This window comes from Macaca nemestrina, chromosome 19, assembly GCF_043159975.1.
Source record: "Macaca nemestrina isolate mMacNem1 chromosome 19, mMacNem.hap1, whole genome shotgun sequence".
Classification (NCBI taxonomy): Eukaryota; Metazoa; Chordata; class Mammalia; order Primates; family Cercopithecidae; genus Macaca; species Macaca nemestrina.
This window is the reverse complement of record NC_092143.1, coordinates 53,541,957-53,614,045: the sequence shown is the minus strand read 5'-3', so window position 1 is coordinate 53,614,045 and position 72,089 is coordinate 53,541,957. Positions and strand designations below refer to the sequence as shown.

Below are 72,089 nucleotides of genomic sequence, written 5' to 3'. Positions count from 1 at the left end.
TTTTGTTTAGAGCAGAAGTTGAGTGGTGCACAAGGCAGGGCACAACAGGGGACCCCTAGCGCAGGCCTGAACTCTGGTCTCCATCAGCAGAATGAGCTCCTGCAGTTAGCCACAGCCACCCACTTTGGAAAGCAGTCTAGCCACCTGTAAGTTTAGGCACATGTTCCACAAGCGCTTCCCTTTCATCTGTACACTCTTAGGATGCCTATCAAAATATCTTTTGAAATCCCCTTCATTCTTTTCCCTGGTAAATATAATTTTCCCCACCGGTTACATTTATAGTGGTGATTTAGGGCCCTGTAGATAGACACCTGGAGCAAATAGCCCAAGGGCTAACTCCTTCATCATCTTCTGCAGTTGGCAGTTTTCGCTGTGCCTGCCTTGGCTTCCTGCCTTGACTCTGAAGCACAATCCTACTGACATAAGCATGATTTATAGGGGATATCTCCTTAATAGGAGGGAGAATGCAATGTAATTGAGAGGACCCTGGACTGAGGGTCAGAGGAGGTCAATTTACTCCCAACCCTGCGGCAAATTAGCTTTGTGGCTGTTAAATCAGCTATGGCAACTACTCTTAGCCTCAGTTTCCTTATCTGTAAGGTGAGGGGGCTGGATGAGGGTTTAAGTCATCCATGAGCTCTAGTTTATATCTTCCCATTGATACAGGCTTTGTATATGCACCATGACTCCCACTGCATCGCTTGGTTACTATTTACCCGTCCAAAGCAATAGAGAAGGAAGAGGCCATGAATTCTTCTCACTCCCTAACTCAGATAGTTTATAAAAATAAATGGTATACTGTTAAAAGCCTATGTGCTGTGAGTTAAGAGAATGTGTGTTTAGCATGTGTGTATATATAGTATATATGTTTATATATAAATGTATATAGTTTTTATAACATATGTATCTGTTATGTTACATATTTATATATGTATATGTTATATAATATGTAATTCTCATATATAAATCTTCCTGATTATCTTTGTGATTTCTATTTGTGGATATAAGCCTAAAACAGCACTTCCATGTTTGCAGCTGTGGTAAGTCCTTTGGCAGAAGAGACCAAATATTTTGGGTTCACTATCTAGAGCAAGGACACTGATAGGATAGCAACAACTACGAGTCAATCTTGGTTTCTAAGGGAAAGCATTTATATACAAATGACTTTTAAACCATCCATTGTTTCTAGAGAGAATTTTGAGGCATTATGAATTTATCTTTTTATGCACTATAATGAATACTCCATAAAAGCAGAATTGTTAACCTGTTATATTGCCTATTCTGTCCTCATCCCCTAGAACAGGGCTTGGCACTTAGAAGTTCCATGAATATTGCTGAATGAAGAATATAATTCAGATTAGAGAATAGGGATGTAAGTAGTGTAGGCGTATGAATAAACCTCGACCCCACACACTCTCCATTAACTTAATAGCAACCATGTTGAAGCTTCCCTAACGTGCCAGTTTCTACCATCTTCAGTCATGGGAACTCTGTTCTCCAGGGTCTGACATTTGTCTCCTGATCATCCACTTCCTCCCTGATGGGCTGCCGTGTGTTGTCGTCCCCTTTTGCTGCATGATGTCCTTTCTCTTAATGCGGATGTAGCAGAGATTTTCTCCATCATAAGGTGTCTACTTAGCTGAGTGAGGTATTGGAGGCTCAATCTGATGATCAAAATGTGAGAGCTCCATCCTCTTCGTACTGCACAGATACTGTTGAAAGGAGAAATTAGAATACTGGCCAAGTTCTTCATTCTTTACAAAATCAATCCAGTTTTTTGTTTGGGTATTTTAATTTTTGGTATAGTTTTTCAGAACCATAATGAATTCTATTAAAGATATTTAGGGATACTTTAACTGTATGTTTTCCTTCTAAGTTGAATTTCAAGTTTCTAATTATGAACATGGCTTATAATAAGCCGCATCTACATTATATACATTTTTTTCAGCATCTGATTGTATGCCAGCCCTTATAGTGTATGCCTCCCTCTGTTTTGTCTACTTGGGTAATGTTGATGGGCTATGTCTATCTTAGAGGGATAGGAAAGAGGATAGAAAGTTCTGATTGACTTTTGGATATGAAAAGTCAGACAATCTCCACAGCCCCAGCAGCTTGGGGTGTATCCAGGTATGTGGGGCTCCTACATGATTTCTATCCCCGAGAGCCCTTCACGGGCAGGCAGCTCCAGGACCTCCCATGACTCCTACCCCAAGTCACGTGTACTGCCCACCAGGCTCTGCTGGTGGGTCTTAGGAGCAGTGGGGTTCATAAGGACTAGATTCTGGTGGAATTTCAGCTCTGTTGTTTTTCTACCTAATGTCCCAGGCCTCCTATGATATTAGAGTCCTCTTCTGAATCATAGCCAAAGGCTGGCTTCTTCAGAATGCCTCCCTGTGCCATCTAGCACTTCTTCCTTCAAGTGGTTTCCGGAGCCAGGTGCTGTAGTATGAGTCAGGGCCTTGAAGCCACATCCACAGGGACTGAACCCTGCTTAGCTGTTTCCTCCTGAGGGATTTGGTGAGTTACTCAGGGTCTCTGTGCCTTCGTTTCTTCATTTGTAAAATGGTGTGCTCATAGTACCTCCCCTCATAAGGTGTCTTACGAGGGCAAAATAAAAATATCTGGCACATGTAGGTCGTTTATAAATGTTATTGATAAATTAGTTCAAAAAGAAAGAAGGGCCACCTTGCCCAATGCTTACAGTAGAAGGAATATACGCCTGATCCTTGAGGAACATGAGCTTGTTGAAGGATAATAAATGATATACTATTTGCTGGAGAGAAAGGCCCCCAACTGCACCTGCTCACCTACTATTTACTGAGATTGGAATTAACATTCTGCTTAATAGAGAATCTCTGGAAGTTCATGGGAGAACAATTTTTTAAATGAAATATAATAAAATAAATTTAAACAATTAAAATCTCCTGAACATGATTTAAACCTCTGATGGCTCCCCAGTCACTATTTGATACCCGAGTTACTCCAGGGTCATTATTATGAATATTCTTACCACACACCTTTTTACATGACATATGCTCAATAAGTGTTTGTTGGTAGAAAGGATAGATGTGAATGGACATCAATAATCATTGTATTATTTTAGATGGATAGAGTGCTAGTAAAGAGAATGTCGGCTATTTCACTGCCTGGAATATTGTCATGAAAAGCTCTTTGATTTCAAAGAACATCTTTTCTTTAGAGATGGTGAAGTGATTTGCTTGGCATCACACAGCTAAGGCATAGCAGGGCAAGGATATGCGCCTAACATGTGAAGCTGCAAAGTAGCACTGTCAGATAAAATACAGATGCCCAGTTAAATTTAGATTTCAGGTGAAAAGTCAGTATTTCTTAGGACATGTATCAAATATTAAATATTTTTAGAATAAGTATGTCCAAAATAATGAGTGTTTTTATTTTTTATTTTAAAAAAATTTGAGGCCGGTTGCTGTGGCTCACGCCTGTAATCCCAGCACTTTGGGAGGCTGAGGCGGGCGGATCACGAGGTCAGGAGATCGAGACCATCCTGGCTAACATGGTGAAACCCCGTCTCTATTAAAAATACAAAAAATTAGCCGGGTGTGGTGGCGGGCGCCTGTAGTCTCAGCTACTTGAGAGGCTGAGGAAGGAGACTCTCTCGAACCCAGGAGGCAGAGGTTGCAGTGAGAGGAGATTGCACCACTGCACTCCAGCCTGGGAGGCAGAGCGAGACTCCATCTCAAAAAAAAAAAAAAAAAAATTTGAGATGGAGTCTCACTCTGTCACCTAGGCTGGAGTGCACTGGTGCAATCTCCTCTCACTGCAACCTCTGCCTCCTGGGTTCGAGAGAGTCTCCTTCCTCAGCCTCTCAAGTAGCTGAGACTACAGGCGCCCACCACCATGCTGGGGTAATTTTTGTATTTTTAATAGAGACGGGGTTTCACCATGTTGGCCAGGCTAGTCTTGAACTCCTGACCTCAGGTGATCTGTCCACCTCAGCCTTCCAAAATGCTGGGATTACAGGTGTGAGCCACTGCAGCCAGCCTATGAGTCTTTTTAATATAAGTATGTTCCACATATTGAATGGGATATACTTATCCTAAAATATTATTTATTTTAAATTCAAATTTAATTGAACATCCTGTATTTTTGTCAAATCCAGAGACTTTACTCCAAAGCCCATTTGCCCTCCCACATACCATTTCTGTCTAGCCTCTCTCAGTGACCCAATATGGTCTAAGATATTTTCAGGTAAAATGAGCAGCTAATTCTCTGGTATTCCATGCGTCCTTCATTCCCCACGACTGGGCAAAATACAATCATTGCTGCACTCTTGTCTCACTCTTTCTTATATAACTCTTCACTTTTCTTTAAATTCTTTGATCCTTCTCTCAATTTCTAGTCCTACAAGTTTAATTGTCATCATAATGACTCACTGTCACCTCAAACTCATCTGATTTGTAAGCCAAATTCATCTTTCCTACAACTCTTGTACCTTCCTGCTCTGAATTCCCTATTTTTAAAATGCAATAACCTATTTCCCAAACATCAGCCTTGCCAAACCACAAAGTGACTGCAACCTTTCCCCACCGCCGCTCACTACAGCCACATGCAATCAATTGCTTGGTGACGGTGTTTTGTTTTTCAGAACACTTCCCAGTCCTTCCTTTAAATTGCCTAGGATCCAAGTCTTGAGGAGGCTCACATCACCTCATTTTCAGACCAATGTGATTGTTTCCTGGTGGTTCCAACTCTCCCTCCTCCAGGCAATTCTGTCAAGCACATGCCCAGGTTCAGGTCTTATAAAATACAGCATTTTCTAACAAGATAAAGACAAATAGCCCAACAGAAAATGAAAACATTTATGAACAAGTAATTGGCAGTAGAGAAATTACAAATGACTGAAAAACACATGAAAACTGCTCAAATTCACTAATGGTTCAGGGAAATGCAGATTCATAATGAAATATCACTTTATGATCAGAACACTGAAAAAGAAATGAACAATAATAGCTAATGTTGAGAAGGATGGAGGAAAAAGAGTACTGTCACATTTCTATGTCACACAGAAATGTGAACTGGTCTTTGAAAACAGTGGAGCATAAGCTATCAAAATTAAAAATGCACACGTTTTGACACATAGGAACAATACCACTCCTAGGCATCTATGTCATAAAAAGAAATCCACTAACACTTAAACACATACACACATGATCATTTGCTGCAGAGGGCTTTTAAATAGAAAACCAAAAAAAAAAAAAAAAAAAAAATCCTTGAGGAAAGAATGAGTTCTAAGAAATAAGAAAATGATTGAATCATCACCATAGAATATTACAGAGTCATTGGAAGAATACATTAGTGTTTTAGCAGTATAGGAGTTGATTAAGAGGGATTTCTATGAGAAAAGATGCAGAAATATTTGTATACGTGATTCCATTTTATAATAGTGACCCAACTCATTTATTAGAAATGAGTTTATTTGTTGCCACACAATGTATAAATATCTGTGACACAGACACACACACACAAACACACACACAAACACTTTCATGAAAATGAAAAACACAGAAGGGTGCATCTTACAAAGCAGTTAACATGAATCTCCTTGGGGGGAAGTGATGAGAGGTCCCATGTGAATTAATACGGGCAAGCACAGTGGCAAAACACTAGTTTTATATCTTCTGTTGTGACTTTTAACAGTCACCCTCTGCCTATAAAATAATAATACATATTTAGCTCCCACTCGCTGGCCTTGGTCTATTTTCCTGGGCTTGTATAGCACTGTTTCCTATAAGAACTTTCCATCCCGATAAAAATGCTTTCTACCAATCTCTGTCTTGGATTCCTTCCTGCTTCCCCTGTACCTAATCCTTATACTCACTTAGATAATTGATCCCCCTCTTTTTAGCTATTCCTTTAAGGAATCTCTCACATTGCATTTGCCTTATGATGAGTTTCCTATTCGCTCTGGCCTTCCTTTTTATATTTTCTCTGTAATAGTAGTAGATCAGTTTTCACAGGGAAAATGCATTCAATATCTGCCTGATCATCCCACCAGCTCACCTGTGCAGAGTATTCCTTTGACCATTGAGACTAATGGACTGGCCCCAGATACATTGGAGTGTGGTGGGTGAAATAGTTTGCTGTGTTCTTCCTACTCAGATTTAAATCCAGTTTTCTGAGCCCTAATTCTGTGTTATTTTCATTAAACAATGCTTGCTGTATCTTATTCTTTTGTATGCAAACTATGTGAAAGAACGCCCTATGCTGCCTGTCTCTGAGACTAGTATTACGTTTCTCAAGACCTCACTCCCAGTCTGGTTTCCTGGACTCCTGGTCTTTCTTTTCCTCATCTGTGTAGTTGGGGGTATTACTACAGCTCCTATGACTTATGATATAGAAGGGGTTAGATATGCATTTGTGTATAACTTAATAACCAAGATGTACTTTGAGAAATGCATCAATAGGTGACTTCACAGTTGTGTGAACATCATAGAGTGTACTGACACAAACCTAGATGGTATAGCTTATTATCCACCTAGGCTATATGATATTGCTCCGAGGTTACAAATCCACACCATATGTCACTGTATTGAATACTGTATACCACAGTAAATAGTTACGTATCTAAACATTTTAAACATAGAGAAAGCATGGTAAAAATGGTATTATAATCTTATGGGGCCAATTTGCAGGGTATGACTGTAGGTCAATGTCATAAGTGACAGCATGCTGCCTGCTAGATAGGCACCATGCTCAGTATATTATACACAACAACCATGGCAGTAGTGTTTTATGATTATCTCTTTACAGATGGTGTTGAAAAGTTAAGCAAAAGTCTCTGGGTCAGGAGGAGGTTAGTGGCTGCAATGGAGTGACACTTTTACTCCCCCAAAATTCACACGTTGAAACCTCATCCCAGTGTGATGGTATTTAGAAGTGTGACTGGTGGGAAGTAATTATGAGGGTGGAGCCCTCATGCATAGTTGAGTGCCCTTCTAAGAATAGACCAGAAAACTAGCCAGCTTTCCTTATGCATCATGTAAGGATGCAAGAAGTCGGCAGTCCGCAATCCAGAAGAGACTCTCGCCAGAACTCAATCATGCTAGTTGCAGACTGTTCCTGCTCATGAACTTTCAGCCTCCAGTACTGTGAGAAATACATTTCTCTTGTTTGTAAAAGAAGCTGAAACCAATGAAGACAGCGGCAAACCAGGACTATCAGCTTCTAAAACCTGTTTCTTTTTATGACCCTCTGCAGGGCAAAGCTAGCTTCAACCTTAAAGTTGGGTCTAGAATAAGGTACCACAGCAGGCTACCATGTAAGGAAGAGCCAAATCCAAGCAGAAGGAGCACAGGACTCTTGCAAACATAGTCAAGGTTGGCAGGAGTCCATGCAAGGGCAAGGATGAGAACCAGGAGCCAGAGAATTATTATAAGAGGCCTTCCATTTGACCTATAGGTAGTGTCTCCTGCAATCAACTCAAGGCTCTTTTGAAAATCCTTGTGTGTATTTACCTTGTATGTATTTACCTCCTGTCTCTAACCTGTCTTTATGACTGAGTCTTGACACAATCAAATCTCTAGTGCCTTTCTGGATGTTTCTTATCTGGTCGCTCCCCAAGTCTAGTTGCTGCTCAGAGTTAGAGCAAACACATCCTGAGACTATCAGTTCATGTCTGTCTGGTGCTTCCAGTGTATGCAAACTGCCTGCTCATTTTTCAGGCAAATATGCATAAAATAAGACCCCCATTCAAACGGGGTGCATTTTAACTTATTTGGAGTGCATGCCTGATGTTGACTTTCCTGGGAATTTCGGAGAGAAAACCCTGCAGCTGATTGGCCCAGCTTTTGTTTCACTTTCCCAGTAGGTACAGTCTCTGTGAGCTGTAGTATTCACACATGCCCTGCATGTTGCCAGCAGGGTTCAAAGACAGAGTCAAAAAAGGCAGAAATAGCAAAAATCCTGTTCCAATGCCTTTGCAGCTTGCAGACATTTAGCATTTCATCTCCATGAATTTCCCAGAGTGCATTCAGGAGGTGTGTGAATTTAAGTTTTGACCCTTAGCTGCCCATCGTCTCATTCCTTTTTGGTGTATTCAGAAATTCACACTATTAGTCAAAGGGGACACATGAGGTAAAAGGAAAGAAGACAATCAACTCTCTAACCTGGCCAAATTGTTTTAAACTATTTCTGACTCAAAATTTCCATATCTTTGCCCTTTTGCTCTTCCCCATCTTCCCCAATCCCTTTAGCAATTCCTGCTTCCATTCTGGCCTGACGGGGTCAAAATATCACAAAATCAATGATTCTAACTTGAGTCTTATTTTTTTCTTGATATGTTAAAGAAGTTGGCATATCAGGAAAGTAGGTTGTGTGGTCCTCATTTCAACTTCCCGAGGTCCCTGCAACCCTAACTTAAGGTTCACTCGGTTGGATGTTAAGATTTTTCATTAAGGCACTATACAATAAACATCACTACAATTTTGGCTCTTGTTTCATTTGAACTATTTAGCTCTCTAGGGCAGACTCTAGCAAATCTAAAAATCCGAGCATCACCGAATACTGAACTTTAAAGAAGAAATGAAGTTATGGATTAAGAGAGTCTGAGTTTCAAAAACTGCTTCTAACTTAAAGTAAACAGTAAGGCTTCTCATCAGCATTTCCTGAGCTATCCTGGTTAGAAGTTGGCCCCATTGGAAGTCAGTCTACAGCCTGTCTCTATTCTTCCAGAATTACAGGTTGCCATGGTTACAGTGGCTTCTGGAAATGAACTTCATAATTGCTGCATATTGCATATAAACAGCTGGATTCCCTCTTTCAATTTCACTCTGAAACAATGAAGGCCCAAGAAAATGGCCTTGTATTTGAATCATTGACATGCTAAAGACCATTATCCTAGGAGTGAAGCATCTTGGCATAGGGAAACTTGAAGAAATGATAAAGTCAAATTCCTGAGGCTCTCTATATGTAGATGAATGTAAAATGCATGTGTGACTCCACATACACAGAATCAGAATATTTGAAAAGCAGAAAGAGTCCTTCCTTTCAGAGACTAATTAATCTTACTACTGTTTTACAGGGCATGAAACGGAAACCCAGAGATCGAGAGTTTTCTGTTCAAGGCCACACAGCCAAGCAGGTGCAGAACTGGATTTACAGAATATTTTGGTGCGGTAGCTACTCCTCCAGTCTGAAAGTCAGAACCTAGGCTTGAGTTCTGGCTCTGCTATAAATCAGCAGTGTTGCCTCTAAGTGTCATTTAATCTGGGGATGTCTACCATCTATAAATTAAGGAAGTTGATCAGAAAAGTTATTGGAGTGTACACTCACCACTATTGTTTTTCTGCATTAATAGTGGTCGCTCAGAAACCATGATTAGTGGTTGTCTGTACCTCAAATATCTGCTAAACTGGCCTTCTGTGGGCTTCTAAGATCCCACACTGTATTCCCCTGTAAGGAAACACATTGAATGTGATTGTTAAAATAAAATTGCTATGAGAAAGATGAGATATAAATGGCTGTTAATGCCCTAGCACAGAATAGTTGATCAAGTTAGTTGTATAGTTCAGTGTGGAGGCACCTATGGGTAGGAATGAAAAAATAAGTTCCTCTTAGAGAAGATTGTTTGAAGGGGCAAATGTTGGGGGTTTGCGGGAACCCAGGTTAACAGTGGAAGTTCACCTGCTTGACAGAAGAGAAGGAGAAGGGTATGGAGAGAGAAGCAAAAGGAGATGAGGAAACCCATTTCACAGAATGAGTTTTTTTCTCTGTCTTTCCATTCACTTATGTAGCTGCCTCTCTTTGTGAGAAAGCCTCAAAATACTCCCAATGAAATTTGTACAGAGTGTAACAATGCTGCTAAGATAATAATTAAAAAACAATCAGAGCAATTGACCACACACGGCTCTTAATAGAGAACCATTTCTCTGTCCTCCCTCGGCTGACACTGGTGACATTTCTGTTCTGCATGTAAAATCTCAGAGGCCAGCCTGGGTGCTCTTCTGAGCTGAACAGCCTTCCCCGATCCCTCTGTTGTGTTTAGGTTTGGTCTTCCACAAAGTAAGCCTGCTGTGAAATGTATCATGTAACAAGGACAGGGTTTCATCCTCTTCCTTGGAACTGCACTTTCTTTCCAGGAAGAAACTGCTTTCTAAAAGTGTGTGTTTGTTTAAAAGAGAGGTTCTTGCTCTGTCACCCAGGCTGCTGAAGTGCAGTGGTGTGATCATGAGTCACTGCAACCTTGAACTCCTGCACTCAAGCAATCCACCCAGCTCAGCCTTCTGAGTAGGTGGGATTATAGGCATGCACCACCATGCCCAGCTAATTTTTTGCACAAGGTCTCATTCTGTTCCCTGGGTTGGTCCTAAACTCATAGTCTTAAGTCATCCTTCCATCTTGGCTTCACAAAGTGCTAGAAATATAGGCATGAGCCACCACACCTAATCTAGAAGTCTTGAAGAGAGGAATATGTAATGCAGCATATCGACCCCTCTGGGGGTCTCTGCCCCCCATTACGGAGCCCAGAGTGTACTTATTTTAAGAAAAAAACAATAACATACAATAACAAAAACAAACCTACAAATGAACAAAAAACTCTTGTCTAAAGGCCACAATTTGGGCTAAGAAAGCCTGTCATGGACTCTTCTATCTCTCCTTGGTCAGCAGCAAACCTCCTGGTAATCTGTACATACTTAGGTGTAGCCTGGTCCATCTTTGCTCCCATTACAAATTTTACCCAGTTGCTTATACACAGAGAGGCTCTTCCTAGATATTTACTTGCTCTAGGTCTTGTCTCCTATTTTTTTTTTCATGATTTCTTATCTATTTCCTTCTGTCCCTGTCACTGATATTTTTACCATCCAACTCTCTCCTAAAAAACAAATCAAAAAACACAGCTCTCACCTTGTGTTAAGGTTCACTCATGCTTCCAGATTCCACCCTCTTCCACCTCCTTCTTGAATCCTGTCTTCCCCAAATACATTCTTCTCTGGAGAGAGCAACTGGGTCCTTCACATGTTGGGTTTCTTTCAAAGGACCCAGCAATCAATAGCTATTTGTTGACTTTTTAAATATTTTAATATGCCTTAGAATTTTGATACCCAAGCATTATACTAATCACTCATTCAATTTTTAATTATCATGTTAAAATTTTTCATAAACAATACATAATTTCCTTAAAAGTCATCGATTCAGGAACAAAGAAATTAAACTAAGAACTAAACATGGAAATAAGATGGAATATTTTGCTAACAGTGGGAGTTTGAACTTTTACCACTGTAATCTGAGACCTCAGGATTTTTATTTCTGTTCACATGTGTAAAAAGCTAGAGGAACATTTCTGGTTTGTTGGGAGAGAAAAGAAGGAGTTTTGGAGACATTAAAATAAGTTTCTCTGGCCTTTACTTACAAGGGTATGCTAAGGAACAGTAAGATTTACGGATAAAGAGCCTCTGGCTAAAACTCTTTCGTACAATTCATTTTAGGAAAATAAGCTTGCCTCTGTCCAGACACAAGTGAGAAGATGCTGGATGGGGATAATGATGGAAAGAAGTAGTGTTGTGGGACAGAGCTTTTCATGACAGAACTCTCTATTTCCATGTCTTACATAATCCTTATTCACTCACCCGGGGCTGTCATCCCCGCCTCTGTGCCCTCAAGAGCAAAGGCAGCTAGCACAGTGACATTTTAATAATAATACTTTGTACTTATACAGCACCTGTCAGCCAATGATCTCAAAGTACTTTCCCTGAGATTAACTCATTAATCCTCACAAGGATAAGTGACTTCCCCAAGGTCACAGAAAAGTGAATGTCAGGGGCAGGCGAGAGCTGTGAGTTTCCTGGCTCACATCAAACTCTCAAGGTTGTCTACCTGCCTTCCCACCACAAAGCCACCAAGAGTTTTTAAATCTACACTTCTGTGTTCCATGTAAATCCTTTTGCTTCATCAGTCTGGTGGTCAGACATCTCTGTTTAGAAAGTACCCAATCCACAGCTGGAAACGTGAAAGTTTCTGGGAGGGGCAGGGATGGCTGAAATATACCACCTTATAGAATGTACAACCTTGCTCCCTTTGTGCAAACCAGCCTGAACACGTGATGCTGGGTTTTCCTCTTGAGGATATCCGAGAAGTTGGACCCCATGCCTTCTTCAGTTGTCCTCCCCGACCCGATCACCGCTTCTGGTCAGGGATATCTGGCCTTTTCCAGCCATAAGCTTTCCTACTTTTATGTATGCATTTTTGCCCTCTCGTTAAATGTTGGTCAGTTGGGGAGCTTTAACATAATGTTAAATAGTGATTTGTCATCCAGCAGTCAGCGACTTCTCAGGAAGAAGAGACTCTAAGACTACATGGCCTCAAGGAATCTGCACGTGTTGGGGGAAGATGGATTCAGGCCTGAACCGACCATGGGAGTGAAGGTAGATTGTAAACGGAACTTGGGGTAGGATGCGGCTATTTGCCATTTTATCAAAAGGAAGCCTGCACATCAATTATACTACTTTTATCTGGAGTTTACAGCTCACTCCCTTTCCGTGAGCTGCTAATCTGCTTATTTCTCTCCATTTCCTCTCTGAACAGAAAACGAGGGTAATATTTTAAGGAAAAGAACTGGATGTTGCCCACATCCCTGCTCTCTTTTCTCTGGGTTCTTACATTAGAGAAGCAATAAGAAGTGAAATACCTAGGCTGCATATGTGCTGGGCTCAGCTCACCCCTATCCACACACTCCTCTATCACAAGTTTAAACAAAGAAACAGTTGACCACCATTTGCCAAGAGTGGTAGCTATGGCTACCCCAGGCCAAGGAAGGCTTGAATGAAGGATCAAAGTCAGCATTTAGACATGGCTGTGAAGGGCCTTGGTGTTGATGGACGGGTCCTATCTGATTCCATGGTGAAGGCAGAGTTCATGTTTCTGTCACTGCAGGAGTTTGAAAGGAACCTGAAATCCGATCTGGTTGTTGAAGTCTTGAGGTCTTCAAACGATGCCAGCAAGCAATGCATTATAGTATTGTATTGAAGAACTGTCTCATGACCACAAGGAAGAACCCTACTTTTCATGTCCTGTAACCCCTGTCCTCACATCTTCTCATATACGATTGGCAGGTAGGTGGAGCCCTGTAAATGTGTAATTAACTGCCCTGCTTACTTTAATGGAGAAGGTCTAGAAACAAATGCATCCCACAACAAAAACTGTCTAACTCATTATGGACACAAAACACGAACTTCAAGCAGTCCTCAGGCCGGTGGAAGAGACATTGAAGAGGCTAGTGAAACCAGGAAGCCCATATCAGATCTCAGGATGCACTATGCAGACGTTTTCTCCCCTCTTCTCCCACTAAGACTGCAGCTTCCATTGAGGTCACGAAGTTGTCACCAAAGTGTACCATTGCCTCATTACCAGAGAGAGGAGCTGTACACTGGGAAACTCTTCGGCCCCCTGGGGCATAGAGACCCAGGATCACAGCATGGCAATGCACCCCCTGCTGGCTTTTATTGTATGCTAATGTAATGGGCCATCAGTCTGAAGACTGTCTGTGCATAGAAACAGAATTTCTTTTTGTCTAGTTGGAACAGTCATTTGAAATTCTGGCAAGCAGAAATGAGTATGAGTGTTACAGGAGGGAAGAAAGGAAGGAGGAGGACATAAAGTAGAAAGGGAAGATGAATGAAAATGGGTAAAATAAAAGATTTTATGAGGGAAAATGAAAGAAATTCAGAGAGCTTTCTTCTTTAATGAAGTGTAACTTAAACAAAAACGCGGGGTAACGGACCGGCGTATACTTCTCATTGCAGAACACCAAAAAATAGCCACGAGGCCAAGGCTGCACACAGCAGGGAAGCCCAAGGTCATCCAGCTTCTGAAGAATGAGAAATCCAGTACGGGCACATCTCCTGGGTGTGTTTCCTTGGGGAAGAGTTGCCACTTACTGTGCTCTTTTCCTTCTTTACAGAAATGACATAATTCTCCTAATGTAATGCAAAAGGTTTCCATGCTGCCTTTGAAATGCCTTTCTCTCACACAGGCATCTATTTCCTGGAGTGACTTTGCAGACACTGTTATCAAGTAGGTGGAAAGAAAGGAAACAGGAAGAGAGGGAAAAGGAGGAGGAGGAAGGAAAGGAGGAAAGAAGGTTAGAATAAAGGGAAGAGAAGAAGGGGAAAAAAGTGAGGAAGAAAGTGTCGACAAAAAGAGTCAAACTCTGTAAAATAATTGAAGAGTTTTATTCTGAGTCAAATATGAGTGACCATGGCCCATGACACAGTATTCAGGAGACCCTGAGAACATGTGTCCAAGATGGTCAGGGTACAGCTTAGTTTTATACATTTTTGGGAGGCATGAGACATGCCTCCTAAATACATTTAAGAAATACATTGGTTTTGTTCAGAAAGGTGGGACAACTCAAAGGAGGTGGGGGGAGCTTCCAGACTCGAGGTAAATTTAAACACTTTCTGATTGACAATTGGTCGAGTTTGTCTAAAGACCTGGGATGGATAGAAAGGAAATGTTCAGGCTAAGATAAAAGATTGTAGAGACCAAGGTTTTTTCGAAGTCTTATAGTGACTGCCCTTAGAGATAATAGATAACAAATGTTTCCAATCCAGACCTTTAAAGAGGTGCTAGGCTCTTACTTAATCTCTTCAGGATTGGGAGGGCCTGGAAGAAAAAAAAAATCTAGCTATGTTGAGATTCTTTACAGATGTACATGCCCACCCCACCCCCCGCCCCTACAAAGGACAGCTTTGCAGGACCATTTCAAAATATGGCAAAGGAACATGCTTTTGGGGTAAAATAATTTGACTTTCTTCTTTGTCACGTAATGTTACGCCAGAGTCAGACTGGAAAGTAAGTGATGATATATAGGGTTAAACAAAACTCATCTGATGAGAATTTATGGTTTGTAGGGTGTGACTCCAAAGACCCCTTACACAGGAATTTGGGCAAGATTAAAAAAAAAAAAAAAAAAATCAGAGCTTGGTCCTCAAAATGGAGGAGGAAAGAGTTCAGCCTAACTAATCGTGAACCACGTGCTAGATGTGGTGCCCATTTTACTATTTTACTTGTGGCAATTTTACTTAGGCTTCTACGTCATGCTCATATTGTTCCCAAGCCGGGGCCTATAGAGAGAGTTACATAAACTCACCCAGGGAAGAAGCTCTACAGCCTCAGTTCATTTCTTTCTCTCTGGTCTTCCCCAAGCTTCCAGTCTGTGAGGTGCACAGCCGGGTGCACCTGCACCCCAGTCATTAGGATCCTTTTCCTCTTTTGGCTGAATATGGGACCATTAAAACAGAAAGCAAGGCTCATGACCTCCTGCTTTTGCATATTTCCTATGCAACATGATGCAGACTTGAGCACATATCAGATTTTCAACACACATCTGTGGATTAGTCATTTCCTTTGATAATACAGACTTTTTAAACCAATAAAATTATTCCATGGAATATGTAAGTTTTAGGCCTATCAAAAAGTGTCCCATGGCATCCTCTTTGCTGTGATAGAAAAGTATACAGCACCATTGGGTCTTTTTCCACGCTGACACTCCCGTCTGATGTATCGAAGCCATTTGGTATTTACAAACTAAATTGAAAAACTAGTGAGTCTGCCTTTCCGGGCCCAATCCAGCATGCTGTCCATGTGAGGCTTAAGTGGAAAAATACTGTAAAAAGACTTATTTTAATTTGGTATCAGGAACAGAGCCAAAAGATGGCCTTGCACAGCACAGCAGGCAGGAGGAGCTATCATCAGGACCCCTTTTCTCTCTCTTTTTTTTTTTTTTTTTTTTGAGAGGGAGTCTCGCTCTGTCGCCCAGGCTGGGGTGCAGTGGCCGGATCTCAACTCACTGCAAGCTCCGCCTCCCGGGTTTACGCCATTCTCCTGCCTCAGCCTCCCGAGTAGCTGGGACTACAGGCGCCCGCCACCTTGCCCGGCTAGTTGTTTTTTGTATTTTTTAGTAGAGATGGGGTTTCACCTTGTTAGCCAGGATGGTCTCGATCTCCTGACCTCGTGATCCGCCCGTCTCGGCCTCCCAAAGTGCTGGGATTACAGGCTTGAGCCACCGCGCCCGGCCCCCTTTTCTCTTGATCAAAAACTCAAGCACATTCTTTTTGACTTTACGTTGTCATTTGCTGTATTAAAGATTCAGTTCTTTGTAAGCACTCACCTGGACCATTCTCCGTGGGGCATGATTACAGGAAGGCCGTATTTAAAGGAGTCAGTGAGGCTGATTGAAAACAGCTCTGGGGCCTAAGTTCTGCCACCAGTTTGGCTATATGATAGTGGACAAATATCAGACTGTCTCCCCTTATCTGTGCCTTGGTTTCTATCTGTGAAGCAAGGAGTTGAACTAGGTGAAATCTAGTAACTTCCAGCCTTCACCTCCCTGCTTAATCTACTAGCTCCACACCAAAAATTCAGAAGAAACTTCAAACCCTGAATAATTCTGTGGGCTTTCTGCATTGGCACCCATGGTTCCTCTGACTTTCTTAAAGATACCTTGTCTTACACAAGATTTTAATCCTAACGTCCAACAAGGTCAAAAAGAGTTACTTCTGAAATGAAAAGATTAATGTTTCCATGGATGGGAGAGAAACCAGAGGGAGATTGTTGCTGGAGCATGAGAATTCTATCTTGTAGGTTTCTTTTTTTTTTCCCCCCCACAGCAAATAAGGTTTATGGATTGCAATGAGGAGTCTGTCGCATTAAAATAAGTCTTTTTACAGTATTTTCCCATTTAAGCCTCACATGGACAGGATGCTGGATTGGGCCCGGAAAGGCAGACTCACTAGTTTTTCAATTTAGTTCGTTAATAGCCTGCCTTTCATAAAAGCATCAGGCACAATCACACCAATCCCTAAATCAATAGGATGATGCAGCAATGCCTCACAGAAATGATATTTTTGAAATAAATATATACCATTCAGCCAGGCCTGTTTGACATCAAATTTATATACTCAATAAGAAAGCACAATTAATGGTCCCGAACTATATTTTCCTTCACCTATTTCACATTTCAAGAAGCACAGGATTTCTTAAGAAAAAAAATAATAAAAGAAGGAAAGAAAAAGAGCTAAAAAGCATTCCATTCTTAAATGGAATGAAGGGATTAAAAAACAATGCTGACTGTTGGTGCCTCCCCAGAACCCGTTTATCTTGCCTCCAATCTCATTTCTCTCTTTATCCTGGTCTTTGCTCAAATGCTACTCTTTACAGAGGAATTCCCCGACATTCCATGTAAAACAGCACCCCATTTCCTCTATGTCCATTTGCGCTGCTCCTCATAGCACTGCATTATATTATCTTTGTTTCTGTTTCCCCCTTCTCAACAAATGTAAGCTCCATGGGAACAGGGTCTGTGCTATTGTATTCAACACTATATCCCCAGCACCCAGCAGCCAGAAAAGTGTCTAATTTCTGAGAAGTGTCCAAGATAATTTCTTGAAAGAATGAGTGAATTGATAAATGAATATCTACTCTACTTTCTTTTCAAGATATATTGATCATGAACCTGTGTGATCGTGTTCATATAATAAAACAGTAATAGAGGACATACATGTCTTCCACTTACTAAAGTGATCAATCATTCAATCAGTAAAGACGTAATTTTAAAAATGTGTCCCCCTACTGTGTGTGTGTGTGTGTGTTTGTGTGTGTGTGTGTGTGTGTGAGAGAGAGAGAGAGAGACAGACAGAGACACAGATACAGAGAGAGAGAGAGAGAGAGAGAAAGCGTGAGCGAGGGTATATTGGAAGACTACTCTGTTACTATAAATAATGTAAGATAAAAATAAAACTATGGTAATTGGAGAATATTACCAAGCTAACCTCTACCCTTCCTGTGTCTGCACCTGCTAGGGCAATTTTTATTGTTACCTTTATAGGTTTTCTATTTTTCTACCTTCTAACTGAGTCATCCATCTATGCCAGTCTAGTGTATAGTGAAAGTGAATAAAAAAGTTTTTTGAAATGATCCTATGAGTTATTAGTGGAAAACCCTATTACAGTCTTTGATAAATGTATCTAAAGACAGAAATTACATTTTAATTACTCTTGTTTGCTGAGTTGTGTTTCACAGAATCCAACACATGCTAAGGTTGAAACTTGTGGGACCACAGGTTGTAGCTGGGCTTTGTTTGGTGACCTCCATATGGAGATTTTTCAAGGTGCAAACTTCAAACTTTCCTTAGGTAGGATCCTTTCCTTAGACTAACACCTAGAGTGCATTTTTACTATGAATGTCTGGGTCCATTGCGCCTGTATCATCAAGATATTTGAGTTGATCCAACAAAAGCCATCATTGTTGTTGAACTGCAACAACTAGGACACCTTGCAAAAAAATTCAGACTGTAATGATGACAGAATTCCAAATTTGGGGGAAAAAAAACATAGTACAGGAATAAATATTTCAGGCAAGAATCAGACTTAAGTGATTTCAACCACCTGAGGAAGTAAAAAAGTTCCCTTAGTAGTATTTAATCTGGATATTAGGTATTTTGTTCTAACTTCTGCAGACATCAATTTTTTTCAAGAAACTTGTCATTTGAGGGAAGGGAGGAGAGACCACTGTTGAGACTGATCAGATCCATGAGGAGCTTTGTTGGTGCAAGCACAGACCTTGGAGACAAAGCTCTGTCCTGAGATTAATGCTGACTTTGGAACTTTGGGTACAGGCTATTTGATTAAAAAAAAATACTTGAAGTATCTGATACTTCAAGAATTTTTGTTTTTATTAAGTTCTGGGCTGAAGGAACCCATGTGCCTTTTTCATGTACCACCAAGAAGTTACTGTGCTCGTAACTAAAAGGACTGTTTATCATGTTTAGAGCATGCTACTGAAACGGTAGCAGAATAAACAGCTCTAGAGGAAGAAAATTGATGGCATCTAGGAGAGAATTTAAAGGGTCAGTATCTATCTACTTTGTTGATAGGGCATTCTGCCAAATTGTGGGGTAGAAAGGATGTATATGTGATGGTACCTTCATTCCAAAGAAGATAAACTATATGCAAACAAGTGTGCCATAAGTCAATGTGAAACATTTGCAACCCGGGCTGGGGTTGTTTGGTCAAGCAGGCTACTGAGAAGGATGCAATTGAGCCAGATTTTTAAAAGTGCCATTGTCACAGGTCTTTATGGACAGAAACCACATATGTGGAATAATGCCGATTCTCCTAAAGATAGACACTGGGTTCACCATGAAGCATCAGTCTAATTGTTTAATAATTAGTAGAGGCACTGTACTAAACAATGTAATTATCTTATTTAATTTTCTCAATTTCCCTATAGAAGTGTTGAATAGCATTATTACTGCTTTTTTACAGATAAAGAAACTGAAGTATAAGAGGGTTAATAACTTGCTTAGGGTCCCATAGGTGAAGGAGCCAAGGCCTAAACCTTAGTCTATGTAATACCAAAACCAATGAACCCAAACTTTCATTAATAATAAAAGCTACATCTAACTGAATATTTATAATGAGCCACGTGATTGAGCACTGCGTAAGTACAGCTTAATAGTTACAACGACACTGTCAGGAGAGCACAGCTATTTCCATTTTACATGTAAAGAAACAGTAGCAAAGACAGATCAAGCAACCTGCCCAAGGTCACATAGCTAGCAAGTAGCAGGGCTGAGACTACCATCCTGGTAGTGGGTTCCACAGCCAGGCCCCTAAGCCCTCCACTCTAACACCTCTCAAATTTCATATTCTGCAAAATGTTCTCCACACATCTACTGTCCATTCTACCCCATGCTGTAGTTTTAAGGTATAGACATGATGTGGACATTTAAACCCTGATTGTTTTTCACTTATCTGACTAGCTATTTTCACTTATGGCCAGAACCATACAGAGAATGATCAGAGAGCTGAAAAAGGTCCCAAGCACTCAAAAACTTCTTTACAGAATCCAGTCAAGGTCACAAAATTCTAGTCTTTGAATTCAGATCTTTCTAAAGGAGAGAATGAAAGAAACGAGTTGATGGTGAGAAGACAGACCTCTATCAAGGATGAAAATCCGAGTTGTACTTAGCTTGAATGATCGTCCTTGAAGAAATGGGCCAGAAGACGGAGCAGTTAGGATTGGTGAGAAGAAAGGAAGCGCCTGAAGGGGCAAACATGAAGATGGCCACATAGGCTTTCTGCAGGCAGCCACCTGGGCACTGAGGAGGAAAAGGGAATCTGCTCAAAGAGAGAGAATTTCAGGTGGGGGATAGATGAAGACCAACAAAAATTCTCCTTGGCCACTACATCATTTTCCCTGGCCTGAACTTGTTCTCAGGAATCACAGCCCAGTAGGCTGCAGCTGTTCCACAGGGCAATGGGAAAACATCAGTCTCCATGCAGCCATATACCCATATCTGCAGTGGGTACAGACACACAGAGAGAAACCAGCATTGTGCAAAACATGAGGTCTATAAAAGTCAATGATGTTGGCCAGGATCAACCATTTCCACTTCAGTGTGAAGGCAAATCCCTGCCCTCCCTCTGTGAAGGGCTTATCTGTTGCAACCACCTCCTCACGCCCTGGTCTGGTCAGGAGATCTGGTTTGAAGACTTCACTTTGTAAACAATAAGTTGAGAGGTTAAGACAAGGCACTTCACTTCCTGGGTCATCATATCTTCACGCATGTGCTTTTGTTGTAGTTTCCATTTGTTCAATATGTAAACTAAGTGTGCTGCCTACACAAAGTCCTTTCCCTACTCTGGCTCAGATAACATCTTAAGTTACACTGTGAGGTCAATGTTTTCAACTTCATTCCACAGGTAAGGAAGTCGACATTTAGGCACCGGAAAAGTTTGTGGGGGTTCCAAGCCAGGATTTGAACCCAGTTCTGTTTAATTCCCAGAGTGATGTTTTTAACCACTGCTTTCATCCTGTTTTCTTTCTATTATGGCTCATCTTTAGTAGCAGAATAAAAAAGCAAAATAGATAAATAAACATCGTTCCTTTTCAAAGGTATGTTTCAGGCATCAGTATGCTGGGGACTGGAGGCTTTGATGCAGATGGGGTTAAAGCTATGTCCCTGGCGTTCTATCTAGCTAGCCAGCTAGATCACTTTTCAGGCCATGGTCCCATAAGCCTGACTTTTCAATACCTCAAGTTTTCATTATGTCTCTGATTTTATTTGCTGCTATTTCGAGTGTGACTGCTTGCTAGCCTACAGATGTGAGTGCGGAGATGGTGGGGTGGGAATGGGGAGGAATGTAATTTAATTTAAATTGCATTTTTGAGCAACACAGACGCTCGGATATCATTCTTTATGTACTAAAATATGCCACTCAGCATATTCTTCAGGGCATAGTTAAACCTAAAATCCCCCACGTCCCAAGGCTGCACTTGCAGTAAATAGCATTAGAATTTGGATGGAGGATGCAAATCTGAGATTTGTAAGTCCTGGATGCTTTACTGGAAAGCAACAGAGGCCACAGATCAACCTAGTATGGATGGCCTCTCCTCCTCAGTGGTGATGCTCGTGAGACAGGGAAATCAATAAACAGGTCAGTGTATCCTCTGACCATGCAAGTTTCCCTGCCAACCCATTGCAACAGATCCTGTCACCAGGAAATGGAGGAAACTCTATGCAATAAGATGTAAAGTGGTGCTAGCTTTAATTCTAAAAATGAGTTCAAAAAGCATGAATTAATATTGTCCATAATGTAATTATACAAGAGATTGGTTGCAAGTCCATTTTGTGGACAAGATACTGTAAGGTAGGCTCATAAAGAGCTGCTTTTCAGTTCAATCCTTTTCTTCTGTGGACACAGACTTCAGTGTGGTCATAGGTCTTCACTTAAAATCAGCATAAAAAATAGATAAGCTAGATCTCTCTACCTTTTCACCTAATCAAGTCAAATTAACCCTTTGGTTTTAGTGGAAGAGTCTTCTCAGGTGACCCATGCTTCTCTGACCATTTCCTCCATGTCATTTATTCCAAAGAGCAGTTCTTTTAAGCTGAGGTTCATTGCAGTCACATCAATGACTAAGGTTGTTTTTCTAAAAACAAAACAAAACTAAAAACCACCTAGCACACAGGCCATGGAGGCTGTAGTGCCTGCAGATGTTGAAGGTCATGCTTCCATGAAGCTGTGCAGGTTTTCTGTATGACACTGACCTGTGATTTCTGTTAGTTTACACTAGTATGGAAAAGTTAATCTACAGATTGTCCAGCATCAGCTTTCTCAGTGTTACCAGTTTAGGAAGCTGCTACTTGCCTCAGTAAGGCTAAGACTTTGGAAAGTCTCTCAACTTTGCCAGCATCTGGGACCTTCTGCTTGTCCTCACTATGCAACAATTCTTACCAACATCTGTTTAGTATTTTACACCCTTAAAATTCTCAAACACAGTATCTGATTTTTATCCACACCATTATTTCCCCCTGAAAGTTATTACTTTTCTTCCTCACTTTAGATGTGAGAAAACAGATTCAGAGATTCAGAAAGTGGCCCACACAGAGGATATAGAAGAGCTGGGACTTAAACCGAGGCTTCCGCAGTTGGCTCTGTGTCTGTCCTTCCTTACACCTGCAGATGCCCCTGACATAGGACTGACTTCCCAGAACTTTCTTCATTCCCATCACTTCTCACCGTGACACTACTTCCAGAATTCGGCCTGTAAGCCCCTGCAGTCCTAGAAGCTGGTCCTCTGTGGCTCTGTCTAAAGATCCTGGTCAACGACTTTTATTTGTTTTCCACTCCTCAGTGGAGAAGTCTTTTTAACTAATTTTCAGAACTGATCAACAATACGCTTGCTCACACCTCAGTGGAATAGATAATATCTAAAGAGTATGTGACCTTCCCACATATTTGGATTTTGAGATAAAATTAATAGGAAAGTCCAAGAAATTAATTTCTTATAATGGAATTTGAGACACTATGATAACAGAATAGGGATAGTTTCACTCTGTGCATTCCGTGCCTTTACAAGAATTTTTATTGACCAAACCTCTTCGTCAGATCTGCCTTTGCTTTAGGGTCACTTTAGCTAAAATTGGGGTCGGGAAACCAACTATAGCATGATTTGGTAGAAGGTGGAAAAATGAACAATTTTTAAGAGCGTCTTTGACCCATAAAGTTTCCTTGCACTGCCTGTTACAAAGCCTAACATTTAATAATTAGTGATTTTTCTCTTTTAGGTTACTCATTTCTTTCCTCACGTCTCTTTTAAAGTGAAAAAGGTTCTTAGAGCAAGGCTTCATTAAGTTATTTTCAATATCTAATACTTGATGGTGGATGAAATAATTATGGTTTTCTCAATCAGAAGAAAAGCCATAGCTCATACCTGACAGATAATCAGCACTTGGTGAACAGAACTATTGTCATTTTATTAAACAAGGACCAAGTAAAGCACCTGTGGTTTGGGCTACTATCACTGCAGAGGTACCTGTGTCTTCTTAATGATTTATGCTTTATTTTTGACTCTGTGATCAAGAACAAAAGTACTTAATAACTCTGAACCTCAATTTCCCTTATTTAAAAGTGGTATTAATACTCTATCTCAGTGATGATTTTGAAGGTTAAACAAAATAAAAACTAATGGATGTAACGAGATGTACCTTGATCTAAATTGTAAGGTATTCATTAAAAATAAAGGCATTCTCCGTGGGTCCAGCTGTTTTTGTATACCCAGGTGTCAGGAATATTACAAATCCAACTGCTAGGCTACAGCTGCTCCCTGGACCTTTAATTAGTAGAGCTAAGAGGCTTCTAGCTGTGGCTCAGGCCAGGAGCTCACAGCATGAGCATCTTGCCTTCCCGCCTGGCCTGGAAGGAGACACTCACCAAACTATCTCCTGGGTTCTGTCAGGAACTGCTACCTTATGGGTTCTAGCCCTTTGATAACCAAGGTTGAAAAAACACAGCTCTTTGGAAATCATTGTAGAACAGTCTCTGAGAATTCTATAGGTTGAAGTGGCTGAGACCTTGGAGTTTTACAGAATTTGTACATCATGCCCCACCTCTTGGATAGTTCATAGTTCATCTCAGCGTGGTTCTGCCATCAGGCTAGTTGTTCCAAGAAAATATGCCTCATGAGTTGTGTTGTCCGTAGATTGGATGAATGAATAGCTATGACCCCCAAAGCCATCTATGTGAGACTGCTAAATAGACCAGTGCCTGGAAGTAACCCCACCTGGAATTTCTGGATAAGCCTTCCACAAACATGTAAACCCCACCAGGGGGAGGGAGCCTTCAGAACCTGTCCCTTCCCCCATGACACTCTGTAGCAGGGTACAGACCCTTACATGCTAAAGCTTCAGCATGTTCAGTACTGTCACTATTAGAGACCTACCTGTTTCTGGCTGTTTCTACTGTCCCCAACTTAATGAACTAAATCTGTGGGACATCCATGAAATTAGATCATAAAACACCAAGAATCCCATCTCTCTCTGCGGTGGTAAAGAGTGATAAGCAGGCTCCCAGGCATTCTCAGTCACTATAAATAGCCAGCGATACAATCATTTAGCACTTCTTTGACTGGTGACCTGGACTTGGCGTCTCCACGTTATCCCGTGACCTGACTTCCCAAAATCTCTTGAGCCAGAATATTTTAAACTATTTACTTGCTACCACGTTCACATCTCTTCAGCAACTACGGAAAATACATGTTTAAGAGGCCTGGGGTGAAGTTTCTGATTCACGTGTCTTCCAACAATGGGGTCCACATCATGTTGAATGTTATGTCAGTGGTCCTATAGTGGGAAACCCCTTATGCATCAAATTATTCTATAATTTGGGGGTCGATTCCTAGTTACTCTCAGCATTATCAAATTACGATTTCACTCTTACTTTCCTAATAACGTGTCTTCTGAACAGTACAACACAACAACAATAAATAAAAACTGGAGTGCATTTATTTGCACCTCAGAGACCTATGTAGTGTTCCCCAAACCATATTCTTATGTGTAATCTTAGCCCTGTGTGTCAAAACTGAGGCCTCAATTACTATCCTGGGAGATATGTCTGGAAAAAGACCAACTGCAGAGACTTTTCAAAATTGGTCCCAATGAAAGCCTACTGTTTCATTTGGGAATGGAAAACAAGTCCTCATTTAGACTGTTTTTGAGGCTCACAAGTATACAAGCAAGAGTCAGAGTATCTAGTGGTAATGTGTCCAAACCTACATCCCTCTTGAGAATGTGCCTCAGATGCTTTGGCAAATATGGGGAACCCTGGCCTCTCCACTCCACACATAGATCCCATAGGGCAGCGTCCAGGATGTTCTTGCCTCTAATGATGACTTCCCCATTGGCAAGATCAGAGGTGTCCGAGACAAGTGCTCGAGGCTACATCCTTTGTGCTCAAGCCCTCTTTCGTTTTTCAGAGTTCCAAACTCTCTTGCTCTCATATGACATCCCCAAACTCCATTTATGTTTTTCATACGTTGATTCTGCCTCTTTCTGTCACCTTTTGAATTGACATTCCTTCTGGACTCCTTGGTAGGCTTTAGCAGTCATTATCACCCCGGCCTGCTGTCGCATGGATTGTTCTCAGTACCACACTCTGGACAGAGGCCCAACGTCCAGCCATCCTACCAGAATCTCAACCTGGACCAGCTCCCAAGCTGTTGTGTTTGTATCAAATTTCAGGTAACTGCATAACTCCATCTCAAAATAGCAAGCTCTTCTGACCCACCATTTTCTTACATTTCTGCTTTTATCTGCCCATGGCTTTGCTTTTAAAATACACACATCTCTGGAGAAAGGTGAATTAGATACATTATCAAACATGTACACCTGTACATACATATAATTTTTACATAATTTTAAAAGTATGATAGGAACATAGTGGTTGGGTAAAATAACAATGATTCTAAACTCCAGGCAACAATTGAGGTAGTAAAAAGCTCCTCTGAAAAGGCAATGAAGCCTTAGTTCCTGAAGATGAAACTCGACACTTCCTAATGTTGAGGAGAGTTAGCTCTTAGGTAGCTCTTTTCTCCATGAACTACAACTGCCTGTCACAAAATATTTTGATAGGCACTCACCCCGTTTGGATCTTGGCTATAAATATTTGCCCAGACCCTAAAACTGATGTCCTAACTTTACAATGCACATATTGCATAAATATATGTTGATAAATAAACTTGCTAGCTGGTGTATGCATTGCATGTAAACTCTCTTTTTTTAAGCGAAGATTTGAATTTTATAGACTGTAAAATATGGATATTGCTCTATTTATCTTGATGTACCTCTATGAAAAGGTGACTGCTGTGATTGGAAAGTCATACCATATAACTAAAATAAGGTACTTTATTTAGAATTTTTAGGATATCCCCTGCCCAATATGTATAACCATAATTATCTTGAAAAATTAGTTGTTTATTGCATAAATATTTTCAAGAGCTCTGGCTGAAATCCTGAAGAGGTTTATAAACATTGTGAGAGAGGAGGAGCTGGTCGCTGCTATAAACACAGAGTTCAAGGTTTCTAGTTGGCTGATGCAGCGAAAGAAGGCAGTGATAAGAGACATGTACCGTTCTAGGCAGCATGAAGGAGCAATGACATCAAATAGCAACAACAATCTCTGTCTAGGATAGTAGGGAAAAAAAGTCTTTATTATAAAAGTACTTACACTGAGAAAACATATACTTAAAAGAACCAGATTTTAAATATTGTAGGCTTCCTGAGCCTGGTCTGGCCTTGTTGTGTAAGTCGAATTTTTTTTAAACAACTCTTTAAAAAGGTAAATGTCCTTAGATATTGGTCATGGATTGCTCACCACATCTCTAGAGCAAATGTTTCAAGGCATTTGAAAGCAGTAGAAAGCTTCTATTCAGGAGCGATCTTATGCTAAACTGCAGTTATCAAGATCACTGTAAGTGGGGTGGCTGGGCATTTGTTGGAGGTCCCAGAACCTGCCTATTCTTTTTTTCTGCAGCCCCAGGTATCCCTGAGGCAAGTGCACTGAGCATGAGAACTCATATGAACACAGCTTACTTATCTGAATATCTGTGCCTTGGAAGAATGCAAAAACTTTCAGCAAAGTAACAAAAATGTGCAATTATAAAAAAACAAAAAAACCCCTCAGACCTTATATCAACAAGGAGGCACCTAACAGGTTGACAGTTTCCATCCACACATTTGGTCTATGGTGCCAACATATTCAGTCTCCCAAGCAAAAACCTTTTTTATCTCCGGCACGCACCATGTCTTGGATAGAAATGTCTTTCCAATTTGTTTGCTCCCTTCCTGTCTCAGTTCTACCAGAAAGAGTGTGCTTTTATCTCCTTATACCAGGATAACTGTGCACATCCCTTAACTGGTTCCCCTGCAGGCTCCTTTTAGACTCTCCACACTCTGCCCCTGCCAGTGTACCCCAGATAGGCTAAGTTTTGTAATTACATTGCTTTGATTTGGTCTCCCTCTCTCAATGACTTGAATTCCATTCAATTTATTTAGTCATTGATCAGATATTTATAATGCTCAGCATTCAATATGCTGGAAACTGCAGGATCCTAGATATACATTAGAATCTCTGCTTTCTATTAGGAGAGATAAGACAGTGACAAAATACCTGTGATAGAAGGTGGAATGTGACAAGAGCCATTTGAGTATTGCAAACAAAGTTCAGTAAAGTAGCTAGAGAACCTTTCTGGCTGACAAGATTGAGAAAGACTTGAAAAAACATTGAAAGATTAGAAGAAAGTCACTACATGAGGACGGTACTGGTAGGTCGCTGTGTTTGAGAGCAAGTCATGGGCAGGGGCATGGAAGGAGAAAAGCACAGAGATTATTCTGGAAATGATGGCCATATAGTTTTACCAGGTGGGTGACAGAATAAACTTGAAGAATATGCTTCATTTTAAGTTTGTGGAAGGCCTGAAAGGTGACACCAAGGTGTTTGAACTGTATCCAGTAGACTTCGTAGAAAACCCAGTGTTTGTTTTGTGTGTGTGTGTGTGTGTGTGTGTCCATATGCCCTATTATTAGGTTAATGCATTTGGATTTGCACAGACATGATGTAATGAAAGAACTTGTTGATGACAGTTAGGGAATTCATAGATTAAAATTTCTGTTAAACCTCTGATTCATCTTTCTGAATTACTGATGTAACAAAAGAAGATGAATAAAATTATCATTTAGCATTTATATTTCTAAATGTGTACATATATATATATAGAGAGAGAGAAACTGAAATGCTGATCTAATGTGATAAATTCTATATGCAAAGTAAGGAAAAGGTTTTGGAAAATGGCAAGAAAGATTGGCTGTAGAATTTCCATGAATAAATGAGATACAGTGGATTTGTGTTTGGTAAAATTGGGAAATAAGAAAATATGTGTCTTTAACTTTTTCAACCTAATATCGCACATCAAAGCTCCCTGACGCTCTCACATTATACCATAAAATCCTTCTGGAAAGAAGGGTATTTGCTTTGAATCCTGTTTTATTTTCTAATACATAGCAGAGAGCCTAGCTTATAACAACTACTCAGCAAAAGTTGTTTGAATGAATGATCTCTTGAACTCCATCAATGCTTATGCTCTAGAGAAAAATTTGTAACTAAACACATGATAAAGAATAAATGGTTATCTATTTGCCAATAGGAATTTTCCTATAAGTAATAGATATGGGATAGTCCACTGGCAAATAAGTACAAATTTAATGGCAGCATAATAGGAGAGGGGGAGTATTTAGAAGAGTAACAGTGGTCCATGCAGGTAGGTTCCCAATTGACTTTCTCCCTCTTTTCTGCCTCTGGGACCCCTTAACTCACATCTGAAGGCTGAGCCTCTAGGGATTAACTTTGTCAAGTAAAACTCCCCTTAACTGAGCTCATTCTGTTTTACCCTGGCATATGACAAGAACAGGGACTATGGAAAGCCCCTGAATCAGACCTTGTAGATAATCCCAAATTTTCCTGGTTTCTAACATATCAACCTCCTGTGCATGTTACCAGGATCTGCATCCAGAGTACTGATTGCCTTGCCTCCCTGTCTAAAATAAAGCCACAGTCACTTACCCTTTCATATGGAAGTCCTCCTACAGTTGAACACCTTCAATCTGCCATATTAGACTGTATGTGTGTTAAATCTCCTTGTTTCCACACTTAGAGTTGCTGTGTTCATGGTTTTCAACTTGTCTTCTCCAATTACAAGACTACTACATGCAGCTGAGACAGATGGATGTCACTGAAGGAGGTGGCCACATAGCTACTAAGAGGCAGATGCCATAATGGTGCAATTTCAGGCACCTGAAGTGTTTATACCCAATATATATTTCTGCATTGATGTTAAATTACCATGATTACATTCATTTGAGCATGGTATACAGTCTCCATCTTACATTCTGAAATAGAGCCATTTTGGAAAGAAGACTGCAAGAATGCAAAAACTGCAAAACATGCAAATACCACTTGGCAATTTGAAACAACAGTATCAAACTGTATATGACAACAAAATTTTACCATAACATTATAAACTAATCTACTGAAAAATCCCTGTTTATCTTGCATATTTTGCTACTATTATAATATTAAGGGAATATACTAACCAGAATAACTTTAGTTTCCAGTGATAGATATATAATTAAAACTAGATTAAACCAAAGATTTTATAAAGGATGTACTGCGTCATACAACTGAGAAGAACAGTCGTGTATGGCTTTAGGCCAAGCTAACCAAGAGATTTAAATAGCATCATCAAGGATCCCTGCCTCTTTCTGCAGCTCTTTAATAGCGTCTTTCCATAAACAGACATGATGATTTTCAAATCATCCAGCTCTCAGCTGAGCAATAACATATTCCCCCACAAATATGTAAGTTTCCTATTGGTGCTGTAACAAATTACAGTGAATATAGTGACTTAAAGCAGCACACATTCATTATCTCATAGTTCTGGTTATCAGAAGTCTGAAAAGGGGTTGAAATCAAATGTCAGCAGGGCTGCCTTCCTTTCCGCAGACTCTAGGGAAACATTTATTTCCTTGCCTTTTCCTGCTTGAAGAGGCTGCCTGCATTTGTTGACTTGTTGCCTCTTCCTTTACCTTCAAAGCAGTTGCATCACTCCGACCATGCTTTTACTGTCATATCTCTTTCTCTAACTCTCTTGATTCTCTCATAGTCTCTTATGATTAGATAAGAGTCTTTATAAGCGAATATAATCCAAGATAATCTCCCGTTTCAAGATTTTCATCTGAATCACATCTGCAAAGTACGTTTTGCTTCATAAGGTAACATATCCACAGGTTCTAGGGATTAGGATATAAACGTATTTCAGGAGCAGGTGGGGGCACTATTCTGTTTACCATGATAGGCTTCACAAAAATGTCCTAGGGAGGACCTTGAGTGGTCTGGTTTCTGCAAGGTGCTTGCCTCAACCAGTCTCTGTTCCTAGGAAGGCTGTATACTCTGACTGGCTGGCCAGAGTCACATGAGGTCAGGGCCTGTGGTGAGAGGGCAAGGGATGATGGTTTTAGCTTCAATCATATCACATGGAATAGTTTCTGTGTAGTAAAAAGGGGAGTTTCTTACCAGAGTGGGGAAAAGAGATGCTATAAAAGAACAACCACCGATATCCATTGCATGAGAGAATCAGATCAATAGGCATATTTGTCTAGCTAGCTTTTAACCTTTGTAAATAGAGCACCATGAGTTAAGCAATGTTCACTTAAGAATCTTTTTTTGAAATATAAGTATTGAAGATTCATATTCAATTGCATATCAGTGTGAAAGTGTTAATCAAGATCTTATTCTTTATCTGGGAGTGGCTGCAGCAATAGGTTGCTTTGGGGGAGAAGGCAAGAGGACCTTGAAATGATAGGTCCCAAAGAGGCCATAAAGAGATGGTTACCAAAAGGAGTGCACCGGCTCCCTCACAGCCTGATCCTGGGCTGCCTCCGACTCTTCTCATGCCATCACATCAGTGGGCCCTCGGTGAATGGACATGTCTCATAAAGGAGATTCTTCCCTTCACCATTCAGCTACTTCCCTTTCCCTTTCCTAGCACTTTCCCATCCTAGGAACTATTCATGATTTTTTTCTCAAAACTCCTATCCCTTAGGCCTACAACATGGCCAGATCTGCACTTTCTCCAGGGCCCAAAGGATAGGCAATTGTTCACGGGCAGAGCGATCCCTCCAAGGGCAGCAGCTCTTCTACATTTGGGCATTAATTCATAATCAAACATTGATGAATCATGCTATTTTACTGAAAAGCACAGTCCTTAAGTCAACCACCTAATCTAAGAGAAGAAATTAAACTCTAAACCAACATAAACACATTACAAGTCATTAGTGTAATTAAAAAGGAATGCATAATTAAAACATTTGTGTATTTTAGCTCAAATTCATCTGCGGTCGGAAATTTTAATGAACTGTTCATCAAAGAAGTCTCGGGAGTCTGGGGTAAGTTTAGCATAACAAGAAACTGAATGTTTTCTTCCCCTCTGCTTCAGGAACCCCATTCCCTCTGGTTTCTAAAAAGCAACCTGTCATTGGTTCCACCAAACTAATAATGATTCTAAGTGGTTATGATTGCTTCCGTATTTTAAACTGATGTTATCTTTTTATCCCTTAAGAATCATGTTTTTCATAATTACTTCTCTTTTGTCCTTTCCTTAAGACAAATGATTTTGTAATTAGCGATGAAGGAAGGAGTCGTCACTCCAAGACATCTGTCAAGTTGTCAGGAAGTATGTCTCCCTGTAGCTATATTTAAACTTTCTGTTTAATAGCCTCTTGCTTTATTTCGCAAGAACATCTCTGCGGAATCATGCCCAGGATCCCCTAATGATCAGGTTCTATAAAACACAGAGCAATTAGACTGTAAGAAATATCGCTCCCCAGAAAGTCCTTCCTATTCATGATGTGCACCTCTTCCTCCTAGCATTCCCTTCACTCAGGCTTCCCACCCACATGGATGTGCCTGCTCCAGAGGCTTTCGTTTTTATTCTCTAGCCCATGAGATGGCTGAGTGTGTCAACAATTAGGCTGACATTTTCCCCAACTTCAGCATTCAGTTGTAACAATGCTCTCTTTCTGCAAACGAATGGCAAGCTACAGTGATAAACAGAATATTTCTCCCTTGGAGGGAGCAAACCCTTGCTAAGGCTGTGTATGTTCTGTGCACCCTACAGAGAAATGATGCGCTTGCTTGCGTGTTTGCTGTTCAGTGTCATCTGCCGCATGAAACAGCCTCCCTGTGACTCCGACACCCTCATTCTTTAGACACTGAATCCAAACTGACAGAAACATCTTGTGACGTGTCGAGGGAATATGGATGACCCAGCTTAGGATAGTATTCAAGATTATCGCTAATCTCCAATTCTGCTTCCATTCTGTCACTAGCCAAAATCCTGAATCACAGAAATCTCAAACTGCTCTGATCACTCACTCTCTCTTTATTCTTCCACAGCCTGTCCAACCCATGACTCTTGTTCTTCATAAGAGAAAGGTAGGTATGCAAAATTCTGTGGTTTCCAAGAGTCACATACAGGTATCAGTCAAGCCCAGGAATAGAGAAACTTGCTGAACCGCAGTCTGATTCTGCCCTTCCATTTGGCTATGGAGGAGACACAGAGATGGGACTGGCCATGTTGAATGAATGAACACATTAAATTCCCTCCATGCCTTTGGGGAAGCTGGCATTTGGTATAACTTCCGCTTCCAGGTTACCCATCCTTCAAAACACCCATATTACTGGCCTGGGTCTCAGACTTGTCATGCCTGGAAATTCACCTGAAAATTATCAGGATAAAGTGGGAAAACTATTGCTTAACATATTTTTCCCTCACAGATGTATCTGCATTTAAGAGCAGACTCTTAAAGATCAAAAAGCCTCTAGGAGACCAAAACAAAAATTATAATAAGATAAAATTCAGGCTTATGATAACTGAAAAAATCAAGACTTTTGTTTTCTGATGGGGCTGGCAGACTAGTCCTGGGTCTCCTTTCATTGCATCAAGTAGTGGCTGCTTATTCATTCTTCCTGCCTGAGTGCAGTTCATGAGCACATAACAAGATAGGGGAAGAGATGCAACAAATCTGGTGGCTAAAATGATAAGGAAAATAATTAAATCATTTTGCTTACTTTCCTAGTTAGTTTCCCAACTTATCCCTTCATGGAGCTCATGGATAATGATTATGTTTAAAATGAAATGAAATCACAAATGTCTTTAAGCTGCACTTATCTTTGTCTATTCCAAATGCCACTACTCCCTTGTGGCTATTTCCATGTTCCTTAAATTATTTTTACTGCAATTTTATCTTTTTTTAAAAAAGCCGTTCTTCACGTCAGTGTCAGACAGATCGTTTTAAGACACTAGTTGCATCACTGCCTTGTCTTTCTGCTATTAAGAGGCTGAAAAGTCTTCCTGACACCCATGGGTTACAGCACGGCTTCACGTCACCTTCCCTCAGTGCATCCATCCCCATTGCTTACCGTTGTTCAGCAATGGACAGCCTAAGCTCATTAAACTCGCCACCATCCTTTGTTCCCACCACTCCATTCTAATTCGTATTGGCTCAAGCTTATTGGCATAATTACAGGAAGTGAAAATATTGAGAAGGTCAAATGCTGAAAATCCTACTTAGCTGCCAGGCTGGCCTTGATTTCTCCACCTCTTCTTTCCAATATGAAAAATAAACCTTTATCTTGTTTAAGCCACTGCTGTGTCCATTGTTGATTACTAGCAGCTGAATGCAATTCTTAACTGACTGCAAATGGATGGAAACAACTATTTCCTCTTGTTTTACCTATATTACCTTTTGCTCATACTTAAAAATAGGAGACTTTCCCTTCCACTCCCTTTGTTTTCTGTTCTTTGGATTGTTTCTTTATTCATTCATTTGTTTGAAATATTGTGTAGGCCTTTATCTATGTAACGAAACTGCACATCCTGTACATGTACCCTGGAACTTAAAAGTTGAAAAAAATAAAAAAGAAATATTGTCTAGTATGATTTGGAGTTCAAAAAATATTTAATTCAAATGATGAAACCACCCCTCAGGTCTTCACTTGAAAGATGCTACCCAAACAGCACTTCCAATATTCATCCCTGGGCTTTCTTTCCTCCTCTCCAGCAATGCCCTGCCTGACGAGAACTCAAAAGGGAAAAAATAGTATAAACAAAGGCATTTTTCTCACAATTCCACTTCCCTTGGTCAAAAATTAATATGGTCTTGGTGGTTTTCAACCCTCAATATGAAGTTGTAACTATATAGAAGCACATCTTGAGTGCAGAGAGGTAACCCAAATTTTATAAATCTTTTCAGACTATAGAAATTTAATAGTTGTGTATTGAACAAATGAAGAAATAACGGCATCACAAACAGACAGTGAACAGTATATTTTAACAAAGAATAAGACACTTTAATAGTATGAGTAGTTGAAAAGATTTGACATGAGGAAATTTCAAAGCTTCACATACATTTACATCAAGGGAACTGAGTAAAAGTTTTTTAATCTTATAAAACTTTTTGGAAGGTGATCTACTGTTACCTTTGATCCTTGCCACCTCCACACCTTTCTGCCATATTTATTTGGATATGGGGGAGTTCGTGTATTTTAAAAATTGATGTTTTTAGGGAAAATGAGGAGATAAAGCATAGAAGGAATTTTGGGGGAAATACCACAAAATAGAGCAATATTAGTCTTCAAGAAACAAAGGAAAATGGTAATAACAGACATTGTAGTTACAGGGATAGAAACATGGAAGCTGCACCCTAGGTGGATAGCTGGAAAGTCAGAAAAATGCCAGATAAGTTTGGGGAATATAAGGAATCCATGCCTTATTTCCCTGGTAGACTCTCAGGCTGTGTCTAAATAAGAAAAGCCTGGAGAGGAATAGCTATAGTTAGCCTCGCTGTGACAAAGAAACCAAGGAAAATTTTTCATGACCCAGAACTGTCATATGGATGTTGCCAATTTGTAGTGTGTATACAACAGAATCATGAACTAAAGGGAGAGAAAGGCCAGTGTAGGGAAAGGTCATCTCAATGGTAACCTATATTCACCAATGACCAAGTTCTAGATATACTCTTACTCCTAACACCTCGGCACTGCCTAAACACTTTTGAACTGAGACCAAACCCTTTGGAGAAAAGTGTAAGGAAAACTGATTAAACTAAGATTATAATTCCGAAGACTGAGAACTTTAAATTGAAATTAAGTTTAATTATAGAAGCAGGAACTGATGTGCCTTTCACATCTGAGTTTGTGTGCCCTGAAATTTCTAACCACTTCACATCCTCTCCAAGTAATAAAGGCTTTGACATCTTGGTAATTAGATCCAAACATCTGTAAGTTGGGAAAGATTGCCATAAGATCATCCTCATCTCTATCCATCGTTATCATTGTCATCATCATCATTATTGTTTAAAAAAGACAAAGAGGTTCAACTAAGTGGCCAAATAGGGCCAATCTTACATGGAGAAAAATAAAGTCCACCAAGCACAGGAGTATGGCGGTGTCCTTTAATGGCTGTTCCGGGACAGAATGGTCCTCATAAGGCTTCTCTCCTAAATATGAATTCCTGTGAGGGAAGTGATACGTGTGTTCACCATTTCACTGTGAAGACATGTAAGAGGTTACTACTTGGAGAGGCTGGGATAATTTTAGCACAGTAAGATTTTGAGGGGGTCAAGAAAAGCTAAATAGGGAAAGAGGCTTGCTTGCTGTAAGATGATGTTGGAGTCAGTTCCAAATAATGCTTTTTACTTACAAGTCCAGAAACAATGTTAGAGCTGCTTTTGAACATAGTTTGCTAACATCCTTCTCCAGGAGTTCTATCTGTACTTTGACTTTCCCTAATTTGTCCCATGTACTCTCTCTCACACACATGCTCTTGTACACACACACACACACTCACGTATACACATGTATACTTACACCAAACTTGTGGTCTTTAGTAAAATGATTAAACGTTGAAGGAAGCCTCAGTAAAACAAGAATCCTAGAATTTAGCTGTTAGGTCCACAGGCGTTTCTTGATAAATCTGTCAGATTTCACTGAAAATGTCATTGTGGCTTTACGTGTGATGTTTGTTTTTGTTCATGGCCAGATTAGAGGCTTTATTTAATGTTACCATTAAGAGGGAGAAGGAAGAGAAAGAAGAAATAAAAGGAATCCAAAAGTAATCAATGAGATAGGTGTTAAACACAAGGAAGACCTCTCTAACCATTTCAGCTGTTCAATAGAGGAAGGTTTACCTCTCATACGGATAAAAATCTGATCTCTCTACAAACATTGGTGACACCAGGAATGCTATATAAAGAAATACTCCTTCAATATCTTCAGTTGGATTCAAGAACTATGAATTTCTTGGACTTCTTTCTAACCCCATCATTCTAATCTTCTATCATGCCATATTAAGAACATATCCTGATGAAAAGCTCTTGCACATATCACTAGCTGTGCAGCCTCCAGGAAAATTCATGCGTTTCCTGGACATGCATGTTTCCAAGCACATTTATACCGATACTTTCAAAAACAGCTGATGTTAACATTGTGGGTATTTATGGTGATCTAGATCTGTCAGGGTAAATATTGAAGGTTTCTCTAGTGACAATGCTGGTTCATCATAATTTCTAGTTTTACCTGGTATAATTAATCCTAAGGTTGTAGTTTTACTCAAAACAGTGAAATATCAGAAGATGCTAAGAAATAAATCCCTTTGCTATCAAGATTCCACTCCAGAGACCAGGAAGCAAACATCATAGCTACTATTGTCTTTCTAATGACTCTCAAAAATATGCTAATAAATACTGTACTGGGTTTCATGGTCCCCAGATAAATATTTAATTGTAATAATGGGTATTTATTTTAAAACTTTGGGCTCAATCTCATATTTTTACTTGAAAAATTATACATATCATGTTTTACCTCTAACTAGCTCAGACAATGCGTTGTCTTAAGGCCTGGAGTGCAACTATTAAAATTCTATCTTGATTTTTAGGAAGGGTCTTTCAATTCCTCTTGAAACCCAACTATAATGGGGCATCAAGAGTTAAAAAAAAAGTTACAAAGAGATACGAGAACTGATGGAAGAGGTCAAGAAAACTTGAACTGTAATGAGACAAATAGAAGGTCACCAGCAGAGCATATAAAAGAAAGCTGAAATCAAAGTGCTTACAAGAAGATAGCCAAATATTGCTAAGATGATTGAAGACAGAGACGGAGAGTTTTTAAGATTGAGAGACACCAGAACCTTGGAGGATGGAAGTGTCAATTGGGAATTTAAACTGTAGGATAGTAGGATAGATTGAAAGTCTTTTTAGGAGTAATTAAACACCTAGGTGCCATTCCTTACTTTGTGCAGCCAGGGGACTCAACCTGCCAATGGTTTCAGAAGACTGGAGGTGTGTGTACTGCAGCAGTGGCACTACAAAAGCTTGGTTTTATAAACAACTATAGCTGACGGTGGAGGTGAAAGTGCCGCATCTAAAACAGATTATTAGTGAACGTTTACATAACAAAATTACCAGGTCCTGACCTGTTCCTCCTTATCATCTTCCAGAATGCTGGCAAGTCAGGCTTTCACCTCTCAAGTCTGTGTCTGAATGACTCAGGAAATACCGTGGCTTAAATGAAAAAGCTGTTACTCCCTGATTAACCTTAGAGTAACAGCCACCCACTGACAGCTCTGCTCATGAATACAGAGAGCCAGATAAGTTTTTGATGCCTCACTCTTAATTATAAATGGATCATAAGTAATCACCTGGTGTTTGTAGAAGGCTTGCAAAATAAGAATGAGAAATCAAAGCAAATGGATCAAGAGAGACCAGAAGAAACAAAGAACTTCAAAAAGTCTAAAATGGCTTTTCCAAAAGAGAAAAATAAAGATAATACATCTGTAAAGTGAGAATTGGTTGTTTCACAAAAGAAATTTTTAGTAAAATAGAATAAGATTTTAGAAATTTGAAAATTTAGAGTAGAAATTTAAAAGTTCAACTTACTGAATGCAAGACAAAGAAATCTCCTAAAAGCAGAACAGGAAAATAAATATAAAATAAAAGAACAAAGACAGGAAAACTAGAATATCTGTTCAGGATTACAGTACCAGAGTGATAGGAGTTTGAGAAAAGGAGAGCATATAAAACTGAAACAATGCTATTATCAAAGAACTAATGTAAGAATACTTCCCAGACCTAAAGGGTATGTTTCCAGGTTTTTTTTTTAAAAAAAGAAAAAAAAAAGTTCACCTAATACCATGTACAATGAGTAAAAACAGACTATCCGCAAAGCGTAACATCATAGAATTCTAGAATTGTGGGGCTAAAGAGGTAATCCAAAATATCCATAGCATAGACCAACAAAATAAAACAAAAACAAACAAAAGTTGATGACGAGAGTGGCTTGGAATCAGAATCACGTTTTATTTCTAAAAAGGAGATACTTGAAGCAAAAAGAGAATGGAGAAAAGCCTTCAAATTTATTGAGAAGACAACCTTTGACTTAGAATGTAATACCTAGCCCAAATTCAATCAAATATGGTGGGAAAATAAAGTCATGTTCAGACACACTGAGTTTCCAAAAATGTATTCCTTCTGCATTCTTTCTGAGATAGCTACTATAGAAGATTTTCTACTGAAACAGGAAAGATGCAGACATGTGATCAAGGATGTAGGACTTTAACAGAAAGAGAAGCAATTGAAAAGTTCTAGGCTGGCTGTGGTGGCTCACGCCTATATAATCCCAGCACTTTGGGAGGCTGAGGTAGGTGGCTCACCTGAGGTCAAGAGTTCGAGACCAGCCTGGGCAACCTGTTGAAACCCCATCTCTAATAAAATATAAAAATTAGCTGGGCATAGTGGCACGTGGCTATAATCCCAGCTACTCCAGAGTCTGAGGTAGGAGAATTGCTTGAGCCTTGGGGGTGAAAGTTGCAGTGAACTGAGATAGCGCCACTGCACTCTAGCCTGGGTTAGACTCCCTAAAAATAAATATAAATATAAAAAATAAAATAAAAAAAGTTCTGAGAATGGTGAAGTGAAATCCCAGCATTATAAATGTGTCTGGAGTGTAACCATCCTAGACTGAAGCAGAATGAAACAGGGCTTTAGCAGAGATGTCTTCCAAAAAAAAAAAAAAAAAAAAAAAAGAAAATGTGCAACAATGATTACTATATGACCTTGTACTATATTTAGAAATTATCTGCGCTATCAGAAAATTTTGGGCTGAATTTGAAAACTAAACCAAAGAGAGGAAGAGTGAGAGAGAATGACAACTTCAGGGTAAAGAAAAAGTTGGGCAAGAATTATATTTTAATCGTAGTTCATTACATGGCTCAACTGTGAACAATATTTACATAGTCCATTATAATGTTAATAGCAAATGTCAATTTAACTCCCAAATTGACAGAACGATAGGAAGGGAAATGTGTGAAGGGCATTATAGAAAAAGATTGTGTGTGTGTGTGTGTGTATCATTGTATATTAGCAACAAATGCAATGAAAAGTGGCCTTATATAGAATGACAGTATTTTCAGAGAGGAAAGAGAAGTTTCATGCCCTCTGGTATAATTGCCTTCTTTAATAGAAATTGAAAACCCTGTAAGGTTAGCTGATTTGCTTATGGAAGTGGCAGAGCAGAAATAAGAGCCACAATTTTTTGTTTGCTTCTTTTATTTCCCTGTCTAGTACTCTTCCCCAATAGCTCTAACCTGGTCAAGCATTTCAGATGCACACTGGAGATTTGGAACAGGATTCAGGGAAGGTCACTCTTGGTATGCATGCCAATTATGTTCCCTCATTATCACTTTCAAGTTGCTGATAACCATTGCAACTGCCTTGTCCCCCAAAGACCCTCGTTTTCTCTACATATTCGTAGCAGATAGTTGGGCTATTAAGGTTTCTATCATTGTGCCATATGGGATTGAAACCACTCTACCCACTGTGTGTATACTGTGTTCTGTTATTACAATTTGTGTGTGTATCTGTGTGTGTGTGTTTTGTCTTTCCACCTAAAACTGGAGGTCCTTGGGAAAGAAGCGTATTTTGCTTTTCTATATCCTCCACAACAGTGGCCAAAGGCCCAGTAAGAAAGCAAAAGTCTGAGGAAATCTTTTACATAATTAAGCTTAGGTCTGAGGGGAAACAAAACAAAACACACGGCTCGAGGAGAGTCAGCATATAAGGGGACCAAATTACAATCCTAACAAATAAGATACTTGCAATAATCATGTGAAATAGGATAACTGGTTGTTTCCAACGAACTCAGTGCTAAAAATGTGCCCGGTGCTGTTCTAAGTGCTTTATGTGCCTTAACTCATTAAAAGAGCAAAAGAAAACCACAAATTGAGTACAATTATGATTTTCATTTGCCAGGTAAGAAAACTGAGGTGCAATGAGATTCAACATCACAGAGACAATGAGACAGGACGTCTGCTCCTGCTTTCTCTATGAGACCCTGTGTCTGGAACTTCACTGGGGACTCCGTCCAGAATGTTCTTCATTTGCATATCTGATCCCCCTTCAGAATCTATACCTGAATACAGGCACATTATCTCACATATCTCTTTAATTCTTGCAATTATAAGTAGAGTACCTCACATGCAGTGAGCACTCAGCACTTAACGTGTGAGCTGAGCAAGCAAGGAAGCTGTGATGGATGAGGAATCCTGCTGCACAATTGCCAGCACAACACAGACTGATGGAGTCATGAAAGGTTGGGTAGATGTGGTGCCAATATACCGTTGACCATTAAATGATCCTAAATAACTTCAAAAATGTAAGCGCTATTCAAAAACATTTTATGTAATGTAGGTAAAAAACTATTTTGTATAATTTAAAAACTTAAAAATCAAATCACAACAGTATTTATAACTTTTTTGTGTTAATTTGTGTTACTGAAGGTTTATCTTTTGGGGTTTTGAAGTGTAACTCTGGAGAGTTTTTCATAACTGGTACAACAAATAAAATGGCTTTGGCTGAGTTTCAAAAAAAGAGAATGAAAATATTGAATTAAAAAATGGTTTTACTCAAACATTTTATGTAATTTTGTTAATTTCCCACTTTGTCACATATACAAAAAGTTAAGAAAAGAGATTTTCCTAAAGAGATAGATCAGATATTGGATTTCTTTACTCAAAGCAACAAAACAATGCTGCACAGCTAAAAGCTCTGGTTTGTTAAATTCTGATTAAATGGAATTTGTTTTTGTTTTGTTTTTCTGTATAAGGTCTACAATCAATACATGCTTTTATTTTTGTCTTTACCAAGCTGAGGGACTTTCAAATTATTGTCTGACTTTTAGTCCCTCAGGTGTGAGGCATTTCAATCTGAAAGGACTTCTGAGTCCTTTGCTCTGTGTGTGTTAATTAGAGTTGGTTTCATGATCTTTGCTGTCAGTTTCCTCTGCTCCACAATCTGAGAGACAGTGATGCTAAACCAATCCCCAAAGGTCTCTGGAGACCATTTCCAGTTGCATTACTGATTTATTTTTGTCTTGACCAGATGGCTCCAGGTTCCTGTGACTGTACAGGAGTCCTTTTGATTACCCTATTTATCTCTCCCAGTGCTCAATTTAAGGGTCAAATCTCATGTAACACATTTGCCAGCAAGATAAACCATTCAAGCCCACTGCTGTTTGGACACCATACTTCTGACATATGCTCTGTGCCTCATTACACACAAAAGTTATCAGATTTAATACATGTTTTTATAAACTCCATAACAAAAGCAGGCAGGGTTTTTGTTGGTTGGTTTGCAGATTTTTCAGAACTTGCAGCCAATGGAAGGGCAGCATTCAGGAGGACTCAGCAGAGAGGAGGGGACTCTGCAGGCCCCTCAAGGCTCCCTGACTGAGGCTTTCCTTTCCTTTATGGAGGTGGCCATGAAAAAGATGAGCAGAACATTTTTAATGAAACCAATAAAAATGCAAAGGAAGATTTAATGTTTAAAGAAACAATAAATCAAAAGTGACAACTGAAATGCAATATTTCACCATGAGATTGAGGAAATCAATTCATCCAAAGGGCACACTTGGCTTCTGTTAAAAAAAAAAAAAAAAAAAAATCCCCACACATACTCACACAATAAAAGCTATCATATCAGTTGAAGCTAAATAAGCTCTAGTTAATGGATTTTGAAACCTTGAAAAACATGCATGAAGCCAGACGATACAGAATCTCATAGCATTTGGACACACCCCCCCCCCCACAATGTCTACAATCCAAGAAGCATAAGTTGCTATGATTAGGAATCTCTCTAAGTAAGGGTTAGGTCATAACAAAAAATAAATCCATTGTTAAAGATGCTCTCTGAACTCAGGACTAATTATCAGATTATTTACTTTAATTCCTAAATCATTTCCTTTTAAGAATTCTCATGCAACAAAAAATATTAATTGAATTCTAAAAGTAGGAGTAACTTGGGTTCCATCCTCAGGACACACACACACACACACACACACACACACACACAGATACACACACGAGAATAAGATGCTTTGGGCCTATCTCATAAAGTGCATGTAAAGTAACCCTAGAGAAAATTAAATTTAACAAAATTATTCTTGTCTCATAAGGACTCACAAGTCAATGAGACCTTGTCACCTGGTTTAAAAATTATAATATAATTCAGTTTATGGCAAGGGCTACAAGAAGGTCAAAAAGTACAATAGAAATGTGCCTAGGAATCTTGGAATGGATCGCAAAAGTGGTGTGATTTGATATAGATCTTGAGGGATGAAATGGAAGATAGCAACTTGATAGATATAATCTGGAGAAGAGAAGGAATAGAAGTTAGGGTAGAGAGCAATTTCTATGCTGCAATTAGATAAAGATTAGAGGCAAGATAGTTCAAAGAATACATAAGAGACAAGGAACATGTATGCAGGAGGCAATGTGACAGTAGACAATAGAAGGGTGACAACAATAGGTAATAATGGAACTAATACAAATGGCTAGAGATGAGATGCTTAGTCTTGGCACTGTGCCAGGTGGTCGTCATGCATTTTCACATGTCATTCTCTTTACAAGTCTTCAAGGTAGGTATTAACTTCAGTGTACAGCTGAGGAAACCTAGGCCCTGTTATTTCAGTTGCCCCTTGCCCCGGAGCTTGGAAGTAGCAGTGGTGAGATTCTAAACCCTCTGTGTGACTCTAATGTGGGGTTGCTACAGAAATAGGCACTGAGCTGGAGGCTTCTGATTGTCCAGTTAGCCCATCCACTGCTGACCCTGCTTCTTACCACACTCATGCCTTCTGCATTCATCACCCCTGCCATGACCCCTGTTTGCCCTTTCTCCAACTGTCCAGTCCCAGTATCACCACAAAACTTCTCATGACATGTCCAATCCACATTGACTCAGTTTTGTTAACTATAGCAATTAATCTTCCAAGCAGCACTCAGTCATCTCCTTAGATTACTCTGGAAGTGTTGGTTCATCGGTGCATCTTTATCTTCTATGGACTGAATGTTTGTGTTCTTCCAAAATTCACATTCTGAAACCTAATCCTCAGTGAAATAGTTTTAAGAGCTAAGACCTTTGGGAGGTGATTAGGTTATGAAGGCAGAGTTCTCATGAAGGGAATTGTGTCCATACAAAAGAAAACCCAGAGATCTCCCTTGTCCCTCTGCCACATGAGGACACAAGTAAAAGATGTCTATCTACAAGTCAGGAAATGGGCTCTCACCAGACAACAAATCTGTTGGTGTCTTGACCTTGGACTCTTCAGCCTCCAGAACTATAAGAAATACCTTTCAATTGTGTATTAGTCACATAGTCCATGATATTTTGTTATAATAGCCCAAATGCACTAAGGTGTCTTCTTAAATAAACCTACATTTCTTTAAGGGAAGAAATATTTTTTTCAGCCCTTCTTTTGTATTTCCTCATGGAAGAGTTAAGTTCATAAGAACTTAACCAACTTATGATGATTTATCAATTCTTTTTTTCCTAAAGACGATACTCAGCTCCACCTCATATGCTTGTGAAATGCCTTATTGAATGGCTCCCTCAACAATGAAGTCCTTCAATGCAGGTTTTCTACATACGAGCCTGCTATAGACTCTGAAACATACACAGTCTCACTTAGTTCTCACTAGGTGTTGCCTAGTACAATTCAGAGATATTGGGGAATATGACCAGAATCACCTAATGCCAATGCAGAGAGAAAAGGGCTAAGATTTGAACATGGATTCATCATTTTCTGAAGCCAAGATTTCCTCCTGTACAACCCTGTTACCTCTTAGTTTATATTTTCACTAGTCACCACACTAGTAGGTTTTTCTTGTGATTAGTGAACTTTTCTTAATATCACTAAGACTATATAGTTAAACAAGCATTTTCATGCTCTTCAAATATGGGCATAAACAAGAACTGATTCATGATCATATAAACTAAACATTTATGTGGATGACGCACAATTTTATCTGAAATACTTAAAATAGGAAACATACACAAAAATGTTTTAAACACTCGATATTCTCTCCTTCTTAAAACAAATTTTAGCCAGTTTTGTAGCACATCTTTTAAGAATATGTGCGTTTTGTATTTTAACAGCAGTTACTGAGTGTACTTCAAAATCTGTTTTTGTAGACATCAAATTTTGTACCAAGAAGCAATATGGTTGTTCATTGTCTACCTTTTTGTTTTTTCCACTAATTACATGTCAGCTGTCACTTACCCTGCTGTCACATCAGGCATATGTCTAAGAACCCACTTCTAGGTCACTGCTTTTAATTCCTGTGGGAACACAATAGTTAATGAAATCACAATGCCTGACTTAGAGCCTAGCAGCGTAAAGAGTGTAGGTTTAGTGCATGGGTTTTGTCACAGCTGTTTTAGGAACTTAAAGGCTTTCTGTGACATCTTCCTTGTCTATATTGAGGTTGTGGTGACTGAAGTCTGCAGATACCTTGGATAGATGCTATGAAAAATGTATATTGTGCAGAGTCTTGAACAAGGTCTTTGTTTTGAGGTAGCAAAACAAAGGAATGATTCCTGGATTCTTAAAATCATAATCTAATTTTGGAGAAAACACCACATCATAGATACATTACCCATGGAGAAGGTAAGCATCAAAGCACTTTATGACGAGATAAGTGTGTGGAGTCAATGTTCCTTTGAAGAGGAGAAAGAAATGGTCTGAAGAGGCACTCAAGGTTGGCAAATGGAGGGACTATACCGTGGAGTGGAAATAAGGAGGTCACACACAGGGTCTTAATAACTTGGGTGGACTTGATGTCTAACCGGCAGGAGATACAGTGATTATTTTTTTTCTTCAGAACAAGAGAGAAGGTTAGATTTAAGATTCACTATATCTCTAATGCACAGAGTTCCTTTGCCTTCATGTGTACTCAGAATGACTTTGGGATTCTTATCAGCTGCTTCTAATTTAGACCTGTGACTGTCGGCTTTTTCACAGAGCCAGTGCCTCTCTGAAGTCGCTCTTTATGAGGCTTTGTGAAAAATCTGGACAGCTTAGGACACACACATACATACAGGGGAAGAAAAAAAGAGTGATGAGAAAGTGGGTACATTTTACTTTTCTGCAGTTGGCCTTTATTTTTTAAATAACCTTGTACTCCTTTTCAATTTCCCCTCACACCGTTTTTCCTCTGCCTGCTCCCTTTTTCTTCATTATTTTAATGGCTACATCTTTGCTCTGATATGTCAATGGGAGTGGAAAATCCTGTGAAGCCAGGGCTTAATGAAACACCAGCTGGAACAGAGGGATAAAGTTTCTTTGGAGCGGCTTCAAAGGGATGCGGGCTGGGTGAGCTCAGGGACAATGATGCCCAGGCCTGAGGACACGGACAGCCTGGCCAGCTGGCCCAGCCTGGCCATAACGAGGCGTGAAGGGATGGGGACCCACGTCACCGTGCAGTCGAGGGTGTGGGATGGGGGATTTACGAACATGCACACCCAGGCTGAATTCTTCTATTTCACAACAAATGGTTTTCTCATGAAACGAGGGGCCAAAATGTGACTTCTGCCAGAAGAAGCATGAGCTAATTTTACTCAAAAGCCCTGGCTTCCAGAATTCAGGCAAGCGTCTCCCTCCCCATCCCCATTTGGAATACATTTTACATTTCTTTTTATAGGAGAATTACCACGGAAACCTTAGTTTTGATAGGACTTGAGAGAGATTTATGAACCCTCATTGGTCATTTTCGGTCAGGTGGCATTTCTCTTTTCTTTTTTGTGAATAGAGTAGGAAAAGCAACTTGGAAATAGGCTATAAATCTAGAAGGCTCAAATGCCACGTCTGGTTTTCAGCCCCATTTAGGCCTTGGCTTTGGAGGCTCTTGTATTTTGAATGACATCAAACATAATTAGATGCGTTTGTGGCCAGAAGGGATTTTTAGAAAACTACAATGTATCTTGCCTGTACCTGATTTATTCATATATATTAATGTGCTTTGTATAATACTTACTGTCTTACTCTTTTTGTTTTGCTAATGAGGGCATTTGATTCATTGCATTGACTAGCTCATTTTATTAAGTTAACTTTCAGAACTGCTACAACTGTTTTACTTATTGTTGGTTTTTTATGCTTTTGCAAACTGAGTCTTCTGAAAACTAAGATACTTCAAATCCAAAACAAGCACAGAAAAAATAATTTTCCCCTATTTTCCTTGCTTGTGAGAACTGACAAACAAGGGTTTAAGATATGTTTTATGTTCCAAGCAACAAATATTTACTGAGAAATCAAGATTAATATGTTCTCTTCTCCTCATGGTCTAGAAAAATAAAATATGGACTTTTATTCATTTCAGTTCCATAAGCAGGTATAAATCACCCACCATTTGCAGATATTGTTCTACCTGCTAAGAAATAAACCCAAAGAGGACAGTTTCCCACCTTCAGGAGACTTCCCTGTGGGAAAGACAGACAGGACTCTACATAAGAAATTCCATTGTCGTCGGTCAAAATCATCAGAACACGATACATCTTATACAATTCAATCTAATTTAGGGGCAAGTTTTTTTTAAAGAAAAAAATATTTACAGGATTATGTAACTTTCAGCCAAGGCTTCCTACAGGAGGTGGTGTTTGAGTTCCATTGGTTAAAAAAAAAAGAGGGAAGGATATGCCAGAGGAAATTCCATAAACGAATGCCTAAAAGAAAGGAGTGACGTGGTATGTGAAGGAAATTACTAAAACTCCAATATAATTCTTTAAAGTAATTACAGGAGGCAGAGTGTCTGGGGATAATGCCAGAAGCATCAAGTAGGACAAAGACATGGAAGACTTTGTCTATCGGGCTTGGGCTTTCTTCTGTAGATTTTGGGGAGGCCAAGGGAGAATTTTAAATTACTGGAGTGACTGGGTCAAGCGTCGCATGTTGGATGAATCATTCTGGCTCTGCTGTCACACACATACACTGTCCTCTGCCAGGGAACCCCTGCAGTCTGTACTTTCCTGGTCTCTTGCCATCATCACCTCTGGCTGGGTCTTGACAATGGAAGGCATTGATAAGAGATTGAGTTATGGCCGGGCGCGGTGGCTCAAGCCTGTAATCCCAGCACTTTGGGAGGCCGAGACGGGCGGATCACGAGGTCAGGAGATCGAGACCATCCTGGCTGACACGGTGAAACCCCATCTCTACTAAAAAATACAGAAAACTAGCCGGGCGAGGTGGCGGGCGCCTGTAGTCCCAGCTACTCGGGAGGCTGAGGCAGGAGAATGGCATGAACCCGCCGGGAGGCGGAGCTTGCAGTGAGCTGCGATCCGGCCACTGCACTCCAGCCTGGGCGGCAGAGCGAGACTCCGTCTCAAAAAAAAAAAAAAAAAAAAAAAGTGAGTTATTCAGATGAAGGAATACTTGGTGAATTTAGCCCTTAGTCTCTCCATGCTTGCCCACACATTATCAATGATTGTTCCTCTGTGGTCATAGCATCTATCGCACTTTCTCCAGCACCTGCTATCACCAGAATCCTTTAGGGCTGGTACTGGCTTCCTGAAGTTGCTAGTTTGGCTCCATCACCATGCATTTTTGATTTTAGCCGTCCCCTGACCTCTGAGAATGATCTTTTTATTAAACTCTCTTCAGCAAAACCCTTTGAGCCTAGAATCTCATTCACTGCCAGAACTTCGACAGAGAGTCAGAGATGAAGACAGTTTAATTATAAGAATTCCATGATATTTCAAGTAAGATCGGGGACTGGAGTGTACCAGATGTATTCTAGAAGAATGTAAAAGTGACTAATTAGACTAAATAATGTAAGACCAATCAATAAGAGGTCAGTCTTAGAGAAGAAACATCAGAACACTAGGAAAGAGGTCCCAAAGGGCAGAAGTCAGTGCTCAGAGGGTCACAGGGTAGGGGGAGAGATATGGAGATGAATACAGATCCTAAAATGGGGATAGTTTGAATCTTGCCGACTTCAACATCTTACGATGTTCTCAGTATGATAAAGCACTATACCCCCAAGAAAGTATAATATAAAATTGTAATGATTATTTTCTTTCCTTTATGTGTTTTTATTCCTAGATTAATATGTCTCTATCATACACAGAAGGAACTTGAAGGTCTGCAAATGGCCAAAAGATAGTAAATTTCCTAACTCTTTAACTAAAGTTATTATTGCATTTAAGATCGTATCACCTCTAAGAATGCTCAGCTTTGTGTCTTTGTCTATGCACTATTGGCGCTTATGGTTATTTGCACTTAAAGAAGGGCCAATAACATCAACTATGCCACACTATCATGGCACTGTCTCTAAAGCAGCTTTGGCTTTTAATGGCATTCTATGGGGTGGATGTTTCTTCTGAGTAATGATAAGGCCATTTGGAAATATATTCAGGAGGAGGCACAGGGTGGTCCAAGATAAAAAAAATCAAACCAAGATAAAATAGTCCACTATAGATCTCTCCCAGCCTCTCTAACCTAGCATGTAATAATTTACACAGTAAATAATTAGTATTTGAATAATTAGCCAAGCATTGAGTTGGCTTCACTACTCTTAGGGAAGCTACCACCACCCTGGGGAAGCAACATATGTAAATTAATAAGATGCCTAAAATATCTTTTTTTATAAAAGTTATTTCTTCCTTGTAATAAAAATTCTTCCTTTAGCTATGGGTGTGGTGTGGGAATCTCTGACCCAGTGGTGTGTGCTGAGGTCCTACCCTGCCTTTGTCCAGGCCCAGATGGCTCTGTTTAAGGCCAGAGCAGCCTGAGAGAAGTTCAGGTCAAGTTGCTGTCCTATACAGCCCTGCCCCTACAGTAACAGCCATTCATCCATGGTCAAAGATGCTTACGTTGTAGTCTCCTGCCAAGATCAAAATACCTCCTGGCTCACAAAAAGTCTTACACTATGACCAAAGTAGTTAAAAGCCAATTTCACAATTCAAAATCCCACCTGGTCTATCATAAACCCTTTCAAACCAAGATCAAAATGCCCAGCCCACCCATGCACAGCTGAGGCCCAAAGCTATACTCCTGTCCTCCCCAGAAGTCTCAGTCACTATATGGTTATTTTGCTCTGCCCGATTCCAGTCTCATTTCTCAAGATCCTCAGATAATGCACAAAGATATTGAGATCCTTGACTTACTTCATCCAAAGTACAGCTTTCCCTGTGCCATTGCTGCCTTAACTAGTAAGTACAAAATGTCTTTCATGCTTTCTTTTGGGGATATTCCCGCCACTGTTATTTGTACCACTGCTTTGGTTGTGATGCTGTGGAGTTTCATTCTTGCAACAAAACGTGTTGACCACAGCTACAATGTTGGCAAGACCTAAGTTTCCGGGTGTGAAGAAAAGGCCTGTGTGGATTTCCATTCACTGGGACACCTGTTAGAAAAGTTGGCTGGTAAAATTACTGGGGACACGATAAGCTCCATTTCTCAGAGGAGTGAAAGGTTCATCAGAGATCTCTAATATTGCTGCTTGCATCTTGCTGAGAGGTATTTATCTAAAGGCATTTTTGTAATTGCTAGAATTAAAACTGATTACATTTCAGAACCAGTTTTCAGCCTTTATTTCTGGGTTAACTTTTATAGACAGAGGTGTTTGTGACCATGTTCTCACCATGCTTGATAGACTTTCATTCCTTCCTCACAGGGGAACTGCCACCTAAAGTTCTCAGAGGACACTGCCAATCTATATTCCCACTGCTTCCTCTAATTTTAATAGTAAGCATGACTTCTTACCTGAAAAATTCATACTGAACATTATTTTTAGAACGTCTGGTTGTAAGGAAGGGACACCCAATTCAAATGCTCAAGCTAGGAGCCTTACATTTCTGCCTAGATAAAAAGGCAGGTATGAAGATATTTCCTAAGATTCTCATCTTAAAAGCATTGACTATTTTGGGATATCCTTAAGAAGGGCTTATTGAAACTGAATTCAGTACAGACAACATCTCAAAGGCATTTGAAGATGTATTTGAATGCCAAAGATATTTAACCACATAGCAGAAGAAAATATCTTTATGAAATAATAAGCATTGTGCTTTCATAAGTTGAGGGAAAAAACTATCATTTGGGTATATTATTTGTTGGATTCAAATGCATTTATATTCTCAAAGTTGCAGAAGCGTTTACAACCTGGCTCAGACTAGCCCACACTGGCAAGAAAGAGCCACCGTCCATATTCTTTATATTCTAACAATATGGGAAACACACACACACACACACACACACACACACACACAGAGAGAGACTTAAATACATTGTAATTAGATATATTTAATTGTGAAGTTTCCTCAAAATGCAATCATATGTGATAAAATGATTCCTGGTATAACAAATCAGCTACATATTACATACAAAGGCCTTTTATAACCTCAGTCAGAAACACTTAGACCATTTTATGGCATATACCATTTTAAGCAACTGACAGAAAGCTAAGTTCAACCATGAGAAATGCACACACACACACACAATTGTGCAAAACCATTTTAGGCAAGAGTCTAATGAATTCCCTAGAAGACATGTACAAACCACTTGCCTAGGAGTCTAACACCCAGTTCAAGAAATTTCAGTTTGTTAGAACTCTTCATGGTTGCAATCTAGAAGGCTTTGGATCTTCCATTCAGTATCACTTTCAGTTTGACTACAACTGATTGCCCACACTTATCTTTCACTAAGCCCCATCATGAGCCTTCTTTTGTCAGGAAGACAGCCAAGTTTGCCCTGGAACACTGGCTCATTTTCACATGTATAACTTGTTCACACTCTCCTTCATTGATGCAATCACATGCATTTATGGTGACTCAACAAGGTAGCTGGCCTTGGGATACATCAACGAATGAGATAGAATGAAAGTCCTGTCCTCATAGAGATTACACTCTTCTCTACAGGAATAATTTCTTCTTACCCTTCCCTGTTCTACCACATTATCAGACCAAAGTAGTGTCCCGCCTCCTTTGAGACTGAAATTTCTTTCCTCTGAAAGGTTGCATCTTAAAAGATGTGGATTACATGTTTAATCTCCAAGAAGCAATGCTTCCATTGTGTGTGAGCTTACCTGTGTATAGTCGTCACACCTGCTTAGCATGATGCACCCCTTTACATTGTTATGATGTGGCCAGGTTTCTTTGCTCTCTCTACAATACCTATTTGGTATTCAAGACATTTTGATTGACTGATTATCATATACAGTTTCCTTTCTTACAATAGCCATCAGAGAAATAGTCTTAAGGAGATATCTTGCATTTGTGTGGCATTTTAACCTTTGTATTAACATATATTATCATAGTACATTCTCAGGATAATATCTTCATTTAAGAGGTAAGTAGGAAAAGGGGTATTATTCCAATTTTAAGTACAAGAGAGCTGAAGAAAATTCAGTGACTTGCTCAAAGTCACAGAGCAAATTAGTCCCCAAACTAAGTAGATTTGAGATCTCTTGGGTCCCATCTTGTGTTTAGTCCTTCCACTTTTCATGGAGATACAGTATCATGAAACAACCCTCAAGGAAGTGCAATCAATACTTTAGGTAGCAAAGAACATGCCATGTCAGAAGTTTCATTACTCGTGAGGGAGTAGGAGACATACAACTGCAAATAAAATCTGCAGGTCATGCTAAGACTCGCATTGAGTTCAGCATCCTCCTCCACCAAATGGAAGCAATGGCTTATTATGACACACTCCTTTCTTCTCTCTCAGATCATACATTCGTGTCTCTAGAGGTCAATTCCATTCCTACTGCCCATAGTTACAGATCCTATCCTTATGAAAGAGAAGTTTGCTGCATCATCTTGAGCAAGAAAATAATCTTACCTGTGACTTCAATTTACCTAAAGGTAAAATGTGGCTAATAACCCTTGCCCTAATAGGCTCATGAAATAATGGGGTTATAACGAGAATCTGCAACGTAATATTTGTTATCACAAAGTTAAAATGAAAGTGATACCCTAAGACTCAGCCCCAACAACGAGTATTTTCCAATTACTAATGCAGACATGGGTTTTTCTTTCCTTCTCTAGACTCAGAGTACATAACATTGACTCCATTGAGGTAGCTCTTATGGATAACCTGGTACATTTTGTACATTTTCCTATTTTCCTCTTTTATAGTAATTCATGTAGTCATTCACTATTTTCAAAGTTTTTCTTCTAGATTATCTCACTATGTACTAAAATAACACTCATGAATATTTGTCCAGCTGGTTTAATTTCCATCCCTCAGGGTCAGTGGTGACCTGGCTATCAATTGCTACAGATCCGTCCAGTTCCTGTCCTGGATCTTCCCAGTTAGTTGATAAAGATTCAGGACAGGAACCCTAGACCTTCACATCTTAGGTATTGATCTCTTCCCAGGGCAGCACTTCATTCTTATGGGATGAGCACACCAATGGGAGCCTTTGTCTTTCCACCACACAGAGCCTTGCTGACAAGGAGGACCACCAAAAACACTTGAATGAATTTTCTACTCCTGATTGTATTATTTATCACTTGATAAAGGAAAATAAGGGCTTTAATGCCTTTTGTTTATTTTCCATCCACTTATTTTCTGCTTTACCTAAGTACAAAGTGTAAGTTTAATACAGGGGAAAATGTGACATTTAGGTAATGGACATAATAAAAACTTTTCACATATGACTACTTCATTATTATACCAGCTTCAAACTAAAATTTTCTATACCCAAAAGGGAAGAAATATGTGATTGTAAAGGTTATTATTTCTATTTAAAGTGTGGGTGTGTTTAAGCAGCTATAACAGTTTTCTTTAATGCGTTGAGAAGAGGGGTAGCTTGGGAGACCTGGAGGCTGTCTCTCAGCTTTATAACTGAGAAGCTGTGTGGCATTTGTCAAATCAATTAACCTCTCTGTGTCTGAGAGTTTCTATGTTTTGAAGAGGCTAAAATAATACTTGTTTTCTATAGCTGTCTATACCCACAAATTGAAAGACATGTCTTAGGGGAGGGAAGGCAATTATTTAGATGATTCAGGCCAAAATCAATCCTGCCGTGAAAGAGAAGAAAAAAAATGTGCATTTGGGCCTCAGCTGTCCAGATTGCCTGTCGACATCAATCAAATTCACAGAATAAATGGTTCAACCCTTTGCTTCCTTTTGCTTGTGTTACAAAAGGACCTTTGGGGGCATATTAGCTTGTTAAGACCAATGAGTAAATCATTAATGGCTTCAGGCCACTTTGCATACATCGAAGAATAGTTGAAACTCAAGGAAGCTCTGGATTTCTGGAATGTCAGGGTTTCAAAGGATGTTCATCTCCCAATGTCACCTTCAAAATTAGCATCAAAAGAGAAGGGGAGAGAAAAAGTAATCCAGATTTGGTTTTGTGTCCAGTGTCTGCTGGACATTATGCTTGGCACTTCATTCATCTTCTTACTTCAGTTGATACTCACAAACAACAGTATGAGGTTGGGAGTGACAGAAGAGGAAATTGAGGCTGAAAAAGAGTAAGGATCACACAAGCAATAGCTGGCAATCTGGAGCATGGAACCTGATTCCAAGTCCATGAGCTAACCATTGTATTACACTTGCTCCCAGCTCATGCCTGGTGTGATTCAATAAAATTCAACAATCATCACTGGGCCCCTGCAAAGCACCAGATATGACGCCAGGAGCTGAGCACAGTAAGATGAATAAGCATGGTCTTGCTATCATGGGCTGTGTCCTGCACAATGAGAGAGGGGCACATAAACCCCATAGTAATGCTGTATGAGCCACGTGCATGGGTGTGCAAAGGAGGAGCAGAGCCACAGGACTGTAGGAGTCCCTTTAAAAGACATTTTGGGAAGTTGTAAGCTAAAAAAAAAAAATCTCCCCTGGGCCCAGAATCTATTCTTCTCTGTATTTGAGCAAAGTTCAAGGGGAGAGAGAAGTCTAGGTGGGTTCACAGTGCAGAGCAGGGAGAACCTGGCATGTAACCATGGATGCTGGGATTTGAATCTCAGCTGCATCTTTTACCATGTGTTTCACAAGGCACAAGCTGCTTAAATTTTCTAAGCCTCAGAGCCTGTCTTGATAAAAGGGCTATGAAAATGGCTGCTTCGTAAGACTACTGTGACTCAGAAATAATGAAAGGAGAATACCTAGTATAGTGCTAGGCAGTGTCAATGATTTTAAAAAATGTCACCATTATTAGTCTAATGTTTTGTCTTAAAAAAGAAATGTATGTGATTGGAAGCTTAAAAATAGTCCCTAAGGTCTATTTGTAGAATAGATATTGAATAGATTCTTTCTGTTAGCATTGTTTTTCAACTAAATCATTCACGAATGAATCAACCAAACATGTATATATTTTAATTAATTCTTGTAGGTGAACTACTGTACTTGACACATTGATTATGCATTACCTGCCAAAAAGATTGACATTCTAAATCATTTCTGGTTTATCCCTGGTCACTCCTGCCAAAAGTGAACTTATGGTGTTGCCATGTCACCTCAATTGTCTTCTAAACTCTTACAGACCAACGACCCTCCTTTTCATTATTCCGTATTTTCTATGCCTGTAAGTCCCACTCCACATCCCTGGAACATAAAGCAGCCTTAAGAAATAGTGCTAATTGTCTTTTATGAACCACTGATGTCTGTGATTTTCATCTAAACAAGGCTGCTCAGAGTGCCAAAGAAAAGCACAGCCTTTTCTTCACAGACCAGTGTCTTCAGGGTGGGAACTGGACCGTTTAAAACTCCAGCCAATGACCAAAATACAGTAAGTGCTTCATGTATTATTAATGGAGTGGAACTAATTTTGAGGAAAAGAGGAATAGAATCAGCTCAATCAAGAGTGTATTTGAATGCTCCACAAAAGCATTGTATAAGCTCTATGAAGATCCTGAATAGAGCACACTAGAGATGGTTCTATTCTATACCTTTGCTTTAATGTTCATGCTGGTGATAGAGTATAGAGGTTGAGAAGAGGTACATATGTATCAGATTCTCCTAAGGATTATTAACCAGCTACCAGTAGGTTCAGAGGCAGCATGTAATTATACCAGCTAACCCGAGTATAGACTGTTGATATGCCCAAAACACTTGGCTTAACTAGCAAACTGACCATTCGGATAACCTGACCCTATGAGAATCCAGTCAACGGGAAGCAAGGTTAGAGGTGTCCTGGAAGCATAGATTAAATGAGACCCCTGGCACAGAAAATGGACTGGCTGCGCATCATAAAGTAAACCAGTACTTAGTCTCCGCCAGGATAAATATAATATTCTGAGTGATCTGTTAAGAGAATGCAAGCACAAAGAATTTTACTGAACAATGATAAAACTTGGATATAAGTGAAGAAATACTGATTGGTGATATAGAGCTAGTCAGGGAGGTAAAAGGGGTTTGAAAAGGCCTCCTCTGCAGTCATATTAAAAACTAGGGTGGTGACAAGGCCCTTAGAGGCATACTCCCCGAACACCCCAGGATGAGGACTGCAATCAAAGGAGACAGATACTTAACATGCAATATTGCAACCAGAAAGAGGCTAATGAGATTCCAGGCTGCTTGTCCACAGGGCTAGCCCTCAGTGTCACCAGGCAGGGAGGCTGCTGTCCCTCTTATAACCACTCTTCCAAAACTGCATGTGTGACAGGACATCTGATTCTCAGTGGCTTAATAATGACACTGTCTACTTAGTCTAGCCAGGCTGCAGCAGGGGAACAGGGTGCTGATAAACTGGCTGGAGGGAGATATGTGTTGGAAGGCTGCAGAGAGTTTGTGCATGGGACGGAAAGCCTTGGTTACCAGAGGCATGGTGAGGAGGAAGAGCTGCCCATACATGGCTCTTCAGCATAAACCTGCGTTCTTGGGTTTGAACTGATGAGGGTGAGGTTGATATCTAAATTGTACCATGAAGATACTGTTCAAGTTTCAGGAAACCTAAAATAAGAGCAAAATATAGGAGATCTTGTCCTCCTTCCTTACTGGCAAAGTAAATTTGTTTAGCATTTGGCTTAATATTTTACCAAAAACAAAAAAGAACCAATTAACAAAACAACAGATGAATAGCCATCTATTTCTATCTAGATGATGATTGGAGTTCAAGGCTTGGCAGGACTAAGAGATAGTGTTGATGAGAGGAAAATCAGATCAGGACAGAGACAATGTGGGGCATCACTGTAGCTCTGTGATTATTCGCAATGGAACAGAGCCAAGTCTCCTAATCCTCTGGATTCTCAGTCCCATCATCTGTCCTGTAAGCAACACTCACCTTTATGTGGAAGATCAAATGAAGTAACAGATGTTGAAATTGATTTGAAGCATGGCAAATACTATACACAAATAAGATATCTGTGATTAAAGCATTTTATCCATTGCTTTGCTAATCAATGAATGTTGAAGGGAAGAAATTAATCAAGAACATTGTTGGGGAGGGGCGTCAGTGATCATAAGTACCCTGTCTTCATAGACATCATGCCAACTCTGTTCTTGAAAGGCTGATTTTAAAAATTCCGTAGCTATTAACAATGTGATTAAAATCTTGAAACTTTGGAAAGAGCTTGTCGATATGGTCCATATTCGCTGGTTATTTACCAAACCTACTTATCTAACCATCTCCATGGTTAAACTTTTCTCCTTTAAAACTACCAAGTTGTGTAGGTGACCATTTGTCATGCCTGGGGAACTCTGAATGAGGCTGCCACCTACAGCTGTAGATATTGTGCATTATATAATTCTGCTGAGGTATTCACAGATTTCTAGAGTTGTTTAACAAGATACTCTAATTTTGGGGATAATGCTAGAAAAAATAATACTAGAATAAATTTTTAAAGAATTTTTAAGGAATTTTTTAGCCTGTATTTTAGAATTTTTTAAAGCCTGTATTTAACCCAGGTTATGTTAAAACCAACTTCTTATAGGTCACCATGTTTGGTTTCTTCTACATGCAACAAATGTGCAAAACAAATCTAAATCTACAAATCTTTTTAGGGTGTTTTGAAAGAGAGCTGCTATTATCTTTCCAGGGAAGTACTTTCTTTCTTTCTAGCAACTATCAGTTGCTAAGAACTGATGACACTTTTACTATGATGTCAAATTGGAGACTGATGATGTGCATTTTGGCATTACATAAATTATTCTTAATGAATTCGGTGCTTCCCAAAATGGAAACTTTATAAAATGTACTTTTTTTCTTTTTTTTCTTTTTCTTTTTTTTTGAGACGGAGTCTCACTCTGTCGCCCAGGCTGGAGTGCAGTGGCTCAATCTCAGCTCACTGCAAATTCCGCCTCCCAGGTTCATGCCATTATCCTACCTCAGCCTCCCGAGTAGCTGGAACTACAGGTGCCTGCCACCACGCCTGGCTAATTTTTTGTATTTTTAGTAGAGGTGGAGTTTCACCGTGTTAGCCAGGATGGTCTCAACCTCATGACCTCGTGATCCGCCCGCCTCGGCCTCCCAAAGTGCTGGGATAAATGTACTTTTTACCTTTCAGTGTATATACTTAATTGAATCTTTATTGGAAACTGTTTCTTAGGCTGGAGTTTTCTACCATCCCTGTGACCCCCCTCCCTACTTTCAGTGTCTTCCATCCTTCAGTTAGAAAGGAGATGGCTAAATGCTCTCTGATAGTTTCTGTCTGTGCTACCCAAGCACTTCATGTCTGATGATTTCCAGTTATTTGCAGGGAGAAGTCTTAGTAATGTTGTTCTTTAAGCTGAATTGTAGCTTTGAGAAACAATGATGTCAGATTTTATTTTTCTCTACAAAGTGGCATCTCCAGAGACTAGCATTCCCCATACAGCTTCTAAAAAACATGAGTGTGTTTCATTAGTGTTATTTGAAGTACGAACAACATATTCAGAATTTCTTGGTCATGTATTTTAGCAAATAAGTTTAGTCCCCAAGCATTTCATTTATTTTTTGTGTTACTTGTATTATTTAATTATTGTTATATTTCCTTACTTGTCCCTTTCCCTGTATTTGAAATCTATTTCCTCCCTAATTTTCAGATCTCATCTGTTCCTCAGCTCTCAAATTACCCTGCTAATTTGTAAAATATCTTCGTTTCCGCACAGAACTATGAAGTGGCCTATAAAGAAACATTAAGTGTATATTCTCTTTCTCTGTAGGCTACTGAGAATTGGAAACTCTAGAGGCCATGGGATTTTAAAGAGTGTTCTGTTTACTTGAGCTATTTTTATTTTATTTTGTACAGACATTATTGTGTCAAATGGGAAAAAGAACTAGCTTAAATTAATCTTCTGAGGCTTTGATAGATTATTGGTAATAATAGCTTATAAAAAGATTACTTTCCATTAGATGCCATTTTGAACAGATTTGTACTTTCTTCTGTGACTGTAATAGCTTGGTGAAAGAGAAGGTCAAACTTAAGAAATATAGAAGCAGCAGCTTAGTCATAACATGGGATACAATATGGTAGTAAATAAATGTACTTTGCAAACAATTTTTAGAAAACTGATAATTCTGTCTAGAAAGATCAATATTTTACCTATATTTCCTTTCTGCTTTCATCTCTGAGGCGATTTCCCTTATATTTTGTTCTTTGTTTATTGACTATACACTTACAATCGGGATTATTTGAGGACATTGCATCTGGAACTTATGAATCTTCTTCAGTGTCCATTTTTATAATCAAGGAAGCAGTCATTCCTCAGTGGGGGCCAATGTGGCAGGTGTTGGGAGCAAGTCCCCCAAAATCTGGCCATAAACTGGCCCCAAGACTAGCCATAAGCAAAATCTCTGCAGCACTGTAACATGTTCATAATGGCCCTAATGCCCACACTGGAAGGTTGTGGGTTTACAGGAATGTGGGCAAGGAACATCTGGCCCGCCCAAGGCTGAAAACCACTTAAAGGCATTCTTAGGTCACAAACAATAGCATGAACGATCTGTACCTTAAGGACGTGTTCCTGCTGCAGTTAACTAGCCCAACCTATTCCTTTAATTCGGCCCATCCCATCAATTCCCATAAGGGATACTTTTAGTTAATTTAATATCTATATAAACAATGCTAATGAACGGTTTGTTAACAAATATGTGGGTAAATCTGTTTGGGGCTTTCAGCTCTGAAGGCTGTGAGACCCCTGATTTCTCACTTCACACCTCTATATTTCTGTGTATGTGTCTTTAATTCCTCTAGTGCCGCTGGGTTAGGGTCTCCATGACTGAGCTGGTCTTGGCAGGCAGGGGTAACAGTTACTTCACTCCATGTGAGTATCATGGACTGTCCTTTCCTGCCCATTGTACTCACAAATCATGTGACTGTGGTCCCTGAGGGTATGAGACAACCAGGGACAGATGTATCAGTATAAAAACCTTACTTCTACAAGTAAGTTTGATAGAACTGTGGCATCAAAAAGAGTCAATTTTACTGTAATAAATTATAGTTTAAATTGTTAAAAGTATGTATGTTTATCTTCCTAACAAATGTTATTAGAAGATCTACTATTTGCCAAGAACAGGGTTCAACTACCAGGGGAGGAGCTACCAGCCTTGCTTTTCTGCTTTTACAGTTTATTCCTAACAGCTAGGATTCTCTGAAAACAGCTGTTGATACAGTGATAGAAACAATATTACTGTCAAATATTCATCAGCTTTAACTTAGTACCACAGTGTTCTAGGTGTAGCTTAAATCTCACCTCTACCAATAAGCCTTTCCTGAATGATATGGTTTGACTGTGTCCCCACCAAAATCTCGTTTTGAATTCCCATGTGTTGTGGGAGGTAATTGAATCACAGAGGCAAGTCTTTTGTGTGCTGTTCTTGTGATAATGAACAAGTCTCATGAGATCTGATGGTTATAAAAAGGGGAGTTTCCCTGCACAAGGTCTCTCTTTTGCCTGCTCCCATCCACGTAAGATATGACTCACTCCTCCTTGCCGTCCGCCATGATTGTGAGGCCTCCTCAGCCACGTGGAACTGTAAGTCCATTAAACCTCTTTCTTTTGTAAATTGCCCAGTCTCAGGTATGTCTTTATGAGCAGTGTGAAAACAGATTAATACATTGACCAAACTTTTAAAACAAATTTTTCAAAGAGGATGAGATGGTTTTTATTTGGGCAGCATCTCTTGGCTAGAAGGAGAATTTTTCACATGTTATCATAAGTGCTCAGTGTCAATTTATTATCTCTACTTTTCAAATACATAAAGACTCCAAAAGGCCAAGTAGCTTATTCCTCTACACACAGCTAGTTACCCAAAGTTAGAAAAACCAACCCCTGAACTGTTAACTCCATGCCCTTTCTACCATAACATGTCACTTCCCAAGGCCCTCCCCTTAACCTAATCTGAGGCATTTGAGGGCAGTGATGTGTCTTTTCCTCTCACAAGAGGACTTCCGTGTTTGTAGAACCTTAGAGTAGCTGCTACCTTCCCACTTCTAGTGCAATCTGAATATAAAATGATACCACTAGGCCCAAGGAAGGGCAGAAGGACTGTGAATGTGGGTGTCTCTGCACAGTGTCTCCATAGACTTACCTGCATTTTCACTTAGCTCTTGGTCAATTTCTTCAAATCTAGCTTTCTCTCTGGATATCCTTTACATAGAACAAAATATGAATGAATATATATATGTGTGTATATATGTGTATGTACACATATATATTCTTATAATATGAATATATATGTGTGTGTATAGTATATACACACATATATTCTTATAATGTGAATATATGTGTGTGTATATATATGTGATATATATATTTATTTATATTCTAAGTCCATCTTCTGGAATTCTTCTGGTTTACTCAAATACTCATAACCCTCGTTAACTAAAATCCCTTCTCTGAGAAATTACTTCTCAGAAATGTGATGTATTTCTGTTCCTTCTCAGACTTCCATTTATCTTTTAAGCATTCATTTTCACTATTTAACGCACAGATTGTGCCATCTTTAATATCAGGGATTATGTATATTACTTCTATAATTATATAATTATAGTTTGCATTCAAGTATTTTTGATGCTTTGATTATATCTCACATAAATTCCCCTTTTGTATAATTCTGTGAAGCCTAACGCTGAATATTTGTTTTTAAAGAACTTTCTGTTCTACCTATAAACAACTATGTTCTGAACATGTGTTTTCTTGCTTGTAAAGCCTACTGAGTCCTACTGGGTGCATCATAAGGACTGTGCACACTGGTTTGTTTGCTAACATGTCTAGAGTCAGATATTAATCCATTGATTCCACAGATTCCTGTGGAGCTCCAAGTTTGTCAAGACCCCTGTGCTGGGCCCTGCTGTTATGAAACATTGAATCCTGACCAAAGATAAAAACTCACTTATGAATACTTGGAACAAGCTTTGCCCAAATGATGTACAATTTTTCTCACAGAAATTTCCACCTCCACATGAAGTCTTTGTATGTACAAAGACTGGCAAATGTAGTATTTAAATGGCCATATCCATTTCTATTTATTTTCTTAAGTGTATACTTTAAAAGTAACTTAAAGTGTGCTGAAATAATGATGAAATCAAGGGCAAAAACATATAATTTTTTTTTCATTTTAAAAGCACCGGGTGTCCTCTGCTCTCCTCTATCAACCCAGTTTCATTCCAAACAACATAGTCGGATTGTCTTTAAATATAAATGCTCTCATCCCTAAGGAACAGAGAGCTAGAGAAAGGCAGCAGAAGGGAACGTGTGCCGAGAAAGGCATTGGTGCCCTAAGGGACAATTTTTATCTCAGGAGAACTGACCTTTCAGAGAAAGCAAATTATCTTTCTCATCCTTTACTTTTGCTGTGACATCATTAAAATGCACATTACATACCAACACTCATTGTTTTGTATTCATAACCTTAAACTAAAATTAATCAGTTGTCACAGGGACTTAACACATTTGTTAATGGTGCCTAGCCAAAAATCTGTATTGTTACAAGAAAAGCAGCTTTATGTGTACACCCTTGAGAAAAACAACAGAGGAGAAGTAACTGGTGGACACTGAACATCACTGTCTCTTGTTCAGAAAATAAGAGTCCTCATTCTCTTCTCTGGTTATTGAATTAGTGCTCCTTCTTTGATGTTTGACATGAAGTTTAGTACCTTGAGAGCAAGAAATGCTTTTGTCTAAGTCTGATTAATGTAGACTAGGTCCTACAAAGTTTAATAAATAGATGAATTTAGCTAGTAAGTATTTATTAAGCTCCAATATGGAGCCCAGAGCCTTGTCATGGATTCATTCTTCAGCATGTATTTATTGAGAACTTAAACTAGTGAAGATGTATTTATGAGTAACCCCAAGTCATTGAAAAGCTCATAGTCTTGACAGGCAAAGTATGAATAAATAGTTAACCTATGGCACGATGTTTTAAGTGCTCTAAAAGAAAAGAAAAGCACATTCTCATAGGAGGTGACCTTGGAAACAAAGGAAGGACCTCTCAAGGGGGTCATCTAAACTGGATCCTACATAGCATGAGTGGGAGCTGGCCTGAGGAAGATGATGCGCTACGCCATGCTGGACAGAGGAGATAGCACAGACGAGGACCAGAGAGCTGTGCTGTGATCACATAGCATTCTGGGCACAATTTAAACCATTAGAGAGTGTTAGGGAAGAGTGTGACCTGATCTGATTTGCATTGCAGAATGCTGTCTGGAATCAATGAGAAATTTGTTGAAGGAGAGCAATCTCAAAGGAAGAAAGACTAAACTAGTTCACTTTTCTTAGTGTGTCAATTCAGACAGTAGGAATGTGGCCTGTATGGAGGTAGAGAAGATGAAGGTACGAAGATGTTGAACTTAGTATACCTCAGTATGTAGTATGTTAAGGAGGAAAAAGAATCAAAGTCTTTGCATGAATGATGAGATAGGAAAGGGGCTCAGGTATGAGAAAGATGTACCACCCACCCTATAGTACTTTATGTTCTGTTAAAAAAAATACAAGTTGGAAATGTACGCCTTAGTATTTTTAAGCAATTTAATGTTGTAGAAATAGCTGAACTTTGTAATTTGCTAAATGTTGTGCAATGTCGCTTATTAGTCATGTGACTGGCAATAGTTATTTCCCATATTATGGCCACTAATGTATATAAAATATATGGCACTGAGAGATGATCTAAAAATACTAGCAAGTATTGCTGAAAAATAGTACAAAATGAGAAACATAATACTAATTATACGTTAAACAGTTAAAGCAAAATGATTAATGCATTTAAAGGCAATTTTTTTTCTTGTATGCCTCTGAGAAAAAGAATGATTCTGTTGGTGTAATTAGGAAAGTGAGCAGACAGGTATATGCTTCAGAGTATCTCTGGGAAATAGATTACTCATCCCCCTAGGTCAATATTTGATCCCTATTAGTCAATAAGTTCTTTATTTTTAAAAAAATGTGAACAAGAAAAATATTTTACTAACTCAAAATGTTCATGATAGGATCTTAATTTTAAAAAGCAATATAGTTTTGTATTTTTAGCTTCTCGCAACAGGCATAAAGAATACCCTGTATTTAGCCACATCTGCAATCATGTGTCAATAAAGAATATTATGTACTTTTTTCTGAATATACATATGAAGAGACAAATAAAAAGATGAAAAAAGTATCAAAACATTAACTGTGGTTAACTGTAGGTTAAACTGCCAGTGAGTTTTAATTTTTTATACTTAAAACTTTTTATTTTTTAATTTTTAACAAAGATTGTGTATATTCAAGGCGTACAATATGATAATTTATAGAAGTATACATTGTGTAATGATTACCACAATCAAGTTAATTAGCACTCCTTTTACTTCAGGGTTGCCGTGTATGTGTGTGTATGTGTGTGTGTGTTGAGGGAATTTAAAATCAACTTATGTAGCAAATTTCATGTATATAATACATTTCTATCATCTATAGTAACCATGCTGTACATGATGGTGACTTGACTTGTTCATAATATAGCTTGAAGGTTTTACCCTTTGACCAACATCTCCCTATATCTCCCACCGCCAGCCCCTGATGACCTCCATTCTATTCTCTGCTATCAGGTTGACAGTTTTTAGACTACACATATGATCATACAGTGTTTGTTTTTCTGGGGCTGCCTTATTTAATTCAGCATACCGTCCCAGCCAGTATATCCATGTTGTCACAAATGGCAAGATTTCCTTCTTCTGTATGTCTGAATAATATTTCATTGTTTTATACACACACATGTATATACTTATACATATTTCACATTTTCTTTATTCTTCTGTCAATGAACATGTAGATTATTTCCATATCTTGGCTATTGTGAGCAATACTACAGTGATCTCTGATACTGATTTCATTTCCTTTGAAGGAGACAAGATACTGGTTTCATTTCCTTTGGATATATACCCAGGAGTGGGATTGTTAGGATTGTATGGTGGTAGAATTTTTTATTTTTTGAGGAATAGCTGTACCAATTTATATTTCCTCCAACAATGAATCAGGGTTCTCTTTTCTCCATACTTTTACCAACCTAACAGGTGTCTTGTCTTTTGACAATAGCTATCCTAACATGTATTAATATACTCTGGTTTCTTTTTAGATTGTGTAAGTCTTTTACCTTTTACTAAGAGGTGTAGATGGTGGTTCATTGTGGTTTTGATTTGCATTTCTCTGATGATTAGTGATGTTGAACAACTTTTCATATACCTGTTGGCAGTTAGATGTCTTCTGGAAAAAAAATGTTTATTTGGGTCTTTTGCCTCATTTTTAAATCAGGTTATTTGTTTTTTGCTAAGTAGTGTGAGTTCCTTTTATATTTTGGATATCAATCTCTTACCAGATTTATGATTTGCAAATATTTTCTCCAGTTGTTTAGGTTGCCTTTTTACTCTTCTGATTATTTCTTATGCTATGCAGAAGCTTTTTGGTTTTAGGTATCTGTTCTTATTGATTTTATGCTTTTGGTGTCACATCCAAAAAGTAATTGCCAAGACCAGTGTAAAAAAGCTTTTTCCCCGTTTTCTTCCACAAGTTTTAGTTTTAGATCTTACATAGTTTTTAATTCACTAAGTTAATTTTTGTTTATGGTACATAAGAGCCCAGTTTCTTTTTGCAGGTGTCTGGATATCCAGTTTTTCCAACATTATTTGTTAAAGAGACTTTCCTTTCTCCCTTGTATATTCTTGGCATCCTTTTTAAAGATTAGTTGACCATATATGCATGGGTTTATTGCTAGGCTCTCTATTCTGTTCCATTGGCTCTATGTTTCCATTTTTATGCTAGTACCATACTGCTTTGATTATTATAGCTTCATATTATAGTTTGAAATCATGGTATGTGATGGCCTCCAGCTTTACTCTTCTCAAATTGCTTTGAATATTTGTTTTCTATGAGAATCTTAGATTTTTTTTCTATTTTGGTGAAAAATGTCATTGGAATTTTGATAGCAATTGCTGCAAATCTGTAGATCACTCTGGGTAGGGTGGGCATTTTGAAAGTATTAGTTATTTCAATGCATGAACATGACATCTTTCAATTTATTTGTATCTTCAACAATTTATATCAGTGTCTTGTGCTGTACAGATCCTTCACCTCCTTGGCTAAATCTATTCCTAAATATTTTATTATTGTTGATGCTATTGTAAATGAAATTTTAATTTTTATTCCAATAGTTCATTGTTAGGGTACAGAGTCCATATATAATGAGCCCACAGTTAGCATTATACTTGATGAAAAGCTAAAAGCATTTCTTCTAAGATCAGAAATAAGACATGGATGTCTACTCTTGCCATTTCTGTTTGACATAGCACTGACAGTTTTAGCCTAAGCAATTAGGTAAGAAAAAGAAATAAAGAGCCTCCAAATTAGAAAGGAAGAAGTTAAAATGTCTTTTTCCAGATGACATTTTATATATTAAATTCCTAAAGATTCCACCAAAAAATTATTACAACTAATAAATGGATTTAGTAAAGTTACAGTATACAAAATGGTCCTTACAAAAATTAGTTGTTTTTCCATTTACTAACAGTAAATTATTTCTTATATCTGACTATAGTCCCTCCAGCTTATGTAAACCTTTTTGCTTTTACTATGTCTGCTCAGATTTCTTTTTGTTCTTCTAAATGTAGTTACTCTCTTTATAGGGAGGTTTATCAGTACAATTTTATACAGTATTGTTGTGTTGAGAATACAGTTATTTTCTTTGTTTTTCATAACTCTGAAGAACATGCTAGCATATTTCATTGATTCTTGCATATGTTTTGTAAATATACCTCAGCTAGTCACTGCAATATACTTGGGAGAGGGGAAAGCAACAACTTATTTTTACTATTTTTTACTGAAGTTTTAAATTTTATTTTTTTCCTCAGAGAAACAGGTATGAATTTCATTTCATATAACATATTACTTAAGTCAATGTGAGCATCTCTAGTGAAGTCACTGCATATCCTTGGTACACAGAAATGCTTGACCCCATGTTCTAGATGAAAATCTGGGGAAAAAGGTAGAACCTGAACTGCCTACATCACATAGCTCTTAGATACCCATATTTACTTGATGAAATAATCAGAACATACCTGACCAAGGCAAATTGTTAAAATTGTTAACGTGTTTTTTTTGTTTTTTTTTTTTTAATTCTTATGCTTCCAGCCTTTTCTTTCGCGGGTGACCTTCAGTCCATGTTTTCCTATATTTTCCTATTCTCTCATGAAACTTACTCACAGAAAGAGAGCTTGTCTAACTCAGGTATGTATTTCAGATTATGTAGTACAACTGCCTGGGGGATTTTATTTTAAACCTTTTTCATGTTTGTGAAGTGGAAGATGTTGTTCCCTAAAGGAAGGCAGGCACCAGTAACAGGCAGTGACAGAATAGTAGAGACCTTTAAATCCTTCCAAAAAGGCACAGTCTATTCTGCCTCTATATAAGGCAACTATACATCTAAATAATGACTCAGTTCTTCCCTCAAGCTGTTGATGTTGGTGACCCACAAAGTCTGAATTTAGAATCCAGTGCCAACTGATGCTACATTCCTCATGGTAGACAATGATAACACAATGTCTGAGCTATGTGACAAAGCCTGGACTCAGAACCTGGATTTTGGCCCACTGATTACAGAGGTGCCTTTGGTGATCTACCCTGGGCCTCCATTTCTTCCTCTCTCTTCAGTATCACTCCTCAGTGTAAGGAGTATTGTTCCTATTTCACAGGTTTCCCATAAGGATCAAATGAGCATATGCAGGTTCCCAGCCTGCTATAATACCCAGATTGTAGAGGACTGAAGTATCCTTTCTGTTCTGCTTCTTTCTAAGTCAAAACCTCTAAGCTTTGTCTCCGTTTTCATTTAGCTCGTGTCCAGGGTTCTCAGTCTCTGAAGCATGAAACAAGACTGCAGGAGGATGGGATGTTAAAAACAAAACAAACTATCATGGGCAGCTGCAATTTATAATAACTACAATACGTTATAGCCTTTCTAGTTATCTATAGTTTATACAACTGTGATCAGCTCCTGGCTTGCCCAAAGGAAACACACTGATTCAGATACAGATGCCTTTATTTTTGAAGTATTCAGCATATGTATTTCCTATTCACATCTGTGTCTTTCCAAATCTATGACCTTCAATTTCATCTGGTCTACCGGCATGGCTCTAGCCAGAGGAGCATGTGCACAGACCAATCTTCAGTCTAGATGGCACATGATGGAGTGGTGAACTGTGATGTATCTTATCTATGAATCTGTCTACATTTTCACACACAGGTATGTATAATATAAACGTGGCTCTACAAATATCACCCCAGAAAGGCTAGCACAAAATCAAAATTGGGAGTCAGGTAATTGCATTCACTCAAAAATAAGAACTACCAGTTATCACAATGCTAAGTAACAGATAAGGACTTTCTTTTTAGGCCAGAAGACTCCTTGAGATGGGCTTATGATAAAATAACATCAACACTAACTTCTGTTCCATGCATTATAACTATAAAATGAAATGGAAAGAAGAAAGCCACCATAAGGCTTTCATTTCAGTTATATACATGTGGGGATATTTTTGGTTCAGGATTCACAGATAAAAAGGATTTACAAGTTAATAAAATGCCTGCATTATCAAATGCAAAGTGCACATGTTTCGAAGGTGAAAACATAACAAAAAGTCCTTCTCACCCATTAGTTCTCCGTCTTCGGGGCTCTGTGTGTGTGTGTGTGTGTGTGTGTGTGTGTGTGTGTGTGTATGCTGCATGCACAAGCATGTGCTTTGGGAACCCAGAGTGGCCAGCTTTTCACAACCACCATCCCGTAAACATTTGCTTTTCTAAGTCTACCCCACGTCACTGGAATACAATCATTTAAATTATTCAGCATCTAAAAGCACTATAATACACGTGGGCCCAGTTGGCAGTTATTTTATGCCTATTAGGCCCTGCAGCCCACAATAAAGAAGGAGGGAGCTGGGCTTCTGCCAGCATCACAATGACACACTGTTCACACATCAAAAGCCATACAACGGAGACAGTTGATATTTAACGGATTCCTGTTTGCATGATGCCACTTTGGTGTCTCATCTCTGAGGTTTCCTTTGAAGGAAGAGGGAATGAAATGTGTGGAAATGTTGATAGTGAATTTCACCCTTCTTTCTCAGGAGAGCTAAAGGGTATGATTTCCAAAATGAGCCTATCTGAAATTTAGATAATGTTTGACTCTTCCTACCCTTCTTGGAGAAGTTTAGCAATGAGACCTCTGTTCAGAGATAGGGGAATATTCTCAAAGCCCCCTGCTTTATTTTTTGGAAAGGACTCTGAATACTACTCAGCCTCCGCATGCTTATGTTTAATACCTTTTTATGGAAGCAAATTTGCATTGGGTAATAACAGAATATAGTTGTTATGTGGTTTGCTAACTTTCCCTCAACCAAGGACAGATTTTCAAAATCTCACTGAGAAAAATAAAGTTTGTAAGGAGTTAGGGGAGGGAATGTGCAATCGAGGTTTATCTGAATTTCTCCTTGGGTAAAACCAGGCACACTTGAATGCCATTAGAATTGATAACCTCGGGTATGAAATACATTAAAGTCCAGTGTGCACGTGTGTGTCCATAGTACGGATACAGTGAATGTTCGAGTATTTACTATCATGTAGTCATTGATGCACTGCAGTTTATAGAGTGAAATTCATCATTCATACAAGTAATATATTTGTCCAAATTGGACAAAGTACAGTGAAGAGTCACAAAAATGATTGAGGAGATGGAGGCCTTAACATACGAGGTGAGATTAAAAGAATGTAGTGTGTGGAGCTTCGTGAAGCTGCTGCTAAGGAGATATGGTGTCACTGCCTATGCCTCAGGGCTGTAAACCCCCAAAGAGGAATTTGCAGGCACTAAAAGGGGCATTGCAGAGAAGAAAATGAGCAGAGAGGAGTTGTCTGCATATCAGGGAAAAAAGTTTGTTGGAGTGGAAGCTATTAGACAGCAGAATTACATCCCCAGGGAGACAGCAATGTCTGTGACCCCATTACAGAGGACATAAAGGCTGGCCAGGCGATCCAACTCCCTGCTATACTATAAGGAGGGCCTTCTGGGCTCCTTGGAGACCTGGAATGGCTGGAGGGTGGAGAGAGACTCTTTCACATCTTACCATGTGTGATTCCAGTTTGGTGCCGAGATGAATGCTGAAGGCAGGATTCCCCAGCTACCTGGATCTGATGCCAAAGTTAGATTTTATAATTCTCAGATACATACTTAGGGATTCTCATCAGACTCTCTTTTCCCAAACCTTTGATATATTTAAATGAAATAAAACCCTAGGTTGCTTTGAAAACAGCATCTTTGGCACATGCTTTTATCTGGAGACATTTCTCCAAATATTTTTTAAAATGTGCATGTATGTACTGTGGGGAGATGGGGAGAAAATGAACCTCATTGAACTGCAATTCATCGCAAAGTTAACTGTTTTTATGCAGCCTATGTTCTGTGTGTGCATGCCAAATCTGCAGCCATGCTAATGGAATATTAATATATTCTTACTAGGAGGACAGATCGAGGTTTAAAAGGAAACAAAAATATAATATAATACGATATAAAGGGAAGAATAAATGAAAGAAACTGGAGCCAGTTGGATTTCGGGGTCTCAGCCACAACCCCCTGGGGGAAGGCTGGGGAAAGAGAGGCAGTGCTTTCTCTTTATCTTGCAAGCAATTACTGGCAATTTGTTCTGGCCAGTAAAACTTCTGATATTATCATGGTTGCTGAGTAATTTATCATCAAAGTTTAATGTGAAAACAGGTGACTGTGTAATCACCAATCTAGGAACAGAAATAGAATCGTTATTATTTCTGCCTGAAGAGCGAGATTTTTTTTTTCTGTCAATTGACTTAACGGCCAAAAGGCTGTTCATCATATCACCATGAATTATAAAACCTCTATTAAATATTCATAAAAGTTTTGAAATGAATGTGTGATAGAGATGAAAGCTGGGCTAATTTAAATACCTACCAGACCTGTCTTAATTACAGAGGTAAAATGAGATATAAAAATTATAGCAGCAAGAAAAAAAAACTTGAAACAGTTCATTCCATACATTACAGAAAACGCCTTTGCGAGCCACCATACACAAAGCCAGAGCTCTGGTTTCCATCTGCCTTAAAGCAGTGCTGAAATGGAGTTGGCGATGTCTTTCTTCCACAGGAAGTAAAAGGGAGGCATCCTTGGGACTTCAGGCCAAATAATTTTTGCTGTCTCTCCAAAATGTAAAAAAAAACAAAAAACTCAACTGTAGAAGCACATCCATATGCACCTTCTCAAATTCAAATCCTCAGAAAAAAAAATCAAGTGGGGCTGAATAGAATTCAGGATGTGACCAAAAGGGATTCAATGAAAATTTCTAATTTTTCATACTATGATTTGTGTGGATTTCATGGGCTTATAAAAATCGCACGTGGACATTTTGTTTGTTTATGTATTTAATTTTAAGCTTGGACTATCATAACCTCTTCTGCCATCTTAAGAGAAACATTCTCTAGAGGTAATAGAATAATCCTAGGATAATTTATCTGAAGCCAAGGTATACTCATGTTCCCAACCTCAAATATAATTTGCTAAGCAAAAGCCTTTCCTGTTCCTCCCCAAGTCAGGCTAGTAGGAATGCAGTTGTAACACTGACCTTCTATCTTCAGGCAACTATCAAGTCTGACATTAAAGGCAATAGTATTTTTAAATTGATCATTTGGACACAATTGGCGTCTGTCTCAAGGTGATCCTGTGTTCTTAAATGTGTTTTAACTGATCACAGATGTGTTGATGGGCAGAAAGAGGAAAAAAGAAATGGATACTTTGGGGACTCAGGTCTGTGTGATGTCATGATAGATTCTCCAGTTCGAAGTCAGGTGCCCACTAACTTGATTTTGAGCAACATTCTTCACCTTGCCAAGCCCCAGTGCCAACATCTGGAAAATGAGGGGATTAATTTGGTGGTGGCTAAAGATCCATCCAACTCTAAAATTCTACAATTATAAACAGGATGATAAGATGCTCTCTGGCTCTTAGGCCACCACCCAGGAGAATGAATTCCAGTTTTAATTTCCTTTTTGGTGATAGAAAATCTGAAGACAGGCAAGGTTAAATGACCCACCCGAAGGCCCAGAGTAATCAGTGATGGGATCACAGGCTCAGATCACAGCCCTGGCTCTTTGCTTCCAGTTTTATCATGTTATTGAGGCTAAGTCTTTCAGGCTGTTAACATCTTATTGGCTTATTCCTATTGACACCCTGAATGATACCATTGATTCAGTGGAAATGTTCCTATTTTTCACAGTATTTCATATGTAGGTATTGCCTCCTCAATAAAATTTTAGGCTCTTTAAGCATACATGTAAGATATATATGTAACATTGCGCTTGTTTAATGTTACTCAATGCCCTTCTACTGCAACAAATAATTTGGAAAATTTATATTAAAAAACATAGAAATATATCAGTAAA

General features: G+C 39.1%; 1 long non-coding RNA gene across 1 annotated transcript; it reads left to right on the top strand.

The window, feature by feature from the left end:
* Positions 1 to 44,703: 44,703 nt before the first annotated feature.
* LOC139359966 (uncharacterized) lies at positions 44,704 to 68,163 on the top strand. The gene is made up of 3 exons (XR_011616752.1): positions 44,704 to 44,924; positions 66,768 to 66,863; positions 67,466 to 68,163. It is a non-coding gene; the product is annotated as an uncharacterized lncRNA (long non-coding RNA).
* Positions 68,164 to 72,089: the final 3,926 nt, after the last annotated feature.